Genomic DNA, 70,380 nt, shown 5'->3' with positions numbered 1-70,380 from the left:
GTAGCTTTTTAAAAAGGTTTGCTGGGTGGTCCCTGATAGCCTCTCGTAACGTAAGGCTTGCTTTTTTTTGTTTTTTATTTTTTTTGGTCATCTGTTAAGAGACTTAATGGGAAACGGCATCTCACTAGAAATGCATAGGAGTTAATAGTCTTTTGCATATTACGTGTTTGTGATATTAAACAAAAAATAACGTACAGTGTGTTCACATATATAAAAGTGGCGGAACACTGCCTGGCTTATAGCAACTGCTATGTAAGTGCCTGCTGGTATTATTGTTGTTGTCGTTGTTCTACTTTGATGACATCTTGTCACATCACAGTTCTAGTTCCAGCGGGTCAAGCGTCACTCCTCCAGCAGTGGCTGCGCTGCACCTGCCAACAGCACGGCCACCCCCAGCCTTTCCCTTCCCAGGGGTGGTATGTATTGGCTGTCACTACCCCCATCCCTGTGGGAAGTCACATCTGGTCTCTACTTCTACAAAGACCCCGAAAAGATGGAAAAGGAAGGGCAGGACACTGCTGAAAAGGCGGTGACCAAGCACGAGCTTCAGAGCGTGGCCTGCCCGGCTCTCGAGTTTCTGCCCATCCGCCAGGCCCGGCTGCCGGTGCAGTGGGGCCAGCTGCAGCTCCGCCACCTGGGCCGCGACGGGGTGCAAGTAGCCCCAGACGGCCACACGGGATTCTCCCACAGAAGCTGCCTCCTGGGCAGATGACGGAGATGAGACTGAGGGGAAATCACCATCAGTCTCTGAATAAAAACAGAGTGCGACTCTGTGTCGGGCAATCACAGTGTGCCCTCGATCCCACGCAACCGCCGGTTACAAACACTGTCACCAGTAACTTTAAACTAGACCCGACTGTTCAAGCTATAAATTAGTTGTTAAAGCTTAGTTATTTAATAATTAAGTCAGACATTTCTAATTTTGTACTTTTTTATTTCCTCAAAATGTTTTCAAGTTGTTGTAAGATTCTGATTAACTTCTTGGTCATTTTCACAGAGCATAAGGCTTATTTTTATTTTTGGTTCATGTCAAAAGGTAACTAATATTAATTTGTCATTGCACTTATCATTTTTAGATACATAACTCATTGCAGTGGAAAAGACCTGAGAGATTTCTTTCTTTCTTTCTTTTTTTTTTTTTGAAACAGAGTTTCGCTCTGTTGCATGGGCTAGAGTGCCGTGGCGTCAGCCTAGCTCACAGCAACCTCAGACTCCTGGGCTCGAGCGATCCTCCTGCCTCAGCCTCCTGAGTAGCTGGGACTACAGACATGCGCCACCATGCCCGGCTAATTTTTTTCTATATATATTGTTTAGTAGGCCAGATAATTTCTTTCTATTTTTTTTAGTAGAGACGGGGTCTCGCTCTTGCTCAGGCTGGTCTTGAACTCCTGACCTTGAGTGATCCACCTGCCTCAGCCTCCCAGAGTGGTAGGATTACAGGCGTGAGCCACCGCGCCCGGCCGAGATTTCTAAATAGAAGAAAACTCTGAGGTCATCCCTCCCATATTGTAGAAACATTGCTTCTTTTAGATATGAATCCATATTTTTATCAGTTTGAAAGCAAAATATGATGTAATTGCCCACCTTTGACATGACTTTAACCAGGAAGCTTGTCCCTTTTTTAAGTCTTGAAAAAGTTCATCCATAGCAAGAAATCCTTCAAGAATAAAAATAAAACATCACTTTATTTAGGTTCAATTCAACCAGTACTTGTTGATCATTTATTATGTATTAGGCACAATTCTGGGCTCTGTAAATTCAGAGATGACTGAAGTGGCCCTGTCCTTAAGAAGTTCACTATTTCTTCCTGAAATGGGAAGCTAGACAAGGCATTCTAGAACAACGTGGGGAGTTCTTTAGCTGAAGCCTGTTATACAGAGTTCTGACAGAGCCCCAAAGGAGCCTGATGATTCCTTCTGAAGGGAGCTTGGTCTTATTTGGTTACATGCCTGTCCCCTTTAAGAGACTAGACTCTGCTTGAGGACAAGGACCATGGATTCATTGCTCTTTATTCCTACTGAAAGTACAGGGCTCAACTTATCTTTTTCATAGAAAAGAAAGAAAGAGACGGAGAAAGAGAGAGAGAGAGAGAAGTAGAAAGGAAGGAAGGAAGGATGTTATTTGCTAAATTGTGTATTCCCAAAATTCATATGTTGAAGTCCTAACCCCAGGTATCTCCTAACCCCAGGTATCTCAGAATGTGACTCTATTTGGGAATAGAATCCTTAAAGAGGTAATTAATATGAAAGAGGTCACAAAGGTGGGCCCTAATCCAATATGACTGATGTCCTAATAGGAAAAGGCAATCAGAACACAGATGGACACAGACACACACAGAGGGATGACCATGTGAAGACACAGGGAAGATGGACATTTACAGGCCAAGGAGACAGACAGACCTCAGAAGAAACCAAGCCTGCTAACATCTTGATCTCAAACTTCTAGCCTCCAGTACTGTGATACAATAAATTCTTGTTGTTTAATCCATTTGGTCCATGATATTGGTTATGGCAGCTCTAGTAAACTAATACAGAAAGAAGGAAAATAAGAGGTGATTCTTGAGTCAAACACCAAAGAGCAAATATGATTTTTCCAAACTGGAAAAGGAAAAAGGAATGATTAATTCTGTCCAGAATAGGAAAAGAATCAAGATTTCACAGAAGAGATGACATTTGAGCCAAGCATTGAGGGGTTGCCAGAATCTGTCACTTGGAGAAGGAGAAAAGAGGTTAAAGCATAAGAGGAAGAGGGACCTTTTCACAAAGAACCACACACACTTGGAAAATGGGCCCAGCAGGCTGTCTGGGCTGTGAGTTTGAGGTGCAGGGGTAACGGGAGATGAGTTGGGCAAGTAGATTGAAATCGGACTGTGGAAGACCAATGGTCGACCACGAAGGGAGTTCGCATAGTAGAAAGAATTGATCAGGTCTTTAGATTAGAGACAGACACCAGGAAGGGAGGAAGGGAAGGGTGAAGAGAGAGCAGGAAGTTAAATAGCGTCTGTCATAATGGTGCAGACAGAAGGGTAGGAGGTTCTGAAGTGGACAGGGAGCCATAGAATTGAAAAGTTGAGAGTCAGTGTAACATTGTGGGTAGAACCTCTACAAGTGATTGACCACAGCAGAAGCTGTGTCCAAAAATAATACTAAGATTCTGAGTTGGTAAAGAGAAGAGGACTATACCAGGGTCAGAAATACAAAGTCGGGAGCAGGTCTTGGCTATGGTTGATGGGAGGTGATGATTTGATTTGAGATGAGATGTATGACAAAATCAATGTGTGTTGCAGTAATTAGGAGATATCTAGAAGGGAGAGCTTCACCCTGTGACAGGGGGATTTAATGGTATCTGGCCCCCCATCAAGCCACGGAGGCCACATCACATCAGAGCAGACCTCCCATGTCTGGCTGTGTCCCAGGCTGAGTTGTAAACCACTAATGGACACACTGTGCCTTCTGTGGCCCCAACCCTGCTGACTTCTGCCCTTGAGTTCCCACATATCACATTTGGCTGTCATCTCTTCTTACAACGATCCTTTCCCTGAGAAAGAATAGGCTCTGTAATGTGCAGTAACAAACACCCCCAAATCTCAATGGCTCAAAACAACGATGCTTCATTTCTTGTTCACATGACATGTCCATGTCATCATTGTCCTTCCTCTGGGTCCTGGCCATGGAGCCACTGTTCACAGTCATCATGGCACAGGGAAGAGAAAGCTTGGCAAAGCCTCCAGGGCACTTGAAACTTCCATCCCAGGGAGGCCCAAGGGGAAAGAGGCACCTGCCTGTGTGGACGCAGTCCAGACGGTGCATGTGAGGAGGCGGCCTTGACCTCCCAGCCCTCACAGTTGCTATGCCCTTCCCATGTTCCTTCCCAGGAGCATGGAAGCCCTCCGCAGCAGAGAACCCTGGCACATGCTACACTGACCCAGTGATCAAGGCGAAGGCGTCAGTGATCAGCTATGTTGGGAGTGTGACCCGTTAGGCCGTGACAAGAAGGCATCTGACCTCTGTGGTCTCCCCCACAGACCCGCAGCCTTCGTCTACTCACGGGGACATCAGACTGAGCACATTCTACAACGCGCTTGCCCGGGACGCCTCAAAGCTGCCTAGGTCACCAAAACAAGGAAAGCCTGAGAAACTGTCATGGAACAGAGGAGGCTAAGAAGAGATGACAGCCAAATGTGATATGCAAGGGGCTCTGTGGAATCCTGGAGAGAAAATGGACATAAGGTGAAAACTAGTGAAATCATTCAGATAACGTGTGGAATTTAGTTAATAGTGATGCTAAGTAAGGTCGGTCCCTTAAGTATGACAAAGGTAGCCTGGTAATGTAAGATGTTACCCCAGAGGGACTGGGAAAGGGGTGTGTGGGAACTCTATGTACTGTTCTTGAAACTTCTCCGTAAGTCAAAAGTATTCTTAAGAAAAAAAAAAGAGATGGCCGGGCACGGTGGCTCACGCCTGTAATCCTAGCACTCTGGGAGGCCGAGGTGGGAGGATCGCTCAAGGTCAGGAGTTCGAGAGCAGCCTGAGCAACAGAGAGACCCCGTCTCTACTAAAAATAGAAAGAAATGATCTGGACAGCTAAAAATATATATTGAAAAAAATTAGCCAGGAATGGTGGCACATGCCTGTAGTCCCAGCTACTCGGGAGACTGAGGCAGTAGGATCGCTTGAGCCCAGGAGTTTGAGGTTGCTGTGAGCGAGGCTGACGCCACGGCACTCTAGCCCGGCTGACAGAGCAAGACTCTGTCTCAAAAAAAAAAAAAAAGAAAAAAAAAAAGAAGAACAGGGTCTATATAAATTAAACACAGGTCAAAAGACAGTGTGATTATCAGCGCAGTCTGTATTTAGTTTAGAAAATAAAATGAATGAAACAAATCCCTTCTATAATAATAGAACATGCCTAGTTTGTAACGCTGTATGTATATAAATAATTCTTTAATATGGAAAATCTGCTTCAAAGAACCTTTTACCTTAAGGAATTTTTCCCACCAATGATCCGCTTCTGCCGATGGTGCAGTAACCTCAGCCCACAGACAGACGCCAGGGGCCCTGAAGGAGGAAGGTCAGGAGTTAGACCCTCGCTGCTGATGGAGGGGTAAAGGCACAATAAGTGTTGTACTCCCCTGATGCTTCCTCCTCTATGTCAAAATCCCTTTCTCTGCAAATTGTAGGATAACTTTTCCTATAATGAAGATAAAAAGTGTCCTCATTCGACCAAATGGTAGCAAGTTGCAAACACATGGGAAATTTTATGAGGTTTTAGCTCCAAGGGGTTTTAGGGCTTCTGAGTCGTGTGACCCCGTCTAGTGCCTTGTCCTGGTCGTGTCCTGCTGCCAACTATAGAAGCTGTCCCGGAGTTCAGGAATGTCAAACAAAATAAGAGAATGGCAAAGGCAGTAAGGGTCTAAATGACTCACTTTCCAAATACACCACTGTTCCAAGCCACAGATGAATATGTAACTCAAAGGAGCAAACATTCCCAGGCTAGAATTCCGATCTGAATTTACGTTTACTCGGGGTATTAACGTATGAAAAGGGTTTGCTAAGCCAATTTAAGTGGTCAACTGTATTGATGGGTAATACAGTCAAACTTCCCCAGGTAACAGACTTCTGTCAGGAACATACAAAAAAGAGTTCAATGAAAATGACATGCAAGGTGGTGTAAAAAAGAAGGGCAAATCTAACAGATATGACCAATTTTTAAAATAATTTTAGAAAGCAAGAGAATGTATATAGAGGTACTTTGCTTCTTTGGTTAAGTACGTGTGGATCAGGCACAGATACGCACTGTCTTTCCATTTGCGTAAGGACAGAAGGGTGGGCATCTTGCCAAGAACACGAGACCTCATGGGGACTAATGGTCCCCCATGATACTCAGGTAGAGGAGAGCCCAGTGGGGAATTAGCAGTCGTTATTTCTTGATGGAGAAAGAGGTCCGACAATGTGTGCCAAGATGACTAATTTGCCAAATGATCTCAGAGGCATGCTGTCAAATTGTAACTTCAGCTCTTAGAATATGAGTCCTCTAGATGACACTGCATATTATAGGATATTAGAAAAAAAACATAAGTTTCCAATAGTGCTCCAAGTTGGCTAAATGTATATGATGCCAAGAAAAGGAATGATGTAACAGTGAGCAAGCAAAACCTGAAGTTGACATCACTCTGAGACAAAGCACCAGATTGCAAGAGAATAAAATGTATTTAAACCCACAAACTGTTATAAAAAATAAATAAAAAGCAAAATGAAGTTCATTTATAAAAGGACCCCATCAGATGACCAATGACCAATGACTTGAGTTTGAATCACCTTATAGAAGTCACCAGTCAAGAGTGTGAATATCAAATCAATCGGTTCCTGAGCCAGTTTCTGTAATCTAGCTAGTGTAGCAAGAAATCTTTTTACTTGAGGTCTGGCAACATTGTTATAACCATGGAAAGGAGTCAAAATAAGTATTGCCACAACTCCAGAAAGGCATAAAAACAAACACATAAACAATGAAGAAACAAACCTACGGTAGCTCATCTTTTAGAATAGGTTTACATAGAAGTGTAGTAAAATATTTCACAGTTATTGAATTTTTATATTTTATAACTACTTCAGGGATTTGACATAATCCAAAGAATCAGTTATATTCAATTTGTAAGTGTAGTTTAAATTATTGAAGGGAACTTAATAATCAGAATGTAGAGAAAACTGTCTTACCAATTCCTATGTGTATGTATATGTATATGTAAAAAAATAAAGCACAAGGAGTTGTCAATGTTCTGTCTACACTCAAAAGCTCCTCAGATAGTGAAGAATCATATTAACAACATCCAGAATGCTCTAAAATGCTTAAAAGAAAAAAATGTTTTTAAACGTAAAAAAAAAACCAACATCCAATTCATTTATTGCATTCATTTATTGCACTGTCTTTGGCAGTTATTAAAAGGTTTTAGAAAAGAATAATACTCAAATACTTAGATGTACCTGATCTTAACAAAAGCCAATGGCACAAAAATATGAACTTTCAATGCAGACAAAGAGATGACTGTTCTTTTCAGCAAATGTAGCAAGACCTTATCCTTACAAAAAATTATTTTAAAAAAATTAGTAGGGCGTGGTGGTGCACACCTGTAATCCCAGTGACTTTGAGAGATTCACATGGAAGGATCGTGTAAGCCCAGAACTTGGAGGTTGCAGTGAGCTGTGATCACAGCACTGCACTCCGGCTTGGGTGACAGAGAGAGAGACCCTGTCTCAAAAAATAAAATAAAAAAAAAATATAACAGAATAAAATAAGAGTGAAGAAGTGCCTTTGTTGGATTCATCTCTCTATTTCCATTGCTTTCCTTTTTAAGACGGAAATATCAATTCTGGATCTTCAAGGACAGCTTTATTTCATCCAAAGAAGGGAATATAGGAACCGTTAAGAATGTACAAAGGGGGTGATCCCAGGGATCACAGTTTCTGGAAATCCGCTCCTAGCCCTGAGCATGCTCTCTCTGCAAGCCCCACCTGGGCAAGTTTGCCAAGAACCACTGCTCTAAATACTACCACCAGGAGCAGGCACTGACTGCATACGTTCTTGCTGCACGGGACTTACGTCACCAAAGCCCTCCTTGGAGTAACGAGGTGGGGGTCATCATCCCGTGGCTTGCTTAGGGCCCCAGAAGGCGGCTCACCTTTCTTACTGTTACCTGACGCTTTCTTGCCAGAATAATCGCAAATAATGCCCGCATCCTCGCTGTGGCGGCAGTTGTGTCTTCCGATGTCCTGCTTGATGCAGTCAGCCAAGGACCTCTCATGTCCTGTGCACTTCACGTTGTCCACGTGGATGGGTCCTGCTCCTTCCCCAAAGTAAGCCACGCCTCGTGCTCTGGCGGGGCCCCTGCAAACAGAGCCTTCTTAGGCACACGGAGAGTCAGTCCATCACGCGTCTGAGCAAATCACAGCCTGTGCCCCCGTTCCACGTTCTCTAATTTTTGCATATTAAAATTAGCCTCTGCATGTGCTAAAAACCATTTATTTCATGACTGTCAAAAAAAAAAAAAAACCCTAGCCTGTAATCCTAGCACTCTGGGAGGCCGAGGCAGAAGGATTGCTCAAGGTCAGGAGTTCAAGACCAACCTGAGCAAGAGTGAGACCAAGACCCCGTCTCTACTAAAAAAATAGAAAGAAATGATCTGGACAGCTAAAAATATGCAGAAAAAATTAGCTGGGCATGGTGGCATATGCCTGTCGTCCCAGCTACTCGGGAGGCTGAGGCAGGAGGATCACTTGAGCCCAGGAATCTGAGGTTGCTGTGAGCTAGGCTGATGCCACGGCACTGTACCCAGGGTGAGAAAGTGAGACTGTCTGAAAAAAAAAATTTTTAACTAAAAATAAGTAAATAATTTAACTTTAAAAAAAGAAAAAAATAGAAATGTTTAGTGATGGAAGATTCCTGTGCCCAAAAAGATGCTTCTAAAGTTTCTCTTAGAATTAAATCTTTTTTGTGTAAAACTCATTTAATGATATTAAATAATAATAAATGGTCATTGGATCAAATTTGCATTTGCATTGTATCAAATATTGTATCTTACGTGACATAAGGTTTCTCATGATAGAAAAATTTGCATAGACTCTACCTGTTACTTTGTTATAATTCTGAATCAAATCAACATGCTGCCAGTATTTTCAGCTGAATAATATAAACGAATTTTAGATAAGAAGTAACTCATTAGAACAAGCACAAAAAAGTCAGAAATGGGCACCAGTAACCACCACAAACAACGAAGCTTTCCTTACTTAAAGCCAAGCTGCCGACAGACCACAGCTGCGTCCTTGTCACTCCATCCATCGTCGCAGATGGTTCCCCACTGGCCATGGATAAAAACCTCCATGCATCCCTCCTTCTTGTTTTCTCCATACACCAGTCGGAGAGGAAAACCTAGGCCGCCATTCGAGAGCATTAGAACTGCTGAAACAAGCATGAAGCATGAGAGACTCAAACTCCTGGGCTCAAGCGATCCTCCTGCCTCAGCCTCCCGAGTAGCTGGGACTACCGGCATGCGCCACCATGCCCGGCTAATTTTTTTCCATATATATTTTTAGCTGTCCAGATCATTTCTTTCTATTTTTAGTAGAGATGGGGTCTCGCTCTTGCTCAGGCTGGTCTCGAACTCCTGAGCTCAAGCGATCCTCCCACCTCGGCCTCCCAGAGTGCTAGGATTACAGGTGTGAGCCACTGTGCCTGGCCTTTACAAAATCTTAATATAAAATATTTGGGAAAGCTAAACAATCTCTGGGTATACAGTATCTTTAATTATATATCTCAAATTGATTTCTAGAAGTTTTCTTTAATTTTTCCTGTAACATTGATATAATACACTATTTTTGGAAAATAATACTATCTCTTAGAAAAAAGACAAAATATAGCATAACTACAAATTAAAAGTCTAATTTTATACTGTAAAACTGAGTGAGAGGCAACCTCACTGGGAAAGAAATCTTTGCTAGGGCTTAACACTCTGAAGTTTAGAATCTGTGTCACGTTAAAGTGAGAAGTCCGGCCGGGCGCAGTGGCTCACACCTGTAATCCTAGCACTCTGGGAGGCCGAGGCGGGTGGATCGCTCAAGGTCAGGAGTTCAAGACCAGCCTGAGCAAGAGCGAGACCCCGTCTCTACTAAAACAATAGAAATAAATTATCTGGACAACTAAAAATATATATAGAAAAAATTAGCCAGGCATGGTGACACATGCCTGTAGTCCCAGCTACTCGGGAGGCTGAGGCAGGAGGATCGCTTGAGCCCAGGAGTTTGAGGCTGCTGTAAGCTAGGCTGACGCCACAGCACTCACTCTAGCCCAGGCAACAGAGTGAGACTCTGTCTTAAAAATAAATAAATAAATAAAAATAAAAAATAAATAAAGTGAGAAGTCCACGTATTTACCCCCCAGAAATTGCCTCTCACTCACACAGGCGCTAACTGTATTCTTACCAGAACTACTTTTACTGGCTTAGAATTTTACTTTTGAGTATTCCACCTACTGCAGACGGAAAAGAGTGTGCTAAATGGGCTAAAGCTAATTTTGAGAAGAGTTGCATTCACATTTAAAGTTCAAGTGCAGAAGTAAAAGTAAGTAGTAAAAACCTCTACTGTTTCTTTTTTCTTTTTTCTTTTTTTTTTTTTGAGACAGAGTCTCACTCTGTTGCCCGGGCTAGAGTGAGTGCCGTGGCGTCAGCCTCACTCACAGCAACCTCAGACTCCTGGGCTCAAGCGATTCTCCTGCCTCAGCCTCCTGAGTAGCTGGGACTACAGGCATGCACCACCATGCCCGGATAATTTTTCTATATATAGTTTTGACTGTCTGTATAATTTCTTTCTATGTTTTAGTAGAGACGGAGTCTCGCTCTTGCTCAGGCTGGTCTCGAACTCCTGAGCTCAAACGATCCACCCACCTGGGCTGCCCAGAGTGCTAGGATTACAGGCGTGAGCCACCGCGCCCAGCCTCTACTGTTTCTTAAATGCTGTTATTTGTATCAGTAAACCACGATCTCCTTCTCTAGGCTTATCTTTTCAATATAAAGTATTTTTTAGTAAGTGGGAAAGTAACGATCTATTTGACTGAATAAATGGTCATATGATCATTTCCTCAAAGGATATTTCCTCAAAGGATATGTCCAAAGACATAATGTTCTTTGGACAAATGACTTGAGTTAATAGACACATTACTGAGATTAGAATAGAACCAAAGAGATTCATAATAGTGATCACATATTTTATTAATCATTATCACCTTCCGCTTTTTAAATTTTTAAAAAATACTTTTAGAGTTCTAGAATTAAAAAGAGTTTCAGGTGAACTGGAAAGGTCAGTTGTCCTAACCCTCCGATGTAGTTAACAACACAGGCCTGCAGAGAACTCAGATTACACGGTATTCTGTCACCAGATGTGGTGACAGAGCACATCTGAGCTGTCACCCCAAGACCCTAATACTTCCTCTCTGGGGTCGAGAGGGTCCATTTCTAGCAAACAGCTTCCTTCTCCCCAGCCACACGCAATCATTTATCACATAATCCTGGGGGGATCAAAAGAAGAATAGAGCAAGGGACAAGGAGAACAAATACAAAGAAAGAAAATTGGAACTCTAACCCGCAAGGGATAGAATAAAAACGTGTATTTCTACTTGATATAATGCTAGATTAGTGCAGTGAGTCACCACAATCTCACCGTTCAGAGTACAACGAGGAATAACCATCCACTTTGACGAACTTAAAGTATGCAATATGCTTAATGCTGTGGGAATCAACAAGTTTTGTTACTTTATAATGTGAAGATTTCAGCTTCACGGTCCCAAAACAAATGGATACAAGAAGGGGCTGGTTCAATTCTGAGGCTAAAAGGCTACCTATGACATTTTAACATCCACTCACACACACTCACACACACACACTCACACTCACACACTCACACACACACACACACACACACACACATGGATGCATGTGTAGGTACATAACAGAGCTACAAGAGCATTTCTGGAAAGTCTTCCAAATGCCTCCTTCTGTATTTTTCAGGGGTATTTATTCTCCCCTACTTGTCAGACATTGAGAATCTGTCAAGAATGTTTAACTGTTCTTTGCCCATAAAAGGTTCTGTATCCAGAATTATTGCAAGACTGTTAGAGGAGTTAGTGGCCTTTGATCCAACTACAAAGCTAAAAAAAAATTATAATTTGGGAGTAGCAAAGGTCCCTGATGGGTTTCTGGAATACAAGAGCATCCTAGAAAGATGGGTGGGCTATTAACTGCAAGGAATCCACTTAGAAGCCCCCTGACAATCTCGAGAGAGCAATGGCTGGCCAGGGACAACAACTGAATCCTTAGATGCAGGGCAGAGCTGGGGTGGCGGTGAGGAGATGGAATTTCTTTTTTTTTAATCCTGTCTCACATAGTTCATTAGAATTCAAAGTAAATAAAAACCAGAGCAGGGGACCAAGGAGTAGGGGGATGGATATTGCAGCTTCTTTAGTCCATACCTCGGATACATGTGATCCTAAACATTTTAGAAACTTCAGCTTCTAAGTAAAGAAACCCAATTTAGGGGTAGACATTTCATAGTTGGTGGAGAGACTCAAAAGATTGTTTTTTCTCTGCATAAAATTGACTGACAATTAGACAGTTGTGGGAAATAGACCCCCCCAAAAGCACCATTGCACATTCTGGAGCAGCAGGTGGAGGTGCAGCAGCCACTGAATTAGGGATACCGAGAGCCAGGCCAGTCCTCACCCAGAGAAAGTCTGTGTCCCTCGCTGCCAGGGTAGCAGGCGACTCCAACGTCCTTGCGATGGCCACAGTCATGCCGCCCCCAGGGCTTCCTGGAACAGTCGAGGAAACTGGTTTCCTTTCCGGAGCAGGTGACATCGTCCAGCCATATGGGACCCATGCTTTCTGGGAAGTGGTTTGCGGAGGTTTGTTTGCCGTATCTGTGACAATAAAACAAACATGGCTGGTAGACTGCTGGCTTCAAGGAACCACCACACATAAAACAACCTCATGAAGTGTCATGACTTCAGAGGGTAAGTATTTGTTCCTTTCCTACCTTGGGGACAAAGTTCTAAGAGCTATGTTTGCTCCATCACACATGTTGGTCATCTTAAAAATTTTCTATTATTTCACTGGGTAACTAATGAATAACTAAACCTCTTTCCCCATTCATTCTTGTGTTTTGTCTGCAATGTAACCCGCCCATCAAAGAGAATGCAGACAAAGAGGAAAACCCTCAAATTCCTGACCATAGAAGTCACAGTGTGGACCAGACGGTGAGAACACGGAGCTCGTGTTGGCCACCTGAGCTCACTGATTCCATCTGCTTCTCCAGACTTCTCTGCTAACTGACCTCTTCTCCGCTAGGAAAAGTGCGGATTAGTTCAGGGATGACTCAGGCACTGTTCCTAATCCGTGATGAAATTTGGATTTCGGCCCATTAATATCAGAATGACAATGTTCTTGGCTTTTCATAAGATTATAGAAACCCAACTTTTTATAAATTATATTTGCATTCCAGCTGACTTTATTTGTAACATTGCACTACCAAAAAACTAAATATGTTATAACAAATATATACGTTGCAGAATAGGAAAGATCTACAAAATAAAAATGGTAATTTAGTCTACAATCCTTTCATTCTCCCCCAATTTTGTTTTCTTTTGTCCCATAAAATCCAAACCTCCAGAAATCACTGAGTTTAAGGATATTTTAGGTATCTTTCAGTTTGAACAGTCTATGAAATCCAACTCTTACTCATAAGTTTTATGTCCATCATCTCCCTCAATTCATGTTCTTATTATTTCTGTGCTAAGAATACAAAGAGATCTTTCTCCCTGGCATGAGTTTTCTTAATTTCTTTCTATACAAGCATTTATTAAAGAACATTTTACTAAATTAAAACAATGAAACATTTAATAGACCGTTCTAAGGCTTTTTTTCCTATTTGCTAATTAGGCCTTAACTAGAAAAGTAATTCACCTAAATGTCCCATTGCTATCATTTTTCACCATTCTTACATGAAATGCCCCAATCTGATTATCATCTGTCCTTATCAACCATATAACATACAACAGGAAGTCATTTTACTTTGGGATTGCATTTGTACAAAGAAACCTAAAAAGTTTATCCTTTTCTCATGCCCCCAAAAATTATTTTTCAAAAATTCCTCCCTAAACTACAAGTAAATGTAGCACATGCTTTTACTACCATCCAAAACAATCACTTAAAACTTCTAACACACATTATTGAGAACATTTTTAGAATCAGTAAGTTTGTATACTACTGTGTATGCAAGAAAAACCGAATGGATTTATGAAACTAAATAAAATATGGAGAAAAAAAATCAATGTCATTCGTTTTCATTAATAAGGAAAAAATGTGGATATAAATAGTAAACAATAGGATTTATGACTCTCTAAATCTATGAAATTGGAGTATAGTTAACAGTCTAATAGAGATTTACTTAAAATGACACATATTAAGTAATTCTCATTAATTAAATGTCAATACACTGTATTTATTTGGCTGTTACGTCATAGCCCTTTACCCAATAAGCGCTCTGCCCAAGAATATTCAAGACATGGCACAATTACATGCATTTATATCTTCCTGATAGCATTATTGTAACAGGCAAAATTAAACTAAACTAAATATTCAATAAGTTATGGTATGAACCTTCTATGGATATTGTTATTAAAAATTATGACTACATAGCAATATAATGGTAAAAAATATGGATATAAAAATTACATGTCCACTACTAGCACTGATATAAAGTCATACACACAAATTATAATAATGATGGTGTAAGAATAAAACATTATGGATTTTTTAAAATTTTCTTTCTTTTCCAAACTTTCTCTGTTTTATGTTACTTTTATAAATTTTAAAATATACATTTAAACACAGCTTTACCTAGCTTGAATGAAGGCATATTTTTAAGATGGAATGAATATTTGCAAATAGCTCTATCTGAAGCTGCAATGAAACAATGTTGCCAATTTTCTTCAAGCTTCAAACAATTCCTTCAAGCATGACACAGAGACACGAAAAACAAGAAAGAATGGGCGTTCATTCAATATTTAACGGAAAGGCATCATTTGCGGTTACGGGGACAAACTTGGGTCTGCTCTGGAATGCACTGTGTGTGGCAGGGGATGAACGTCCCCAGGGTGACACTTGGCTTTTACGTGAGTGAGGGCAAAGGCGAGTTCTAGAGGGCGTCTCATAACAAGAGGGCTGTTTTTCTCAAATAAAAGTGAGAATCACCATCACATTCTGAGAAAGGGAATAATGAAACACGAAAGCATTTGACACCGGACGTCTCTGCAACATTAGACACGACGATGTCGAAACTAATGACATGCAACAGTATTGGAGCGTGAGAATAAAATCGAGCAAAGTCTTGCTGGAAGAGACACAGAGAGACCTAGAAGTCACCCTGGCTTCAACCAATTGTTCAAGACGAGGGGTGGTGGCGGGAAAGGTGAATGAGACAAACAGCAAGACATGATCACCCATCACCTTACAAACTGTTATGGCTTTTATTGTTGTGCTTCCCTACATAGGCAGAGAGATGATAGCGAATATGCATTTGTAGTATTATAGAAATTCCAGGCCGGGTGCGGTGGCTCACGCCTGCAATCCTAGCACTCTGGGAGGCCCAGGCGGGAGGATCGCTCGAGGTCAGGACTTTGATACCAGCCTGAGCAAGAGTGAGACCCCGTCTCTACTAAAAATAGAAAGAAATTATCTGGACAGCTAAAAATATATATAGAAAAAATTAGCCGGGCATGGTGGCGCATGCCTGTAGTCCCAGCTACTCTGGAGGCTGAGGCAGGAGGATCGACTGAGCCCAGGAGTTTGAGGTTGCTGTGAGCGAGTCTGACGCCATGGCACTCACTCTAGCCAGGGTGACAGAGTGAGACTCTGTCTCAAAAAAATATAAATAAATAAATAAATAAAATAAAAAAAAGAAAGAAATTCCAATAGAGATTACACAATAATATTTTTAAAGACAGAATCTGGCATTCAGCTGCCTCATCCCAGTGAGCCTTACTTAAATCCCAGCTGCCGACAAACCACATATGTGTTCAGCACCGTCCAGCCGTCGTCAGAGACAGAGCCCCACTGTCCCTGGTGATACACCTCCAAGCGGCCCTCGTGGCTGCCTTTGCCCCCTGCGAGTCTGATGGCCCCATCTGTGATGAGAAGGAGACACAGAGACTAAGCAAATCAACGCTCAAAAACAGGCAAAACAATGCTGTCATTTCATGAGAACTATCAGCAGCTCCAGGCCTCTTGTTAAACTTGTATCACATCTGTGCTCGGTGACCTGGGGTTACTGTATCGATGCTGAAGTGTGACAGTGTCCCTTTCTATGTGTACTCCTGTCCTCTGAGTAGAAAAATATATCCTGATATAATTCCGAAGTATCTATTTAAATTTTTCTGGACTAAGTAATATTTGTGATGTTTCCTATAACATTAGTCTTTGAAATCTAAGCAGCATGGGCCATTTAAATGTAAAAAGTAAGAACACATATTAACTTGGAGATGGTTCAAAATTTCAACTGCAAATAAAAAATATTAAAATAAGACGACAGAAGAAACTATTCTGGATAAAGGACAGTCTGTCGGGTCAATGCATTTATTATTCCTTAGGCGTCCATGAGTCATAAACACTGGAACGCACATCTTGCCTTTGTTCTTTTATTGATGACACAGATCTGAATTGGAATCTTATTAACTGAATAATTAAAAGAGCTTCGAAGCAGATACACAGGACAATAAATTTAAATTTTAAAAATGTAGATTTAAAAGCCATTTTCCATCCCAAATAATCCAAATAGTCCTCCCATCAAACATATATATAATCTTGGGTAAAAGTCAGACTTCTCATGAATCTCTGGGATCATTTAAAGCAAATAAAGGTCTCTTAGCAACAGAACCATTTACGAACATAACACTGCACTGTCTGCAAGGCACGCGATGAGTATTACCTCATCGGACCATCACAGCAACGCTACAAGGCTATCTTCATTTGAAAGAGGGGGAAATTGTGACTCAAGAAGATCATGTGCTCTGGTTTAAAATCTGGCATAAATTATCTATTTTTATTGACTACCAATGTGTTAATCTGCTAATAAAAACAAAGGCATGTAGAGAATTGTCAATAAAAATATAAATTTAGTATTTTGTAGGCTCCAAGAAGTTATTTTTTTAATTTTTATTAAAGAAAGATTTAAACAAAAAAATTTTATTCAAGTTCTTTTTGCCATAAAAACAATGGATTTGTGATAACTCAACTTCTCTTGACTGTTCATTTCCTTCTTCTCACCCCCAACATGTAATCACACACACACACACACACACACACACACACACCAGTCTGCACTCAGACACGCCCTTCTCCTACCCCCTGACATGTTTCCACAGTTGTGCTACAATCTGGAATAGTCTAAAAACTGAGCAAAGCTAATTGGTTTCTTTAATAGTGTGCTTTCGTCAGCAATCGCATCACTACGGTTTTACCAGCTTTAAACACCTTCTGAGAGTCAAGCCAAGGTAACAGCCGAATGGACTAAAGACGTAATCTTTACATCTACTGCCTGAAATTTATCACTGCACACTGATTTCATTACTGAACCCTACATTGCAACAAAGTCTCGTGTCCTGATCAAGTTTTACAGGACTGTAGAGCCTTAAATTGCACAATTCAGAAATATCTGTGAATAAGGAGATAGTATTTTGATATACGATTTGTGTTCATTTTTTTTTTTTTTTAGTTTGATTTGGGGGATTGATGTGTGTGCCCACGTGGTGATACCATCTAAACTGAGGGTGAGGGGCGCCGGGGCAAGCCCCAGCGGTGCCGGGGCAGGGGTCCGCGCACGAATGGGGCCAAGTCCTTGCCTGTGACGGGGGTGCAGGATACTCCCGCGTCCTCTCCGTGGGCACAGTCGTGCTGTCCCCAGGAGCTCCTCGCACACTGCTCGACGGAGAGCTCGTTCCCCGTGCAGCGCACTTCGTCCAGCACCACGGGGCCGGAACCTTCGCCAAAATACACCCCACTCCACGCTTTGGCGATGCCACTGTGGGAACACAGGATTCCGGATTAGACATCGGAAGTTGGTCTGGCGCATTTCTGTGGCCCCTGGTAAAAGCACAGTTATTAATCCTACTTGCCAACTCACTTCAAAGCTCATGCACGACTTTCTGTGTCTCTTTTTTGTTTGTTTGGTGTTCTTCTTCTCATTTTCAGCCCTTACACACGTTTCAGAGATCATTAGGGATGCCCCAATGTGTACCCTCCTTTTCTCCATTAATAATGGAACCTTGGCCGGGCACGGTGGCTCATGCCTGTCATCCTAGCACTCTGGGAGGCCGAGGCGGGAGGATCGCTCGAGGTCGGGAGTTTGAGATCAGCCTGAGCAAGAGCGAGACCCCGTCTCTACTAAAAATAGAAAGAAATTATATGGACAGCTAAAAATATATATAGAAAAAATTAGCTGGGCATGGTGGCACATGCCTGTAGTCCCAGCTACTCAGGAGGCTGAGGCAGGAGGATTGCTTGAGCCCAGGAGTTTGAGGTTGCTGTGAGCTAGGCTGATGCCACGGCACTCACTCTAGCCCGGGCAACAAAGCGAGACTCTGTCTCAAAAAAAAAAAAAAGGAACCTCAGATTTTCAGGAGGACAATGGCTATCTGGAATAAAGACCATTTCTCCCAGCCTCCCTCCCCTCCTTCTTTTTTTTTCTTCAATGTATTTTTTGTTGTAAATTGTCAAGATAGTTGTAATGTTATGGGAAAAGGGCAACTAAAATAAGGGGAAGAGATATAGGATCAGTGAAAAAACAAACTAAAAATATAGATGCTGTAGTCTAAAAATGACAAGGGTGACAAGGGCTGAAAATGCAATTTCTGCAGTCATTCATCATTTTGACAGGCGGTTACCATCACTGGAATCTGAGGTTCTAGTGGTGTCACTTCCAACTGTGGAAGAAGTAAATTTACTACGGATAAACTTGAGTGAAGAGACGTTTTTGTTAGAAATAGAGGTGGCTGCAACAGAACTGAAAATCACAGCGACTTAAACAAGTTTAGACCAGAGGTAGCTGCCGGCTCGAGGGCAGTAATTAGGGCCCCAAGCTCGTTCTCGCTTGCTCTACTGTCATCCTTAGGGTGGCACCTTCTGGCCCAATGTAGCTCCTCAAGCTCCAGCCACCCCCTCTGCCCTGCAGTCAGCGAGGAGCCGGCAGTGGGACAAGGACAGGACACTTCCTACAGTGATACGTGACACTCCTACCTAAACATCACTGGCCCAAACTCAGTCATCTAACATGGGTGCAAAGTTTGATTTGGGGATGATGAAAAATTCTGGAGAGGGACAGTGGTAATAGTTGTACAGCAATGTGAATATACCTAATGTACTATAAACTTAAAAATTGTCACAACGGTAAATTTTGTGTTACATATATTTTACCTCAAACTCCTGGGCTCAAGCGATCCTCCTGCCTCGGCACCACCCCAGTAGCTGGGACTACAGGCCAGCACCACCACACCCAGCTAATTATTTTCTATTTTTAGCAGAGATAGTGTCTGTTGCTCAGGCTGGTCTCGAACTCCTGACCTCAAGCGATCCTCCTGCCTCAGCCTCCCGAGTAGCTGGGACTACAGGCATGTGACACCATGCCCGGCTGATTTTTTTCTATATATTTTTAGTTGTCCAGACCATTTCTTTCTATTTTTGGTAGAGACGGGGTCTTGCTCTTGCTCAGGCTGGTCTCGAACTCCTGACCTCAAGTGATCCTCCTGCCTCGGCCTCCCAGAGTGCTGGGATTACAGCGTGAGCCACGGCGCCTGGCCAGACTCTGAGGTTTAAATCTGGGCTACTCTGGGGAACTGACTGAAACCTCCCAGGCGTGGACGCCACAGCTGGACACAGGGATGATCAGGGCTGACCCGCAGGGCGGTAGGAACTAAGCTGACATGATGCACGAGCTCAGTGAACACCGGTTCCTGTTCCTCTCCCGGCACCGCCAAGCAGCTCCCCCTCTGCCCTGGCCCCCAACAGCTGATGAACAACACATCCTTCACAGGATGCAATTTACCTAAATACTGCCTGGTATTTAGTTTAAACAGACACCAGAGTTTTTACCTTCCCTGCTCCCCAAAAGGCAGAGCTGGGGAGTGGGGAGGGAGGAAGAATCAGTCAGCATCTTAACCTTTTCTGGTTTTAGTGCTGTAAATCTGTTTTATTTATTTATTCATTTTAACGTAATTTTAGGAAGAATATTTATGGAGGTAATTTGTAGCCTATAAAACACTGGACGAACATACACGTTATTTTTATTACAGATTATAAGGTGATGGCCCAAAAGTTAAGCTGAGACTTGCATTACTCAACTTCAGATTCTCAGTGAACACATACATAATCAGAGGCAAACCTTTGCAAGTATTTTAATGCCTGCAAAGTATTTTACCAAAAAAAAAAAAAAAAAAAACCACAAGGTTGTAGTGTCCAAAACAAAACTTTTTGTGCAAAGAAATTATTCATTTTCCTATTAACAGTGTCACTCTGCCTCCCACTAACTGTGACTTCGGGGCCACTGGGTGACCTCAGGGGGCCGAACTTCCTTACCTATCAAACAAGGTCTCTTTCCTGCTCAAGAATTCCATATACCAGGCTATCTTTATTGTAAAGTTTATAAAATACTTTTTTAATTTTCATGAACAGTAAAATACATGAGCAAAAAAAATTTTTTTAAAGAGCAATTTATACCAGAAAAAAATTTATTCTAACTACTCAATAATATGGTTGTACATGATCATTTTATGGCCAAAAAAAAAAAAACCTCAGGGGAAAGAAATGTCCAAAATTTTAAAATTCCTGTGTAAATTATGGCACGTCCACACAATAAAATATGATGTCACAGGACTCAGCCATGCTTTTAAGTGTTTTGAAAGACACGGGGAAATGCTTTTAATGTTAAGCAAACAGAAAGGAATTCTAATTAAAATGTGTGCACCTGAAACTTCACTGGGTATATATGTAGTCTCAAGTTATCTAATTTTCTAACATCTGGCTGCCTCCTTTCCTGCACCTTACCTTTCTCCAAGTTCTGAGTTAATCCAATTTAAGTATCTTAAGTATAATAATTCGTTTTGTATCTAGGAAGCTTGCCAGCTAGCAAAATACACAGACAACATTAAAAGATGAGGGTCAACACAGACAGCATCGCACAGGGAAATTGCAAGCACTATTCCAGGGAGGCATGACGTAGCTGCCCCCTGGGAATTCAACAGAGCAAATAAGACAGAGATGAAATTTGCTTAAGAACAAAGCATACATTGAGACAAGCCACAATTACACTCTGATGTCAACCATGTGTCATTAAAAAACTATCTCATCTGAAAGTACTTAGCCTTTAAATCAATGAGCAAGACAGATTAGAGAGGAGGAAGAGTTGCAGATTACTCTTTAATGCAAACTTACGAGAGAGCTATAAAATCCAGTGCAAGAAAGGCAAACCAACAGTGTCAGCTCAGGGCATCAGAGAACTTGTGCTAAAAACAAATCTCTACAAAGCTGGGTTGCTAGTTGTTATGAGGGCTTTGTGGAGGATCTTTGCTGCCTTGTATATGCAGAGATATTTTTCCTTTTAGCTACTTTTCCAAACATGAATCCCCTCATACAAAAAGAGCAGTGAGCTAGTGCTTGAAAAAGATGTTAGCACTTTGCTTAACTCATGCGTGTGCTCAACACGAACATATGGCCTCCTTGTGACTCCATCTCTATGTTCTGTGTAACTGACTGTTGTTGTCAACATGGCTTTGGTTCGAGAACTACTTAGATAAGTGAAAAAAAGTCTCTGTCACTAAAGAAAGAACTCTGCATTACAACATGCATTTTTAGGATGACTTCAATAACTATAAATGCAACTAATATTCAGTGTCATTTAAAGTTTCTATGCATCTTTCTAAGCAACAAAAGCTTGGCTTTTCTTTTTTTTTTTTTAGACAGAGTCTCACTCTGTTGCCCAGGCTAGAGTGAGTGCCGTGGCGTCAGCCTAGCTCACAGCAACCTCAAACTCCTGGGCTCAAGTGATCCTCCTGCCTCAGCCTCCCGAGTAGCTGAGACTACAGGCATGCACCACCATGCCCGGCTAATTTTTTCCATATATTTTAAGTTGTCCAGGTAATGTCTTTCTATTTTTAGTAGAGACAGAGTCTCGCTCTTGCTCAGGCTGGTCTCGAACTCCTGAGCTCAAACAATCCACCCACCTGGGCTGCCCAGAGTGCTAGGATTACAGGCATGAGCCACCGTGCCCGGCCAAAAGTTTGGCTTTTCGCCACAGAAACATATTAATAATAAAAATGCCTTACAGCTTAAACTTAGAATAATCCATATTGCCACTGGTCATATTAAATGTTATTACTATACTCTTAAAGGTCTTAATACTTTTAGCAAAGACATAGGTTTCCTAGTAACTCATATGAAAATCAATTAGCACACTCCATGCATAATTAATAACTCAGTAACTACACATATATACACTTGGAGTGTTTTTTAGAAGATAAAATTCATAGATACAGCTAACTAAGTAAAAGTTCTAGATAGATAGTGTTTGATGATCTCACCATCAAATGCTCAGTTTACTTTGAACATATAATAACATTTGTAAATATAACAGTACCTAATTGGACTGCCCTTGATAACCAATGTATATGGTAGACTGACTACGTGAGCTAACTGCCCTGTAGACACAAAACTCCATAAATTAGGAAGTATGTTATAGATGAGAAAACTGGGACTAAGAGGTTCTGTTGCTTAACTCCAAAAGTAGGACGCAATCTCAGGCTGTTCTCACAATCTTATGCTATGCTAACTCCAACACCAACACCTAGGAAGTTTAAGAAAATTGGTCTTGAAATTGATACCCAGTCAGAACACTTAAAAAAAATCTAGTCTCGGGAATTTAATGATTAATTAGTTTCCTGAAAAGGAACCAAGTGGCCCTACTCCCGACTAGTCCAAAGAAAATGATCACACCAGTAAACAATGCCAGTAATTATGGTCACACCTGTTGGCAGAGGATTTATCATGCTTCTTCCTGCCCCATGTATGAACTACAAATTAGTAGTTAGACCCTAGACTCAGTTACAGAGGGAAAAATGTAACTTTACAGTGAAGAATCAGAACCTGGTGCTCAATATTGGCCTCAGGTGTAGGGAAAACCAGCTATTCCATGACCACTGAGGAGATGCAAGATGAGAACATGTCACCTGTGATGATTTCTAGCCAAGTGTTTGCTTTGATCTTCAAGCCTTTGGACCTAAACTCTATTTCAAGAATTGCAAGAACCAGAGGAATAAACTGAATGCACTAGGAAGAAGAAATGATGAGAATTCCAAAGAGAGAACATTCTCTGAACAACCGGCCTGGTCTCTCCAACAAGTCAGGGCCATGGAGAAAAGAGAAAGAGGGCGCCCTGGAGCCAAAGAGACTCAGGACACAGCACCCAGACACACTGCATGTCCTGGACCAAACTCTGCTTCAGACAAACCATCTTCCAAGGACATTGCGGGGGCAGCTGTTAAAATTTGAATATGACAGAATATCAGACAATGTTAAGAATGATTACCAGTCATATTAATTATGATAATGATTTGGTTATGTAGGGCGGTGTTCTTATTTTTAAGAGATGCATACTGAAGTACTCAGAGATAAAATGTTAAAATGTCTATATTTTAAAGTATAAAGTTCAATATAAACAGAGTTTTGAAAAACAGGAGAGCCAATTATAAAAACAACTGGAAAAAATTTGAGTATCAATGGTTCAAGGTTAAAAAATCACGGCCCAGTGTCAAGGGTGATGGCTAACCGGACAAAATGATACACAAACAAGATTTAATCCCAGGCCGGGCGTGGTGGCTCACGCCTGTAATCCTAGCACTCTGGGAGGCTGAAGCAGGAGGATCGCTTGAGGTCAGGAGTTTGAGACCAGCAAGAGTGAGACCCCGTCTCTACTAAAAATAGAAAGAAATTATCTGGCCAACTAAAATATATATAGAAAAAAAATTATCCGGGCATGGTGGCACATGCCTGTAGTCCCAGCTACTCGGGAGGCTGAGGCAGGAGGATTGCTTGAGCCCAGGAGTCTGAGGTTGCTGTGAGCGAAGCTGACGCCACGGCACTCACTCTAGCCCAGGCAACAAAGTGAGACTCTGTCTCAAAAAAAAAAAAAAAAAAATCTCCGGCTTCACCTGGGCACCTGTGCTGGTTTTTCTTATTACCAGAAGGTGTATGTTTCACAAGCCTTTTAACCATCCCTTCAGGGTCTGGGCCGATCTGCGCTGCCGTGTACCTGAGCCCTCTCCGCTCGTCTCCTCGGGCAGCTCCTGCAGGCTCAGCTTCCACTCCAAGGGCACGTCGCAGGGTGTCACCGTGACCGACAGCGGGGTGTTGTCTTCTTCAACCACAAAGAAATACCTGTGGGAAAGCGAACTCCATTCAGACCACGGCAATTCTTTCTAACATTTACAATCCAGAGTTAGTGGAAAAATCATTTGGTTTTCATTTTCATAAAATTTCATTTTATTTCCATTTCATAGACACTGAAACTTCCTGCTTGGCACAAAACGTGATACGTACGGCACTAACTGTGCAAGTCTGGCAGCTCAGGGCTCCGCAGCCAGACTTCTCACCAGCAAACACAGTGTGAAATAAGCAAAAAACACTGAACCAAAAGCATTTTGACTTAAAAATCAACCCTCACCAGTGTCTGGCTGTTACTTAACATAGGCCCTGCCATTGCAAAGTAAGCCACTATCAAGGAAATTTCCAGGTTTATTGCTGTGTTTTCCATAATTTTGGTGATAAATTTGCACGTTACACTGAGGCTGCTCTGACATAGTCCCAACTATTTCGAAACACCATCTTCACAGCAACCTAGTTCTGAAATGTACGTTGATCTCTGGCAAAACAACATTGTATTCACATTTTTACATTAGTGACTTTTATTCACAGCTTTGCTATTCCGTATCTTTTTCAATAGCAATATCTAATCACCATCTGAGAAATATTTTTAAAAAGTAAAGACCACTGTGTCAGTCAGTGGAAAGATACATTTGTCTGTCACTTCTCTATCACCAGGATTTTCTGTTGAATTAATAAGTTGATGATTTTTTAAAATTTAAAAAATTCAAAATATTCTGCTCTATGCTTTCTCCTCGGACTTTGTGATCTCTCAAAAGACTTTTTAAAATGCATGAAATATTGCTTATCTATAAAAATATTAAGACTGTATATTCTTACTCCAAGTGACTTAGATAATTTCACTTAATTGTATTTCAAAGCCTATAATCTTGCAAATGAGGAAATGGTGATTTTAGTTCTAGCAAGCCCGGAGTTGCTCACTGATTCCATGGTAAAGAAAAGGAGGTTTTGCCTCCTATAGATTGAACCTCCTGGGCACCTCTTCTCTCTCTGCTCTCTCCGTATCTGAGACCACCACGCTCTCCAAACTGACCACTACAGCCATCCACGCCTGCAGTCTCCCCTGCTGGCAGTCTCTCACCTTCCCAAACTCCAACTCCTGGCATGCACCATGGGCCTGTGCTCGGAGCATCCCTCATTCACCTGTGCTCTCTTCCTGGGTGAACTCACCAGGCTCGTGGCCTTAACCTCTGGTACGTTAATCACCCCCAAATTTAAAACCTCAGCCTGAACTCTTGCCTAAAAATTCCAGTTACAACTATCTTCTTGCCATCTTCACTTAGATGTTAAGGCAATTTCACACTGAAGATATCTAACCCAAATTTCAGATTATTTCCCCCAAATTGGCTTCTCTTGCAGTCTGTCCCTTCTCAGCAAATGACCATGCCACCCTTGCAGTCATGTAGGACAAACAGGGTCACTGTCAACTTTCTCTTCTGCTAACACACTATGAACGAGCAGACACCTTTGGCTGCACTTTGAAAATATACCCAGAATCTGGCTCTTTGTCCTGCTCCACCTGGTACCACCTGATATGAGCCACCACCTCTTGCCTGGGCACTGCAGCAGCCTCCTGACTGAGCTTCCTGCTTCCACCCCCCTCCAGTTTATTCCCCCCTCCAGGCAGGCGGAGGGGTCCCAGTGAACCTAAGGCAAACGCACCACACCCCCTTGCTCAAAACTCTCCAAGAGCTTCCTGTTTCCTGCAGGATAAGAACTTGCAATGTCTTACAAGCAAATATCTAAACCCTTCTCCTCCCCCCTCCACTCAGCGCCTTGCTCGCTTTGGAACACGCAGACTCCTGCCCCCACCTCTCACCTGAGATCCTCCTCCTCCAGGTAGGGACCCTGCCCGCTCATCCCCTCCCCAGCTCTCTCCTCCAGCTCCACCCTGTACAGAACCACCCTGACCCCTGGTGTAAAGTATGGTACACTTCCAGCCCACAAAGCTCCCTTTCACTCCATTTTTCATCAAACCACTTACCACTACCTGACATGCTATATATTACTTTTTTTTTTTCCATCTTCCCCAACTAGAATGACAGCTATAAGAGAGCAGGGCAATCCCAATACACATCTGTTGAATGAATTAATGAACAGCTGTTTCCTACACATCTACTTTCACTATCTCTAAATGATTCTTCACACTGCAGCTAGAGTAATCTCCTAAAAAAAAAAGTGTAATTTTTAAGACAACTTTTAGAACCGAAACTTACTTAACTTTTCAGGGAGTGGAAAACTAAAGGAGATAAACGATTTGATTGAGTGATATGATTATATAATATGGAATGCTGTGTTTAAAGAACACTGCAAAACAAGCAGTACACATGTACATTTGGGAAATGAAAGTAACTTCCAAAGAAAAATTTTGATTTGATCTGACATACTCAAAAATTTCAAGGGACAAAATAATATGAAAAGCAAAATGTACTCAGTGAGAACTCAGTTAACAGTAAAGGTTAACTTGAAGTGCTAGGACTGCTTTGTGTTCCCTTTCCTGTTTGCGCAGACTTGAGTCTTAGCAAGGACTAGGACAGCAAGTTCCTTCTACGTGATCATCCTTTCATTTTGTGCCTCCCTCTCATGAATGTCCTTTAAAGACTCATGACAAGTCAGCTCCTGATCCATTGCATTCATTCACATAAATGATTTCACCCGGGCAGTGCTGAAGTGATACCTAAACAGTAGTTCACTTCAGTCAAAATAGGAAAACTCACCTCCGAGCATCGTCCAGACTGACCAGACGGTGATATCCTTGGGCCAGAAGTGGAAGGGATTCCAAGCGTCACCTTCCCTTACTCTTGATCAAAATAGAAAGATGACCCGATGGTGGGGGATACCTCAATCTTTGGAGAATGGCTTATTGACTGTGTGAGACAGTTTAGTCCTTTGGAATGCCAATGTGCCCCAGGTTAAAAGGAGAAATTGGGTTTGAAATATAATTATCCAAAGAGCAACCATGTGTTCTGCAAGTGTAGAGAGGGGTTTGAGCACTGCAAAATAACTTTATTTAATTAGTTTGTAAGACATATTTTATTTATATGAGGTAAATAATTTATATGAGGTATATAATTTTTAGAGTTCAAAATATTCAGAAACATATGCGAGCCCAATTTGTTGATGTTGGCATAAAGGTAAATGAACAATGCCAGCTTTTTATCACTGGTTTGATTCCCTCGGGATCTGATCAGATTTGTCAAAGAAATATCATCCATATAAAACTTAATGCAAACCCTTGAAGAATCATCTATTCAATTAATTTCATCTTAGTCCTACAGGGGCCTTCTTAGAAATTTCCTACTATCCTGAAAATAAGAAAATAATCATTCTAAAATGCAAGAAATGCAAGGATTGCCCCCTCTTCCCAAAAGGAGATCACAATCAGCAAGAACCAAACAGCTCCATTTAATGAATAGAAGTTGCATTGCCATTTTTTTTTTTTACTTAGAGAAAATAAGTAATGCCATTCATAGGTTGATTTGCAAATTCCCTAAACTAAGTCTAAAAGGTTACTTTCTTTTTTGGAGGCATCCTTTATGAGATTTTTGATAAAGAAAGCACTGCAGGGAGAATACCTTTTAAGCGTATCTCTAAAGAGATAACTGCTGATTTCAGCCCCGTCTGGAATGACTGACGAATCATGGAAAAACGCCTTGTCCCGGATCTGCATCTGGAACAGCTCCTCGTCTCGCGTGGGCAACTTCTGGGTCCCGCAGCCGACGGGCAGGAGGAGCCACAGCAGACAGCAGCGGAGCAGCGCCATCCTGGGCAGCAGAAGCGATCGCTTGGGTTAGTTCTGCAAGCAAAACTCACTAAAGCGTTCACATTATGTGAGCTTTGATGGAAACTTAGGGACGTATCACATATTTTGAATACATGCACATGATCTTGAAGGCAACTCTCCTATTCTTTTTCTTCAAACTGTTTTACGAAGTTGAGAATGAATTCGCCAGAATTTCAGACATTACAGAGATGCTGAAATGAAAGGATTCTTGGTGCCTTAACTTCCCTGGGTATTCAGAGAAAACCCTCACTTCACTGAGGCGGAAGCCTATACGGACAGTAATGGATAATGTTACATCGATGTGTCAAAGCTTACGCTGAAATGGTCACTTAGGGCGAGTTCTCTCGGCTGTTATAAAAGCCCTGGCGGTGGCTGGCAGGCACCACTGCTCAGCAGTCACCTGACACCTGAGCCACTGCCTTCAGCGTGAGTCACAGAGACCCCCTGAGAGCCACAAAATTATCCCTGTACAGTCGTTTTTATTCTCCCTTAAAACTGGACTAAGGATTATACATGTATAGATTATGCTTATTCCAAGATCAAATTTCATGTATCAGAGATTTTTAGAGATTATAAAGTTCAGCTCCCTCACAGGTTAAGCAATTCATCCAAAATCACAAGGTGAGTTGCTTGCTGATGTCCGGATGTCACAGAGTCCCAGACTCTTCAACACAACACTGACATACACACACCTACAACACGAGAACGCGAGCTTGGCTCCCACTTGCAGATCAAGTCAGATCTTTGGAAAGTCATATATTTAGACCCTTTGTCTTAACCTCTAGCAGAGCATTTTCACTGAGCTGCATTTTGGCATTTGCCACTGACTTTCATCACAACCTTGTAAGTGATTACGGATGACCCTACTGCACATGGCCGTAGGGACGTCGTCAGAAGCTGGCTTCCACGTGTCTCAGTGCTAACAACACTGAGGTGCACAGGCGCTTGGCACGGCAGGTGCCAGGGAAAGGCTGTGCCTTCCGGATCATTCGGTACAAGTTCTCCTCACAGGAAGAGCCATGTAAGGAATTGTGTTCCCTTACCTTTTTCACTCTACCTACATCAGGGATTTCAAGCATTACAGAAATATAGTGTTTTCACATTTAAGTACCTTAAATAGTGGGAAAGCCAAATGCAAACATCTGTGATTATTCAAGATGAGGTGAATGCTTGCTTTATTTTTAAACAGACAGCATTACAGATACGAATAATTAAAAATCTCTACTTAAAACATCATTGGACTTTAATTTCATCTTTCTTTGAGTGTTATCAAAAATAGATCGGGACAACTAAAAATATGTTTGAAAGAAAAAAACTGTTTCTTTTTTATAATGAGGATGTGAGAAGTAGTTCTTGCACCATGAGCTTGCTCAGAAAGTACTTAACTTCTTTTTTCCGAGTGTTTTGTCTGCCCCGTGTCCTGCAGCTTTCTACACAAAATACCTGCAGTGATTTAGCTGCCGGGCGCGAAGCACAATGCTCCTCTCCCTGCCTTCCTCCCGTCAGTCCTCACAGCGACCCTGTGAAGTGGGCACCGCCACTGTGTAAGAACAAACCTTCGCCATGCAGGCAGAGAGAGGACACAAATCCAGGTGGATCTGACCGAAGAGCCAAAACGTGCCTCCTTTTTAACATCTCTCAAGACAGCCCAACGATTTTTTACAGAGGTTTTTATTTGCCACTGTTATTTCTTAATTCTATTACAACGGAAAGAAAATTCAACTGAGAGCTAAGAAACTTGACGCGTAGTTTCAGTTCCTCACTAGATGTAGGATCTGTTCACTTACCCACCCCAGGCCCCAGTCTGTACGGGTGTGGATAGGTGACCTCTAACGAGAAACGATTCTGTGACTGAGTATCAGACTCTTCCCCACCAGCCGCAGTTCAGGAACCAGACCAGGCTGCTGAGGTTTCCTGAGATAATCTGTCCCTCAAACCCCAGATGACTGTCAAGGAGAAACCCACGGGGCGCTGGGGCTGTGAGTGGGAGCTCAGGCGAGTCACTAAGAGACCAAGGTCATGTCTACGAAAGACGACTGGAGGGACCAAAATCAAGGCCAAACAGGGACATGGTCTGCTGAACCCACAGGACCTCCAATCACTACCCCCGGCCCCGACTCCTGCTCCCCCTTTGCCTGGAGCTAAGAGAAATGGAAAATCTGAGTAGCATTCGATAGGCTGCCTGTGTTCAGAAATACTTACGATTCTAGCAAAATAAAACACATTCAGGTCACTTCTCTTTGTAGTACCATTCCTGATACTGGCCTCCTGAGAGCAGAAGAGGCCAGACAATGAAAAAAAGTCTCTTTAGACACAGGTAGGATGTGGCTTTGCATCCTTGTTGGGAACGCAGAGCAAACGTGCCGGGGGAGTATGCGAGTGTGTGGTGCCAGGCACCTCCGCCCGGAGCCACCACTCGAGGGCAGGTCACCTCCCCAGGCCCGTGCTTGCCCACAGAGCTGCCAGCTGTGCCTGTGCCTGTGCCGCTCAGCAGGACGGGCGGCCAGTGTCTCGGGCTGCCTGGGACACGCAGGCCAGCCCAGAGTCAGAGACATCGCTAGGCACGGTCCATCGGAATTTTTCCAGCATTCTCAGCTAATTATAAAAGATGAATTTTGATATAACAACAATATTAATAAAACTTTGCTGTGTACATGCTGCAAGCCAGGCACTCTTCTAAGTGTGTTACATATAGGTATGTATAATCTGACCTAACGCTGGCAACAACCCTGTGATGTGGGGGCTACATTTTTCTCATATTAAATATAATCAAACCAAGGCTTAAATACCGTATGATGTAAAAAATATAAACTATGTACTATGGGTGACTTAAAATATGGTAAATCTGATTATTCTATATTTCTCTACATCAGCTACTTAGCAATTTAATATTAGTAAACATCTCAAATTATAGGACTCTGCAGAGTAAGTGTTAGGAGATAATTCTCCAGGGGTCTCTGTGTTTGATTTTGCCTGTCTTGGGAGCAGAAGTGCTGGCTGCCTCTGTTCCACGTTATCTTTCCCAGGATGTTTGTAGAGTGAACAGCCTCGGAAGGCAGAGCCTCCAGGGCAGAGGGCAGGCCTGACTGCTACCCATGAAAACCAGATCTGGGTTCCCTGAATTCAGAACTTCTCTCCTGCAGCAAACCCCCCTGCGTGGGCTGGTGCCCTCTGGCCTGTCTGCATCATCCTACGGGCGCTGGACAGGGGGTGGGGGCTCAGGGAGCCAGTGCAGCGAATGATGGCGCTGCGCCTACCGCTACAGCTCCCAGTAGTAAGGCTCAGAGTCGCGTTCGTTCTTCCAGCATCCATGAAACTATGGCAGGCATTTACTAGCTTGCAAGTGGAATAAAATCTCAAACTCTTCACAGTTCTTGACACTAAGCTTTTCCTTTCATATTTTACTGGTTGGCCTACTTTATTGGCTCAGGTAGACATTTTCATTTAAACTACCACCAATAGAGAACAGACTCAATTTGATCTTTTGTTTCATCAAAAGATCGTATTTCCCCAACTAAAATTCTGTCAGGTCCCACTTTTTGTTTCTGAAACAGTTTTAACCATCTTAATTGCCACACCAATTATGGACAAAACAGGTATTTTTCAGAAAAGTGTTTAAAATTAGCATGGCCCCCAAATGCAAGAATTTATATTGTCACTTTATGGTTTTCAAGATGTTCTCTATTAATAATAACATTCAACTACTATTGGGGAAAAACTTGGATATTAGGAAGCATTAATCATCTGTTCAATTTGATGAGGTTACAGGCAGAATTTTTTTAACACGATGTATTTAAAATACGCAATGAATATAGTTGATCAAAAATACTGTGCAGATACATTGTGCATATTTTTACAACTTATATTCACTGATCAAAAATTGAACCTTTACATAAACATTGTTTATACCGTAGTTTTAAGATTTTATAGATTTTTTTCCCTTACCATGAAATATTCTCTCTCAGACATTTAGTTTAAGAATTACTCACTTTAAATAAACATCTGAAAATTCATTGTTAAACATAAGTCTTAGTTAAGTCAGTTTATAAGAACAGACTTCTCTCTAAGATTACAAAAGTGCCCTCTAATGGCATAACTTTTCCTCTCATTTCTTTTTGCTATTTCCAGGTATCCAGAGCATATTTAGATTTAATGTTCAGATTAAATAACACTAATCCAAATTTCACCTTCAGCACTACTTCTTTTTTCCTGGCCATCTGGTGGGTAGTGCAGGAAATGTGTCTGTACAGCAAGAAATCTTACATCTTTGCAGTATTGAGGCTCTAGTTCAAACACTAGTAGCAAGTTGCTAGGGTAATTCCAAATATATTTACTATGCAGATCAATCAATTTGGTTGCACAATTATTCACAACCCAGAAAAACTAGGTGGTGTTATCCTATTACTGAGGAGATTAACTTTGTTTCGATTGAAATGTTCTGATGAATCAAGCACATGGACACTAAACTGAAACTCGGACATTGTTCATGTTGCCAAAAGCCTTCTTCATATTTATGCCCTCAGATCCTGCCAAAACTGAAATGAGAAAAGAAAAATGACCTAATGATTTGATACACCTCAATCTTTGCAAAATAGATTATGGTGACATGAGATAGTTTTATTCTTTGGAATGTCCATGTGTCCTAGATTAAATGGAAAAATTATTTCTGAAATATAATTAGAGATTATTAGTGTGTTCTCTACTTACAAAGGTAGAGATGGGTTTGGGTACTGCAAAGTAAATAAATATAATTAGTTTAGACAGTATATGTATATAGACATACATATTTTTTCGGTCAAAATATTTAGAAACACTATGAATCCAATTAGTTAATGCTGGAGTAAAGGTAAATGAGTAGTAGTCCCCAAAGAAGAGTCATTTCAGTATAAAAACAGAATGTGTGCTGCCCCTTCTCTGGTAAGCAGATAAACACTACAGCTTAAGACACATATGTGGAGAACGGTTTTCTTTTCAATATTTGAGGACTTTGATGATGGGAGCTGCTTCTCCCCCTCAAATCCTTCGGTTTTAAAAGAAACGCCAGTGAATAGATATAAAGCATCTGCGTTGTTCTGCAAGGAGTAGGGAGTCGAGCAAATGATGGATAACTAAAAATGTACAAATAATTCTAAGACATAATGTTCAGCATCAGTTTCAACTTCTTATTCTATGGAGAAGCCTTTAGTGTAGCTAAATGGTCAAACTGACCTGGTGTGGCCTTTTCCCACAAACCTGTGGGAATGCTTGTGAATCATAAAATCGCCAATGGTAAGCAAAACAAAAAATTAAAAGGAGCTTGAATAATTTGCCATTGTATCAATTAAATACCCAGGATGGCCACAAGGAGCACAGTGTATGTAAAAGACAATTAAACTTGCCCCAGGATACCTGCAGTGGTTGCCCCACTGTCATTTTGCAAAATTTATCTGCAATTACATACGATCAACTAGTCAATTTACCAATCTTGGTTAAACCACAGATTCACTTAGAGAACATAAACATTTATTATTTGAAATCGTATAAATAATGATAATAAGTAAATAAGCCTGGTTAATTTTTTACTACTTAAAAATATATTAAATGGATTTAACCATGAATAACAACTGTCTTAAGAGTAAGGAAACATTTCAAACCACTAGAAAGCTTGTCTTTAATATTTATAGACTGCTGTTTAGTTATGCTAGCTCACCAGCGCAAGGGATTTGCAAATCTAGTAAATAAAAGGTTCCTTTGGGTTTTCATATAGCTGTGCAAGGCTCTCTGAATAGAAGGTATGACATACATGAAGCCATTATGACCCTTTCTTGGCACTGGAGGCTCCTCAGGACAGCAGCCAACAGTCCTGCCTACCTGTGACAACACGTCAAAGCACATTCCCTCATCCCTCCACCACCAGCCACCAAGGTCCCGTAAGTCACTTGCAGAAACATGAGCATATTTGTCAAAGCTCTTACAGACAGTACATATTACAAAACTTAAAATCAGATTCATCTGTATAAATACAACACAAAGTATACAATTTAAAAAAAGAACCCATAGTATCATTCAGATTCACTTAAAAACTATCCAATGTGCCTGATCATGTGTAGGCCACAAAACTGAAATAAATTCACGATGACCAAAAAGAAGGATGGGAATTCTGATTTACTTGAAGCAAATGCATCTGGAATAAATGAAATCCACTGTTTTATTACAGAGAGTGGAAAGTGCATGAGTATAATTTAGTGAGAATAATTTCAAGGAATGGTCTGCCACAGAGATTTCTGTTACTTTCTTTTCCTTTTTAAGTGCAAATATTTAGTCTTTAGAACTTCTATTTTAAACTCGAGGGCGTTTTGTTTTTGTTTGGATCTTCCATGCCACATCTGATAATAACTCTGAAGCATTTGATCTAACTGCAAAGAAAAAGAATGTAGTTTTGGTAGCAGGCGGGGTCCCCGTGTTTGCCGAAATTGAGAGTCCCTGAGCAGTGAGCAAGCAAGGGCTCTGTGCACTTTCGCCTTGGAATGCCCACCATTTGCCAGCTTGGACAAACAGAATCCCTCTAGGCAAAAATGCAGCAATAAAAAATGCTGGATTCTCAAAAGTGGTTTTATTCTGTCGTCTTTTGCAAACAATGAAAATGTTGACTGAAGTTAGTTGGATGTTTTTAAAAATCCAAAAATTCTCTGATACAGTTAAAAAATTTGAGAGAAATATAGCATATCTGTAGTCTGATCTTTCCATATTTGAAAAGGGAGAAATAAAGTAGGGAGAAGTAAAGACTCCTGGCCTGCCCTAAGGAGCGGTTTCCGGCTCGCGCTAGGTGAGCCCTCATTCTGCAGGTAACTGTGGAGAGCAGTGGAAAGATACCGACTTCCGCCCAGCCCAGCGAAGGAGAGCTCACTTGACGCACAGAACCCATGTGCTAACGCTCCCTAAACGCAGGCTGTCGGCACGTGATGGCATGACTGGGAAGGGTTTTCAAGTTCATTATGTCAATAACCTGCGGATTGGGGATTTCCACATGCATTTCAACTGCAATGACTCCAGCCTTCTCCAGCACTTCCCTAAATGGCTGCCAACTTTCATTCTGGAAGGAAATTAAATTAATATAAAAAATGTGAAATTAAAACATGCCAAGGAGTTAAACTTTCCATTCTGTCATCCACTCCCCCTGACCCTCCCGGTGCATAGTTCACGACAGGGCTGAGGTCAGGGGTCATCCTGTTTCAAAGGCTGGCCAAGCCTACAGAAGGAGATGGCTTGAAAGAGGATCAGACTTTCAAGTAAGTACCTTGGACTCCCACCACCACTCCTGCCAAAAGAACAATGAATAATAGCAATGGCCAAACAAATGCACCACAGATAGGAACAGTCTTTAATCCAGAAAGCTAGACCCACTATATTAAAGCAAGGAGTACATCTCCCAAAATGGACCTGATAGGTGATTAGAAGATATCAAAAACAATGTAGAAAATAACGCAAAGAAAAATGGGCACAAAATACTGCATACCTTCTTCCTACCAAAATGTCATGTGACAAGTGACGTAGCTGGGATAACTTCCACTGTCTTGGGAGAAACTGATGACTGCTGGAATAATGAAAGCTCCTCAGGGAACAGTAATATGCCTGGTTGCTTTCTTAGTTTGGCAACTAAGCCTTATTTCCTGTTGACCTGCCACAAAATGAAAATGACTTCCTGTGTAATGTTCCCCAAAGCGGTTTACAAACTGCACACCTCATTCTCTACCGAAATCTAGCTACGATGGAGCATAGCAGATGCCACAGCATTTAGCAACAGCACACGCCACCCAGGAAGGCGAGACATGAATTGCCATGGCCAACAAACAAATACTGAGTCCTCGCTGTATGTAACACCTATAAATTAGATTTTTATAGTCATGGTAGCCAAGAATTGAATGACTTCACAGATTCCTTAGGATACCAAGAGCTAAATATGGCCCAAAGAGCTAAAATCAAGAGAATAACAGTTTGCCGAGAAATGACTCCATACTTTAAACTGAAGTGGGTGATATGAGGGCTCAGAATAAATATCTTAGCAATTTATAATCTGCTTATAAAGACAAAACATATATCCAGGTAGCAGAATCCAATAATGTCAGTATATTCACTCATTCATTATTTTTTCCTTCAACGTCTGTGTAATGAGTCCCTGCTACACGCCAGGCACTCTTCTGGGGAGAGCGATGACCTCATGAGGGGGACATTCTAGTGGGAGTGAGAGACAACACATAAACAGATACGCAAATACGAAAACACTGGTAGACTGGTAGCTATGCAAAAATTAAAATAGGCTTGTGTGAAAGACCGTGTGTGATTTCTTGGAGGAAATGACATTTATGCTGAGATCTGAGTGACAACAGGAAGCCAGTGAAGCAAACGTACGGCAAAGAGCATTCTGGGGAGAGAAATGGCGGGTGCAAAGGCCCTGGGGTGGCACTAAGCTTGGGGTATTAACAAAAGGAAAGGGCATCAGAGAACAGAGTGGGAGAGAGGGAAAGGTAAAGTGCAGACCACACAGAGCCTTGCAACCATATTAAGGCGGCTGGATTATATTCTGAGTGTGATGGAAAGCCCTCGAATCCCAGCAGGGCCATGATACGATTCATGTTGTCCATGGTGTAGAAAATGGATTTCAGGGAAACTGCAGAAATAAAAAACAACCTCATCTCTGTAAAAGCAAAAAGATCAGATGATGGCTACTGCAGTTGTGCAAGGTAGAGATGGTGGTGGCTTGGAGTTTGCAGAGAAGATGGAAGACAACGGAGAGCCCTGGGATGTGTTTTACAGATGGCGGCCCAGAGTATGCAGGTGAGCTGTCGGCAGAAAGCGAGGAAAAGAGAGGAATCAAAAATAACACACTGACTACAGGAACACACATACAATAAAGTGATAAAACATAATGGAAGAAATCAGAGAGAAATAAAATTTGTCAAGCAGAATTTCCAGGTGGCATCAAATAAATTACGAATAGTGGGACATTTTAGATGCCTTTTTAAATACTAGTTATTATACTTAACAAGGTGTTGGAGCAGAGGAGCAAAGAGGAAGGTGGTCTCTCCAGGTGATGAGAAACACAGAGGAGGAAGGCCAAGGTGGAAAGTAGTAAGATGTGTCGGTTAGAAAAATAAAAGTACTGATTCCCATTGTCACGGTGGGACATGGGGTTTGCCAGACTCAGGGAGGGCTGGTGGGACACACTGGAAAAAGGCAGTAAGTGCATCCCTGCCCCCCAAACCTGCTTCCTCAAACTTACATTTCAAATGCAAGAATGCACAGTATTAGAGGCCAACTAATTTGTCAAGAGTACCTGGAGGAGGAATAAGTTCAAAGCCCTATTTTAGTTCTGGAAAGTGGTAGTTTATAGCAAGTAAGAAGGAAACAGCATAAGAGAGACATACAGAAGTTATGAAGAAAATTTGACAAGAAAGTATTACTATTTGGCATACGTGACTGGACATATTCATAAGCTGTGTCCAAATAAGATGATTAAAACCCATGAGCCTTCCGACAAACACACACCTGCCAAAGTCATATAACTTAGGCTTCCAGGCACGTTTTTGGGAAGCAACAGCATCAGCGGAGCAATCCTAAAGTCAACGGAATAATCGGGACTGCAGGGGGCTGCCCAGGCCTGGGCCACGAAGATGCAGACGGTGAGTTCACAGAGTGGACCAGACCGGCGAGAAATGCGGGCTGGAGGAGAAAAGAAGTGACGGGCAGCATCCTTAGGATGGAAGCCACGCTGGGAAGTATCACACCCTAGAGGAGAAAAATCAACAATCTCTTCATACATTTTATAGTACACACGTTAAGCGCTCGTTAAATACGGATGAACTAATGGACCAAACTGAATAATCACTCTATCTTCTGACCTGAGATCATTACTAATTTTGTGTGTTAGTGACAGCAAGGATGAAACTGAAAACCAAAAACAGAATACTATAGCAGGAAAAAAATTTTCTAAAACACTACCCAACTTTTCACTCGTCCATCAGCAACAACCTTGAATTTTTACACACTTTCCATCTATCTATCTATCTCGAATCATACGTACTGCCTTCTCAAAGGATCTTAAAAATTCAAAAGGTCTTTCTAGGTCTAGTTACCACATTAACAAAACAAGGTACTTAAATGATTCAAGCTCAAAGATATTCCTGTTCTCAAGACAAATCTGGTTTTAAAAACGGCTTTGGTGGTTCTGCCAGCTCTGTCTGCTAAACATCTGGGCTGCACCCTCCCTAAAGTCTGGATCAAAGAAATGTTTTATAACCTAGTTTCTAGTGACGTAATAAGCAGCGATACCACCAAGGAGGCAGTGACAACAGAAACTTTTCAAAGAGTCAGCATGGCGGGATGGGAGAGCTCCCAGCTGACGCGGCAACTGCTGCCAGCACTGCCCGAGCCGCTGCGGACAGGCCAGCAAACAACACGTGTGCCGATCGTGAGCTTGCAGAGCCTGTGCTGGTGGGTTAGAGACATGATGCACAAGCAAACAAGGAAATGCAATTAATATGCTGATTCCAGAGAGCAGTGAGCACTAAGGAAAACAACACTGGCTGAGAGGCCGGAAGGGAATTACGGAGACAGGGTGGGTGGGGGGAGAAGGAGCCCTTCTGGGCCGAGTGGTCAAAGACGGCCTCTCCGAGGAAGCAACATTTCAGCAGAGACTCAGATGAAAAGTGAGCCACCCAGAGCCAGTGGGGATGTTTCACAGTTGAGGACACTGAGGAAAGAGAGAGGGGAAGGGCAAGGTCCTCCCAGGCTTCACACCCGGGAAGCTGCCTCACCTGTGGGTTAACTGCCACCATCAGCCGTCAAGAGGGACACACTGCCAAGCCGCAGGGATGAGGACACAGGCACTGGCTCACTGTGGCCTGCCAGTGGCATTCCGTGAGGGACAACCGGCCAGTGCTAAGCTCAGGGAGGACGGCAGGGGCTTGGAGGCCCATTGTCAGATGAGAGACGTATCAGAGATCTGGCCCAGCATGGCTTTCGAGGGAAGGAGACTGAGCTCAGCAAGGCACAGACCCCGAAGGAAGGAGTTTGAAAAGCAGGAGGTGTCCCGGCAGAGGAAGGATGCTTCCTGACTGTCCAGAGTGACAAACAAAAAAAAAGAGTGCTATAAAATCTCCGGGGAGAGTCTTAACAGGATTGTGGCAGGGGGGTGTTTACTTAGACGATATGTTATCTGAGCTCTCCCTGTACACTGTCAGGAAGTCAACTGGTGTTTATCAAGTGCCTATTGCCAGTCCCCTGGAAGCCCCGGAGGCCGATAACGTGGAATCAGAGTCCTATGGTGAAACTTGAGACTTTGTTTCTTATGGTACTTTATCTTATTTGAATTATATTTTTTTAAAATATATTTTTTCTCGTCCCTACAGAAAAGATCTCCATGAGGCTTACATGACATAAGTTTAGGAGCAGAAATTACCCTTCACCTATCTTTAGATCACCTGCGCAGCTGTTTTTAGTCTCCTAGCATAAAGTAGGCGCCAGATAAATAGTTGCTGAATTATACTGCTTTCAAGAAGCTACTAGCAGAGAGCAAAGCAGTGTGACATACGGTATAAGGAAGCCTCTTTTCCGTCCTTAAGAATACAAAAATGTCCTGGTAAGGATAAATACAGTGCATTACTCAGGAGGGCCTCTTTCCTCTGAAAACGTGTAAATTTTGACCTGGCTGGGATACATTCTGATCTGAGAGCAGGCATGGTATAGAATAGCGCTTCTCAACCCTTAATGTGCACACGAATTACCCAGTTTTCCCATCAAAATGCAGGTTCTTGTTCAATGGGTCTGGGGGGCGGGGTCTTGAAAACGGTCCCTTTCTGACAAGCGCCTGGGAGATGCGGACCCGACAGTTCATGGACTGCACTTTGAGTAGCCGGGTTATACGGCTTTGTCGCTTCCAACCCTAGTATTCTCATGTATTTTTATTTTCAAACTCCCCAAATACTAAGACCTATCACCTGATAGTGGCAGCACTATGATATTCACCTCCAGCACTTTGGTTGTTCAAACATTCTGATCTCTAATTTTCATTCATTACCAAGGTTTAATATTTAATATTTTAGACGTCTATTTAGGGAGAGGAGTGGATGAAACAGAGACTGTCCATATCCTTTCTTCCTTTTTTTAAGAGAACTATTATTATGGCCACCTTATTTCACAGTGATCTCTTTTCTCTACCTTATTTACATAAAAGAGAAGTCCATTCTCTCTGAGTAGTTCGTGTTTCTCTTAAAGCCCAGTAACGGACCAGTGGACCACTCGTGTACTTAGCGGAGTTTGGGAAAACACTAATAAATAAAATGTTATCAAGAAGAAACCATTCATTACTACCATAGAATAACAAATACCACAGATTAAAAAAGTGATGCTTCATTCCATGGGCCTAATCCCATATTTTCCCAAAAGCTGATGGTTCTCAAGCTTCACCTTCTCCAAGCAGTTTTTTTGATGTGTCAGCACTAAAGCCTGTCTATCACCACAGAGAATTTGTGGTGGCCTCCAGTGCCAAAGCACATGACGTAACCAAAGTAGTAATTTAAAAATAACTATAATGAAGGTAATATGATCCACAGATAGATGAGTGAGTAGATATACCAGGGATCTTAAATAGTTAAAATAGTTAAACCCTTTCCATGCCCTAGAAATATTCTTATTTCTAGAAAAAAAAAGAAGAAAAAAGAAGGTACACAAGTATGTAGTTGTTATGCTTTAGCAAAAAGAAATAATTTAAAATTCAAATATGTATTTATTCTACCAGCCCTCTTATCTAAGCACCACCACCCCCCCAAAAAAAAAACAAGCCAAGACACATCTTTGGAAAGATTAGATAATATTCTCCAAGGACACTGGTTCCTAACAATCTAGTAATTTGGAGAACCCAGCAGAAAGCATAGTTAACACATCACTTCCCTTTTTATTCCCTCTCATTCTCTCCTAGCTCATGTGTCTCAGGGTCTCAGGTGAGCTCTTCCCACATCTTAGTTTCCTGTCAATTCACGATCGAACGTTCTTGCCAACACCTGAATTTAATTTTTGGTCTGCTCTTCACTCTTCCATCCTCCACTATCATGCAATTTTTATTTTTTCATTCATTCATTCATTCAATCATTCATTCAAATTTTGGTACAGTTAAAAGGCTGCCAAAGCAAAACAAAAAAAGATCACTTAGAGTAAAAAGATCTGAGTTGAAGAAGTCCTAACCAAACCATTATCACATTATCTGCTTTTGTACTTTGAGTGAGTCTTTTAATCTCTTTCAATCTCAATTACCTCATCTACAAAATGGAGACAATTATTCCCAGGATTGTTATAAGATTAAATGAAATAATGATGTGAGTACTCTTTTAAAACTAAAAAGGTTCTATTTATCTTTAAATGGTGTAGGCCAGTTTCTCAAACTGGTTGCAAAATTTTATTCAACAGCAAAAGACATGTTTCGACTTGCTCTTCAAATGGAGATAGAAGGAGTTCCAGCATCAGATTATTCTATCTTTATTCACCTAACCTCTAAGGTAAGAGGTTAGGACCCTATTCAAGTAGAGACTGACTAGAAAGAAGAACAAAGGAAAGGCCACAGTGTTGGATTTTTAAAAACAATCACATCAACAACAGTAAACTCTTAATATTTTTTAGCTTTGCTACACTGTATCTGAGGACATCAATGTTGTTTAATAAACAAAACTAGATTAGAACTGGTTCAAAGGTGAGCCTGCTCAGGCTCCTCAGGCGCTAGATCTAGCCAAGGATTTCAGAGGCACGTGTTGAGATTAACGCACGGAGGATCAACATCAGTTCCTGGGTTGTTCTGCATTATTATCTCTGGATTAAGAGATGATTAAAGAAAAGGACACTTTCAAAAGGCAGACGCTGAAGACAGACCCCACAGTCATTTCTAATAATGCGTTTATAGCAAATTATGATGAAATGATACAAGCATATAAACCTACAGCAATTACAGAGATGACAAACCACAAATACTGACCTGGTGTGGGAATTCAGACCCACAATTATGTCATCCTTCTCCCCGCAAGGAAGTAAGATATACAGTTAGGTGTGGTTTGTTTTGTTTTTTTTTTAAAGGAAGCGCTAAGGAAAAAGCTGCAGCTTGGGGTCCACAATGTTCCGTGGTCATTACACAAAATAGAGGCTGCTGCCAAGAGAAAAAGAGGTTTCAAAACTGCCTGGTTGTTGTCACTGCTTTGTAAATGTGTGAATGAACTTTAAATGTACAGATTTTCTTTTTAAATTACAGATTGAATTTGGTGGCTGGAGTATTAATATGGGTGTATAAATACTTTTACGGTCTGAACTTATTTTTTCTTATATTTCAAAGGGCTTTAAGCTTTTAGAATAGAATATATCCTCATATATATGTCTATGATAGTTATCATTATTTCACTGAAACATACAGTTTCATTCAATATTTTGAAATAATCCATTTTAAAAATCTTAGGCTGATCTAATTTCACCTCTTACCTCTCAAGAATGCCACATAATTAATGGAATAATGTAATAACTGTATAGGTGAATTACCACTAATTATTACTAATTTTCAAAAGGGATTCTGTAACTTATTGATTTTTCAGTGATACAGCTGCCATACGTAATTGGAGTATGTTTAAATATCATGGGTTATGGGTCTCTAATAAACTTATAACTTACTTTTTTAATCACCAATTTTCTTATTAGGCTCTACTTACTGAAGAAAATGTTTTTATTTTTTCTTTTTTCTTTTTTTTTTTTTTTTTTTAGTGGTAACTATCAGCTGTATTTATTTTTATTTTTATTTTTTTTTAATATATATATTTTTTTATTTCAGCTCATCATGGGGGTACATAAGTTTAGGTTATATACATTTTCCATGTCCCACCCATCCCCCCGAGTCAGAGTCCCAAGCGCGTCCGTTCTCATTCTCCAGACAGTGCACCTGGCACTCATCATGTAGTCATACCTCCATCCCCTCCCCCCCCCACCTCCCCGGGTCTGCACCTTCAAGCATGACCATTCCCCAGAGGGTGTGCAACGCACTCATCATGTAGGCATACACCCATCCCCTCCCCCCACCCCCCATCCCAGTCTGATATCCAATTGGTATCCTTCCCTGATGTACATTTAGGTGATGATCAGGGAAACCAGTTTTCTGGTGAGTACATGTGATGCTTGTTTTTCCATTCTTTGGATACTTCACTTAGTATAATGGGTTCCAGCTCTCTCCAGGAGAACCAAAGAGATGTCGTATCATTGTTATTTCTTATAGCTGAGTAGTACTCCATGGTATACATATACCACAGTTTACTAATCCATTCGTGGATTGATGGGCACTTGGGTTGTTTCCACATCCTTGCGATTGTAAATTGTGCTGCTATAAACATTCGGGTACAGGTGTCTTTGTTAAAGAATGACTTTTGTTCTTCTGGGTATATGCCCAATAATGGGATTGCTGGATCAAATGGTAGGTCTACTTGAATCTGTTTAAGGTATCTCCATATTGCTTTCCATAGGGGTTGCACTAGTTTGCATTCCCACCAGCAGTGTATGAGTGTTCCTGTCTCTCTGCATCCACGCCAACATGTGTTGTTTTGGGATTTTTTGATAAAGGCCATTCTCACCGGAGTTAAGTGGTATCTCATTGTGGTTTTGATTTGCATTTCCCTGATGATTAGGGATGTTGAGCATTTTTTTATATGTTTTTTGGCCATTCTTATGTCTTCTTTTGAAAAATTTCTATTCATGTCCTTTGCCCATTTTTTGATAGGATTGTTTGATTTTTTCCTGCTGATTTTCCTGAGTTCTAAATAGATTCTTGTTATCAGTCTTTTATCTGATGTGTAGTATGCGAAAATTTTTTCCCATTCTGTAGGCTGTCTGTTTATTTTCATGACTATTTCTTTGGCTGTGCAGAAGCTTTTTAATTTAATCAGGTCCCAGTCGTTTATTTTTGTTGTTGCTGCGATTGCCTTAGGGGTTTTCTTCATAAATTCTTTGCCTAGACCAATGTCTGTAAGAGTCTTTCCTACATTTTCTTCTAGAATTCTAATTGTTTCCCATTTAAGGTTTAAATCTGTTATCCACCGTGATTTGATTTTTGTGAGAGGTGAAATCTGTGGGTCCTGTTTCAGTCTTCTACATGTGGCTATCCAGTTTTCCCAGCACCATTTATTGAATAGGGACTCTTGTCCCCAGAGTATGTTTTTGTCTATTTTGTCAAAGATTAGATAGTTATATGAGGATGATTTTATATTTGGGTTTTCTGTTCTGTTCCACTGGTCTGTGTCCCTGCCCTTGTGCCAATACCAAGCAGTTTTAAGAACCACAGCTTTGTAGTATAGTTTGAAGTCTGGCAAATCAATACCTCCCATTTTGTTTTTATTGCTTAAGATTGCTTTTGCTATACGGGGTCTTCTCTGATTCCATACAAAGTGTATAATTATTTTTTCTAAATCTGTGAAAAATGATGTTGGTATTTTAATAGGAATTGCATTGAATCTATAGATTACTTTGGGTAGGATAGACATTTTAACGATGTTAATTCTTCCAATCCATGAGCATGGTATGGATTTCCACTTATTTACGTGTTCTGCAATTTCCTTCCTTAGCGTTTCATAGTTCTCTTTATAGAGGTCCTTTACCTCTTTAGTTAAATATATTCCTAGATATTTTATTTTCTTTGTTGCTATTTTGAAAGGTATTGAGTCCTTAATTTGGTTCTCCGATTGAATGGTATTGGCATATATGAATGCCTCTGATTTGTGTGTATTGACTTTGTAACCTGAGACATTACTGAATTCGTTAATTAATTCCAGGAGTCTCTTGGTTGAGTCCTTGGGGTTTTCCAGATACAACATCATGTCATCAGCAAAGAGTGAGAGTTTGATCTCTTCTGTCCCTATTTGGACACCTTTGATTCTGCTCTCTTGTCTGATAGCTCTCGCAAGGACTTCCAATACTATGTTGAAAAGTAATGGGGACAGTGGGCAGCCTTGTCTGGTTCCAGTTCTGAGTGGGAATGCTTTCAGTTTTTCCCCATTCAGTATGATGTTGGCTGTGGGTTTGTCATATATGGCTTGTATTATTTTTAGGTAGGTCCCATTTATGCCTATGTTGTTAAGTGTTTTTATCATAAAAGGGTGTTGAATTTTGTCAAATGCTTTTTCTGCATCTATTGAGAGGATCATATGGTCTTTATTTTTGCTTCTATTTACGTGGTTAATTACATTTATAGATTTTCGTATGTTAAACCACCCCTGCATCTCTGGGATGAAGCCTACTTGGTCATGATGAATTATTTTTTTAATCAGCACTTGGATACGATTTGCTAGGATTTTATTGAGAATTTTTGCGTCTACGTTCATGAGAGAAATTGGTCTGTAGTTTTCTTTTTTTGTTGCATCCTTTCCTGGTTTTGGTATTAATGTTATATTGGCTTGGTAGAATGTGTTGGGGAGAATTCCATCCTTCTCAATATTGAAGAATAGTTTATGTAGGATGGGCACCAGTTCATCTTTGTATGTATGGTAAAATTCAGGTGTGAACCCATCTGGACCAGGGCTTTTCTTTTTGGGAAGGTTTTTTATTGCTGTTTCAATTTCAGTTGTTGATATTGGTCTATTCAGGAATTCTATTTCTTCCTGATTGAGCTTGGGAAGGCTGTGTGATTCTAAAAATTTGTCCATTTCCTCCTCATTCTCCAATTTGTGTGCATAAAGATTTTTGTAATATTCATAGATAATGTCACGTATCTCTGTGGCTTCGGTTGTGATTTCTCCTTTCATGTTCCTGATGGAAGTTATTAAAGATTTTTCTTTTCTGCTCTTGGTTAGTCTAGCCAGTGGTGTGTCTATTTTATTTATCTTTTCAAAGAACCAACTTTTTGTTTTATTAATTTCCCTTATAGTATTTTTGTTGTCTTTTTCATTTAATTCTGATTTGATCTTAATAATTTCTCGCCTTCTGCTGGGTTTGGGGTCAGTCTGTTCTTCTTTCTCCAGCTCTTTGAGTCTATTCATTAAGTTGTCTAGTTGTAAATTGTCTGTCTTTTTGAAATAGGCATTTATGGAAATGAATTTTCCTCTCAGGACTGCTTTAGCTGCATCCCATAGATTTTGATAAGTTGTGTCACCTTTGTCATTTAATTCAAAGAATGTTTTGATTTCTGACTTAATTTCTTCCTTTACAAAATTGTTATTCAGGAGAAGGTTGTTTAGCTTCCATGACTTTGAGTAGGAATGAGAGTTCCTGTTAAGGTTCATTATTATTTTTATTCCATTGTGATCTGAGAAGATGCAGGGTATGATTTCTATTTTTTTAATTTTTTTAAGACTTGCTTTATGTCCTAGGATATGGTCAATCTTAGAGAATGTCCCGTGAGCTGATGAGAAGAATGTATATTCAGTGGTTTTCGGGTAGAATGTCCTGTAGATGTCAGTCAGGCCCATTTGTTCTAGCATTCTGTTTAAGTCTACTATGTCTTTGCTTATTTTCTGCTTGGAGGATCTGTCCTGTGCTGTCAGTGGGGTATTAAAATCTCCAACTATTAAAGTGTTGTTGCCTATGATTTGGTTTAGATCGAGTAGGATTTGCTTTATGAATCTGGGTGCACCTAGATTGGGTGCATATATATTAAGTATGGTTATGTCTTCTTGTTGAATTGTGCCTTTCACCAGTATGTAGTAACCGTCTTTGTCTTTTATTACTTTTGTTGGTTTGAAGACTAAGTTATTGGAAATTAAAACTGCCACACCAGCTTTCTTTTGGCTACCATTTGCTTGAAATATCAGGTTCCATCCTTTTATTTTCAGTCTAAATGCATCTTTGCCGGTTAAGTGAGTTTCCTGAAGGCAGCAGACACTTGGTTTGTGTTTTTTTATCCATTGGCCCAGTCTATGTCTCTTGAGTGGGGAATTCAGGCCATTGACATTTAGTGAGAGAACTGATAATTGGGATAGATTTCTGTTTATCTTATTGGGTAGAACTTCATTGCTATGTTTTCTCTCTTGAGCCATTGTGGTGGCTAGAATTTGATCTTTAGCTCTTGGGTGGTTTTACATTCGTGGGTCTTTGTTGTGATGATCCATGTGTAACTCTCTTTTGAGTACTTCTTGGAGGGGTGGCCTTGTCTTGGTGAATTCCCTCAGTCCTTGTTTATCCGAGAATGTCTTAATTTCTCCTTCATATAGAAAGCTTAGCTTAGCTGGGTACAAGATTCTAGGCTGGGCATTATTCTGTTTCAGAAGAGTGAGAATGGGGCCCCAACTTCTTCTTGCTTGTAAAGTTTCAGTTGAGAAATCTGGCGTAATTCTAATGGGCCTCCCTTTGTATGTTACTTGTTTCTTTCTCCTTACAGCTCGAAGAAGGGTCTCTTTAGTGGATATTTTGGTCAGTCTGACGACTACGTGGCGTGGTGTTTTCCTATTTGCTATGAATCTACCAGGGGTTCTTTGAGCTTCTTGAACCTGTATATCTAAAGTTTTAGCAAGGCCTGGGAAATTTTCTTCTATTATGTCTTCAAATAGTTTATCCAGCCCTTGCTTATTATCTTCTTCACCTTCAGGGATGCCTATAACTCTCACGTTAGGTTTCTTCACATAATCCCACATTTCTTGAAGACTCTGGTCTTTTTTCTTATTTCTTTGCTCTATCTCTGTGACTGTCTTATTTAATTGGAAAGAGTTATCTTCGATTTCTGAGATTCTGTCTTCTATTTGATCTACCCTGTTCTTGAGACTTTCCACTGTGTTTTGTAGCTCCCTGAATAAATCCCTCATTTCTAGGAGTTCAGTTTGGTTTTTTTTCAATACGTCTATTTCTTTAGTGAATTTTTCTTCCAAATCCTGGAATTTTTTTGCGGTTTCTTTGCGGTGGATATCAATTTTTTCTTGTATATCATTCAGCTTATTTATAACCCAAGACTGAAATTCTTCTGGTAACATGTTGGTATTCTGAAACTGGCTTGTGCCAATTGGAGGAGAGTTGGTATTTCTCTTTGGGGGCGAGGTTTCCGTTTGGTTTTTTGTGCTCCCCATATTTTTCCGCTGAGCCCTTCCCATCTGGCTCTATCGTTAGATCTTTTCTCACAGCTTTAGTCTAGTTAACAGCACGTCTTGTACTCTGTTCTTAGGCTATGGAACAGTCTAGGAATGTTGCTTCCTTTATCTATAGGGGGAGACTGTTGTGTGCTGTTTAGAGTTTCTTTTTTCTATCTCAGTTGGGGGGCTGCTTCTGATGGGTCCACCCCCAGAGGGTTGGCTTGACCTAAGACCAGTTTGGCAAGTTAAATCATTGTGTTGCGGACTTTCAGTTAGTAGGCAGGATTCACACGATTTGCAAGCAGAAAGCCTCTTCTCCCTCTCTTTTTTTTTTTTCCCCCCCCTGGCTTTTTGGTTCTTCCTCTGGATGTGTGGTTTCTGTCTCCTTCAGCAGGAAAGACACTGGCTAGGCCGAGGAGGCAGTGCCCTCACTCCCTCAGTGCCCCAGCTGCTGCAGCTCCCACGGGCAAAGGTCTACACTGTCCCAGTGTTCCCAAGGTCCGGGCTCCACACTCTTGGGTTTAGGGAAGCACTCAGTGTTCACACCTGGGAAGGGGACCTGGAGAGGGTCTATGGATCAGGGGATGGAGCCTCCTGGGGAGCCGCCTGGCACCCTATGGCTCTGCAGCAATTAGACCTTGGCCCGCACAATTGTTCCTGCCCACCCGCAGATCACTGGCACTGGGGGGTAATTTTCAGGGTCCGATAGGAATCACAGCTGGGGGTCTGGAGCACTCAGGAGTTTACAGTAGCTCCTGGGCTGGAGGGACACCGGAAAGGAGAAAAGAAAAAGAAAGGAAAAAAGAAAAGAAAAAAAAAAAAAAAAAAAAGGAGAGAAACAATATGAATAACAAGAAGAAGAAAGAGAAAACAAGAAAGAAAAGAGAAAGAAAGAAAGAAAGAAAGAGAGAGATAAAAAGAAAAAAAAAGAAAAAAAAAAATCCCACTTTAATATTTCAGGCTCGGGGCCCCTCGCCTCGGTGCAGGTCCGCTTCTGTCCCTTTAAGAGATAGGGCACTGGCACCGCGGAGACCTGCCAGAGTTCAAGGTCCTTTCCGCTTAGCTGTGGGAACCGAGATGGCGACCACGCGAGAGCGTTCAGAGCTCGGCAGGCGCCAGGGCCCGCAGCGGCTCCCCAGCCGGAGAGCTGCCGTACGGGAAGAGAAAAGCAAAAAAGTCCCGCTTTAATATTTCACGCTCGCGGCCCCTCGCCTCGGTGCAGGTCCGCGTCTGTCCCTTTAAGAGATAGGGCACCACGGAGACCCGCCCGAGTCCAAGCTCTCTCCCGCCTATGTCACCTGTCCTCGGAGCTCCACGTCTCCCGCGGTGATTCTGCACCAATTTCAGCCAGATCCCTGACCGAGTGGATGTGGGGGTCAGTGGGGAGATCAAGCCGCTCTGCTGTGGGGCTGTACCCGCCCCACTGGCCGGTGAGGCAGGCACGGCCGTCCCGCACTCCGCTGTCTGTTTTCCGTCCCGCACTCTCCAAATTATCTCGGTCTGATTTCTCACTCGCCTCTGTTTTTTCCTGTTCCCCGTATCCCACGGTGATTCTCCGTGGGTTCACACCGCCGTTCCTGTGGAGAAGCAATCCTCTAGCGTTGTGGCAGGTGGAGATCCACGCCTTCCTCTCTGGGAGCACAAATCCAGGAGGTCACCTCCACTCCGCCATCTCTTATTTTTTCTTTTATCAGATAACTTGTCTCCAAGGTATGGCAAAGGCTCTATTACATGTGTATGCAGAAAGAGAGAGAGCTCAAACTCAACACATAGCATATCCTAGAACATTTTAACACCCAGATTTGAATGGCTGGTCAGTCGGACTAATCAAGAAGGCTAAAGAAAGGAAAAGGGATTTGATTTCAAGAGATAGTCTCACAGCTATAAGTAGGCTTAAGAAAGCAAACTGATAATCGAGCTTGCCTTTTACGATTGGAGCAGAATTTGTGCGAATGGTGGCTGGGGGTGTGGGAAGGCCAGGGGAGGTTTACGTCAGAACCTACACACATTCTGAGATGGAAACTCTATTATACTTTCCATGATTTCCCTATTAAAAAAGACTAACCTTCTGGAAGGATAGATGTTAGGCGTTATTTATCTGTTTATCACTGGTAGCCCTTAGCGCCATTTAGAACTAGAGTGTTTTTACTCTCAAAGAGAAGTTGTTTCTGCTGCACCTTAAATAATGATTTGAAAGTGGAAAAGTTTAATGGTTTCCCCTAAAAAATTCTCTATTAGCTAACTATTACCAAAAACAAACAGTGCACAGGAAGCCTAGAATTATGGTCTTGTGGATGCAGGCTTAATAAATGATACTCCGAATCATTAAATTGCAAAAACATTCTAAGCAAATTGGGTCCATGCGAATGAATTTGGCAATTAATCTCAACTTAAAATTTTTAGAAATTTTCATCAGTTTTGCTTCTGAAACCAAAAACTTATGACTTTATTTAAAAAGTTTCTGCAAGTTTAGATAAGTCTCTTCACTAAAATGGAGTGTCAGGTTTCTCAGGCGTAAGAGGATACAGTATCTTCCTCACTGGGTTGCTCTGAGGATTAAGGAAAATGATGGATGTGGAAGGCCTATAACAACCAAGGGTTATATAAAGTTATACTATTATTAATAAATAGTCATTTCCATTTCTGTTGTAAAATTCAAAGCACAGAAACAACTGTAACATCGGTTAATAACTAACTTAACTGAAAAGCAATAAAATTTTAAAGAAAAACTTTAAAATGTAACACAACTGATATGGTTTGGATGTTTGGCTCCTCCAAATCTCACGATGAAATGTGATCCCTGCGTTGGATGTGGGGCCCGATGGGGGGTGCCTGGGTCCTGTGCCGATCCCCTCAGGAGTGGCCCGGTGCCCTCCTGCAATAATGAGTAAGGTCTCCCTTTATTAATTCCCGAGAGAGCAGGTTGTGTGGAGCCTGGCACCTCCTCCTCCCTCTCTTGCTCATCTCTTGCCATGTGACACACCTGCTCCCCCTCACCTTCCACCTTGACGGGAAGCTCCCTGAAGCCCCCACCAGAAGCAGCTGCTGATGCAATGCTTCTTGTACAGCCCACAGAAGCATGAGCCCAATAAATCTCTTCTCTTTATAAATTACCCAGCCTCAGGTATTCCTTTATGTCAACGCAAAATGGACTAATACGATGATATTCATGAAAAGTGTTGGGAAGTATTTTTTAAACTATCAGAATACTGAAATTTTCAGAACATAACGGCATATAATATCTATTGATAACAGAGGAATTATGAAATGCTTATACAAATAACTAAGAATACTCCCGACAACAGTGACTAGTTTATGTGGGAAATTTTTCAGCTTCCTGCTCAACTCCTTTCAAGACCTCTCATTCTATAATGTATTGTCTACACCGTGGTCTTCAAACCTCTTAGAACTGTGATTTAAAAATATATATATATATTAATGTGTAATGTATAAAATACTTAAAGGCAATCTATACTGGGATGAGTATCATAACTATAGTGGATGACATTGTACATTTCAAATTTTTTTCAAGTTAATATCAGTGGTGTTTTGTGAACAGGGCTAATAAGAATGTCACTATTATTATTATTATTACTACTTTATTTTTTCGAGATGGGACCTTGCCATGTTCCCCAGGCTGCAGTACAGTGGCTATTCACAGTTGCGATCATAAAGCAACACAGCCTCGAACTGCTGGGCTCAAGCAATTCTCCTGCTCCAGCCTCCCAAGTGATGGGGTCTATAGGCACGTGCCATCACACCCAGCAGAATGTCATCATTTTTACTTCAGAGAAGCTGTCACCATTTCCATTTTTTGTTGTTCCACGACCATCTGATATGCTGAGTAAGACTGTGCCTTTGTTAATTTGTTTATTATTAATAGTCATAAAACTTAATTTCATTATTTATACATAAAAGTGAATATAAATATTAATAGATCTGCTATTTCCTTCTTACACTATAATGGGGCATCTTGTCCACCGCAATGAAACAAAGAGGACACTCCCTTTCAGAGGCCTTTGCTTTACCAGGCCGGTGCTCTCAGAAGCTGGATACCTACTCCGTGTGACTTCAGAGGCAACGGGAAACTTCCACCACAAAATTAAAAGAGTATCTCGTATCTTTCATTGTATCGTCCTTAAAAGACAAGTTTTTAAATGCAAATATTCACTGGGCCTAACCTTGCAAAGTTAATCTCAAATGCACTTTCTATTTCCCGGACATCAGAATTTTAAATCTTTGATTCACACCACGGCATAATGAGCATGGGTTACATAATTTGTGGGGCCCAGGGCAAGACCTCTTGTTCAAAAATTAGGAATTTCAAGATGGTGACACTGGAGCATTCAGCCAAGCCCCAGGTCCCTCTAAGAGTGGCCCATGAAGCTGACCCAGGACGTAACTTAATACTTTTATAACAAACTGAGAATTATCAGGGGAAGAGAATAAAGAGCAGGTATATACTAAAGGTAGACTGTCCAAAACAGTAGAGCCTAGAGGATATAAATATATGTATACACAGACATACATACACACATATATAGATATATCACCCCTCTCTAAAATTTTGTCTAAGCTGGCCTCATTCCTATCTGGCTTTATCTAGCTATTAACATATCTTGGTAATACATTAGCTGATATCAGTTTATCCATTTCCCATGGCAGGGCTATTTTCATATTTATAGGGGACAATAAAAAAATTACTTTAAAAGTAAAGGAAAAATTATTTTTCAGGTAGTCTTTTAGTACCCTGAGAGGCCCAGGTAACATCTGGGGGCAGGGTGGCTTCCCTGGTATCTCCTAGGCCATCTCTCCTGTGACCCACCTGTTACTTCATCTGCTAGTATGGTGAATCTTGCTACTGTGATCATTAATTAGAGGGGCACAGTTTTGTCTCCATTTGGAGGTAGTTTTATTTTTCCATAAAAAAGTAATGTATTTTCATAGCACATTTTCACAAACTTCGACAGATCACCCAATAGAACTAACAATATCAGAGACTCAGGGAAGCAAAGAGATAAACAATTGCTGTCCTTTTCCAGTTTGCCAGGTGTTCTAGCTAGCAAACTCTGTTACCCTGTTGGCAACAAATGCCTCTTCAATTACAGGATCTAATTACTTGTGAATCAGTCCAAATTTGAAGCTTTTGACCGTATCAATGAATTTTAGTGAATGCTGTAATTTAATATGAAATTATAACCTTGAGGACTATCAACATACACATGATATTTAGATCTACATCATGATATATATATGCTAGTGTTATGCATAAAAAGGTACTTATATGTTTTCTAATGTATTTTTAACAAAATTACTCAAATGGATCAAGTATGTTTATGTTTGTGTGGGTTTTTTTTATATGACAGATAATTTAACAAGAAATGTATTTCATCACTGGATAAAATGCATAATGTTCCACTTGGCAATGCCTACAAGCTTAGCATATATATGAATTAAACTCAGTCATCAAAGCCGTCTCCAAGTTGTATATGGATTACTATGGTTTACTTTTCACTACAATGTGCTGTAAATTGTAACCATCTACATTCCAGTAGGCACCTAACACCATAGCATCTAAATTGAAGAAAGCAATCCAAAACAACTCAGGCCCTTTTACACTAGCTTTTCTCTCTTAAACACAATATCAATATTTTCAAGAAAGTACCACAATGCCACCCCCTCATTTTGTTTACCAACTGTCTGGATACAGTATTGTCTGTGTTGCATATACTAACTTGTTCATAGTTCCTATATTATAATTTGTAAAAATAGTCATGGTGATTTCAAAAACAAGATATCACACCTTACAGGTATTTCTAATTATGAGTTCAGATTTTACTGCTTATTTTCAAAAACATTAAATTTCAATCTCATATTTTATGTACATCTGTATATATAAGGACATTGCTTCAGAAAAGAAGATATAGTTATGGTGATTTTTAGTTGTTGATAAAACACACATTTGAGTATAGTCCAATTTGGAATATATGTTCTCTGAGCACACAGCTGGAAGAAGAGGGTGTTTACCTTGATATTCTCTTAGAGGGAAGAAACATCGACAGAAACTTGTACAGTCTCCATTTATTTCAGCTGGTCACCACTATTTGTGGTATCGGCTGAAATCATTCCCATTAGAAATGCATGGATGTTGTTAACTCCATTTTTGTAATTTGGTTGTTACATTTAAACGTCTCCATCCTGCCAAGAGAGTGTCTAAGAGTTCCGCTCAAATGAGCTGACTTCTAATCATCCATAATCATGTTTTTATCAAGTTCCTTCCAAACTTTATATAACCCCATTATTTCTAAAAATGTTATTTTCTCACAACTATGAAAAGGGAACAAGTTATTTCAAAAGAAGAATTAAAAGAGACATTTGGTAAATTAACTATATATTTATACTACTACCTCCATCCATATTTTTTTAGATTCATTTCAGTTTTCATAAGTGAAACTAAAAATACTTCAGAGAACTATAGGAAACATTAAGTATGTGCCATGTTCAAATTTGCTGCAGGAAAAAATTAACAAATGAAAACCAAGACTCATTCACTAATTTACTAAAATAAATCAGCTTCCAAAGCATCCGGAAATTATTGAAGGAATAATGACATGTAATCTTGGAAGTTTCTATACTTTTCTTATAAACATGAGGTCTCTGGACTTCAAAGTGAAATTTAAATCAAATTTAACTCAATAAGTTCCTTGAAAAAAATTGACATTGTAATAGGACCCAATACCCAGCTGTTCTGTGGTCAAATCTGTCTCTTCATTCCAAGAGGAAAAATCTACAGAAACATATTGCTAGCTGGCTTTTTACTCCACATTGATCAAATTCTCTATCCTTAATTTTTAAAATGTAAAACAAGCAACTCATTTTTTATTTGGGAGAGGATTAATAAGATATACTTCATGTTTTCCAAATATTTTAAAGGACTAAAATTCATGTATTTGTTGGTGTGCAGTTTTTAGTAAAATACCAAAAGGAAAAAAAGGTGTGGATATTAAATCTTTGGGTTATGTGTTTAGGAAGTAGGCAGCCAAGAATCCTGCTTTTAGCACTGGCTGGGGCACTCATAGGCTATGGAACAGCAAATGCCGGGTGTCATCTCAGAAGTTTCAAGAAATACAGGAAATACATGCATCCAAGCAAACGCAGACTCAAACTGAAATGCTGTGGTTTTTCCCAAATATATAACTGAATTTATAGTCAACATACCACTATATGATACAATAAAATATTAGCATTTTTATTTTTCCATGTCATACTCTGTTATTGTTTTTAATGACAATGAAGTATGTACTGTTCTTCCTAGGTGGAAATAAACATGGAAGCGTGACGGCATGCATCCTAGATGTCGTTTAATTTTGCTCTTGTAATATAACGGAAAAATAAAGCAGAATTTATCCTAACTTCAAGGCACGAAATGCAAAGTATTTTTAAAAGGAGTATTTAGTAGATACCGAAGGACTTTGATTTTAAAACCAGTTTTCAAGGCAAAACTATTAGAAAGGAACATAGATCAGTAGTTACCAGGAATTAGGTTAAGGGAAGAGGATGACATCAAAGAGGCATAGTGTGAGAGAATTTTTGGAGTGACAGAATTATTCCATAGCATAACTATGATGGTGGACACGTCATTCTTCCCATTTGTCAAAATTCACAGAACCTACACCATGAAGAATGAATTTTACTGTACACAAATTAAAAATAAAACACAAACTAATTTTAAAAAAATAAAAATTTAAAATAAAATCAGCTTTCAAAGCAAACATTTGGTGTGGTTTACTATTTATTATTCAGTTATGCTGTGGCTTCTACTAAATGGCTGTGAACCAACAGGGGAAGAATAAATTATGTTCTTCAGAATAATCCTTCCAAATAAACATTTATAAGGTCTAGCTATTATTTCAAGGTCAAATGAATTAGCTGGATTATTTTTGTTGGTTATGCTTGCCTTTGACCCACAGATGACTACGGGATATACTTTCTTCCTAATCAGTAGCTCGTGGCGACTGACTCTGGCAGGGTTCAATCTGTGAGCTGGTGCTGTGGGCCCCTGGCTCCCCCAGGCTAAGGCTGACAAGAAGACCGAGCAGAAAAAGTGGGAGCGAGCACTGGTTGGTCACAGGTATCAACCTCCTCATCACAAAGAAACTCAGGAAGGGAAATTAAAATCGTTTTAATCAGCACGTATTATGTGCAATTCACACACTGCTCCCAGGCTTTCTGATAATTCAGGTGCAATCATTCCATTTCCAGTATCTGCTCATCCATCATATCAAAGTAATATGTTCTAACAACAGCAAGAAAAACACTCAGTTTTAAAATAAAAATTCTGACCTCTGGACAGTCTGAATAGAACTGCTATAGAAATAAATACACAAAGATAACAACAGATACACTTTATTTCTACACCCCCGTTCATTTCAAATAGTTTATTAGAGTTTTAGAACATATTTTTCCCCCTACCAGAGAGTCTCTTTGGTGAGTCCAAGTGAGAAAACTGAAATCTGAATCGCCAAGGTTCATAAAGCCAATTGAAAAAGCCTCTTGCCGGGATCGTATAGTGGTTAGCACTCTGAGCTGTTAAAAAGTCTTTGCATTAAGTTATCTGAGGACCAACCCATTGTGGCTGCTTCCAACGCACCATAGCCTCTGCACGACAGTGCAAAGGCTGTGACATCAGTTTTGAGTCTTTAACATTCATACTTTATCACATGAACGTCAAACAGACCCAGGACAAATAAACTGAGGGTAGGGGCTTCCCTTACTCTTAGAAGAGTACTTTCCAATTATATATTTTGTTAACATCTTAAGAGATAAAAACTGTATCTGCAAGTGATTAAAAGATGTTTTATATTCGTGGCTTGATTTCTGCTAAAATGAATGCGTAATTTAAACCACACATAATTCATAGCAATTTAGTCCTATTACAGAGTTCTAGCTTCTTTTTTATGATACTTACTAATTAAAACAGAGTGTTACTGCCATGCTGAGCCTGAGTCTTTGACATACAGGTTTAATGAATAAAATGTCCTGACACACAAATGAAAACAATGATGCAGGCAAGGCTGCAAGCTGTTATGTTTCAAGCGTGTGGTAAAGATTAAGGACATTCACCGAAGTTAAGAACTGTGCAGAGAAGGGACTCGAAATTTCTTTCCTTAAAGGAAGAAGTAAAGGATTTTTAAGAGAAATCTGAAATAGTCCTAATTTCTCTAACTTCTTGGCCCCTTGTTCCCAGTTGTCCCCTTACCCCCTCCAGGAATTTAAACTCGTAAGAGTCACTTTTGAAGAATAAGGGGTATTTTAATATAATCCTGAATACAGGTTTAGATTGAAAATGGGAATCGGGACCATAATTAATTATGTTGCCAAGATTTTTAAACTTTAAGCAGACAGACTGAGGCAAATGACATTTCATAAAGAGTACAACCTTCTAAAAGTTCACGGATTAAAAGTCTGATAAAATGACAGTATCTTTCTGACATTTGATTAATCCCATATGCAGAAGGACTGTGAGGAATTAATGCCGTTTTGGTGTTTTCACTTTCTGAAACCACTGTAATAAGAGACTGACATGCAATGAAGTATAAACACGAGTCCTCAGCGAGGGTTAGGGCCTTATTATCACTCTCAATAAACAGTAATGAATGATAATAAATGCCGATCGCCCTCGCTACCCTCTGCTCCATACACATAGCATCCATCCATCACTTCTTCCGGGATAACAGAGCAGTTGGATCCCACCAAACCCTCAGCAACCGCCCCCTTGGGAAGGAGGTTTTCTCTCCCCTTCTGGGACCCCAGGGAGGGCTCTGCTTGTCTGCAGGGGTGGAGAGCGGAGCAGGCCCCATTTATTTGCACTGACGACTCCCCCGTCCCGGGCGCTCAGGGGACGGGACGGGACGGGGCGGGGGGGGGGGGGGAGGGAAAGGGGGAGGAGGGGGGAGAGGGAGGAGGTGGAGGAGGGGGGAGAGGGAGGAGGGGGAGGGGAGGGGGGAGGGGAGAGGGAGGAGGGGGAGGAGAGGAGGAGGAGGGTGCGGGGGAGAGGGAGGAGAGAGCCGCGTGTCTGCCGAGATCAACTAAATGCAAACGCAGATTGTCCCTGCCATCCAGCGGGACCGTCAGACAAGCAGCGAACAAATCCATCAACCCCACGAAGTTGCTAAAAACTCTGCAAAAGACACACACAGACAGACGTTTGCTCGGGTTCATTTCCCGCTCCAGGTCTCGGCTTCCGGGAGCCACTCGTGCCCGCAGCCAGGGTGGGCAGCACCCCGCAGGGGCAGCTCGGCGCCAGCGGGCGGGGCCGGTGCAGGACGCTGCGGGACGCTCGCCCCTGCTGGGGCCGGGTGCGGGCAGGAAGGGCGCACGAGCAGACGACATCGCCCCCCACCTCGGGCAGCTCGCGACGGGCCCCAAGGAAACAGCTGGGACCCGGAGTCGCGGGCGCGGCCCCGCGTGTCGCAGCCGGGAGGGAAGGTGGCGCGGCCGGCGCGCCCCGACCCGCGCACGGACGGCCGAGGCCGCGACGCCGAGGCGCCCGGCTGCGGCGGGAGGGTCCCACCGGGGGCGGCTTTGCCCTCGGAGCGAAGTACGAGCCGGCCCCAGGCCCCCCGCTCCGCCCGGGGAAGTTTCTCTGACGACGCCGCCCCGACCTCGCACCCTTCGCCCCCCGCAGCCACCCCGCACACCCCGGCCCCGCAGACCTTCCCGCGGGCCGGAGGGCGCGGGCCTGGAGAGGGGCACGGCGCTCCCGGCGGGCGGGCCTGCGCGGGGTGAAGGCTCCGCGGCTTCCCGGACCCCGCCGCACCCCGGGTCCCGGTCCCCGCGCCTTCCCCGCCAGCGCGACGTCCGTCCGCCGCCTAGCGTTTCTCGGGGCCGCCCCGCCACGGGGGCAGCCTGGAACCCGAGGGAAACCCGCCCCGCACCCCGCTGCCCGCAGCTCCCGGGAGCCGGCGCCCTTGGGAGCCCCGCCGGCGCTTCCGAATCGGGCCCGCGGGAGCCCGCGAGCGAGCGCCCCTGCGCTGGCGCTGCCGCTCGGGCGTCGGGCTCTGCCTGCTCTCGCCGCTCACCTCAGAGATCCGTCCGGCCTCCCGGGGGAGGCGGAGAGTGGCCGCCCCGAGGTGCGGCGCGAGCAGCCCGGCGCCGGCGTCCGGGAACCGGGCGACCGGAGGGCGGGGGCGGAGCGGGGAGAAGCGAAAAATTCCGTGGGCTGAAGCGTCCCAACTTTGCGGCCGGCACAGCAAACTTCAAAGGCGGGCGAGGGCGCGCGGCGGGCGGCCGCCGAAGTGGCCGCGAAGCGAAGCCGGGAGCCGCGCGGGCCGGGGAGTCCCGGGCGGAGCTGGGAGCGGCGGGAGGGCCTTTGAAAAGGCGGGGGGCGTGCGGGCGCCGGGCGGCGGGACGATGCCGGCGCGCGGCTCGGTTCGCTCCGCTGTCTGGCGGCTCCGAGCGGGGAGTGTGTGTTCGCTCCGAGTGTCACCGCTGAGCCCGGAGCTGTCCCCTCCCAGCCACAGCCGCTCCCGCCCCGCCGCCACCGCCCGCCCCTCCCTCCGCTGCCCGCCGCCTGCCCCCATCCCTCCTTCCCTCTCCCGCTGCGCGCCAGCGGGCTTGCACACTCCTCTCTGTCTCACACACACACACACACGCACATATGCACACACTCCTCTCTCTCACTCCTCTCTCACACACACACGCGCACATACTCCTCTCACACACACACTCCTCTCACACACACCTCTCTCTCACACATGCAACTCCTCTGTGACACACATCTCTCAGGCACACAACTCACACACACCTCACACACACCGCACACACACTTCTCACACACAACCTCACACACAGTCTCTCTCACACATTCTCACACACACACACCTCTCACACATTTCTCTCACACATACCTCTGTCACATACACACCTCTCACACATACACTTCTGTGACACACACCTCACACACACACCTCTCTCTCTCTCACACACAGTCGCACACCCCGCCCAGCGACCAGCGCTCCCCACACGCGACCCCCGCGGGCAGCTTGGCGGGGACACACGCCGTCCCTGCTCCCTGCCGCCACGCGGGGAGGATGAGGGAGGCGCCGCGGCAGCGAAGCTGCAAAGCCCGGGAGACAGCGCAGGGCCATGGCAGTGTCAGGGCGACCGGGGTGGTCTGGGGGCGGAGTGGCGAGCCGCGTCCCGTCCAGGCGGCCGGAGGTCGGGGTGGGAGCGCTTTCCGCGCCGCCCGCCGGCCCAGCCTCCCCGCCGCAAACTCGGCAGCCCTTTGAGCAATTGAGACCCAGCAGAGTGCGCCCGGCCATTGGGGCTGAGTAGGCAATTACGATAAGAAGATAAGAAGTTACCTGATTAGCAACTTGGCCTGGGCAGGAGGACGGGCGCGGGGTGCCCAGCGAGTCAGTGATCTCATTCTCCAACCGCGAGCCTAGTTTCCCGCAAACCTGGTTTCCAGACTCTAGTGTGTAGAGCTGGAAGTTCTAAGCATACGTGACATTTGAAATACGGCGTCGGCATTGAAAGCGCTGGCCCCTTCTCACGCCACGGTGCAATGAGGACAAAGAAGATGAAAACCGGCCTTGCCGAGAGGACGCTAGGAACGACCCGGTAACGGGCCGCCCAGTGCGGCTCCCGGGTGAGATTTATAAACCGCTTACATGGCAGGAAATCGTTTTGTGGACGGCACAGGATGCTTAACCTTTACAAGGAACATTCCAGGTCACTGGGCAAGCTTGACTTCTGCAGATGAGACGACAGTGAGGTGGGAAAAGGGACCCCTGCATCTCAGCTCGGGAGACAAGTCTCCTCTCTGGAGAAGGCGCTGCTTGCCCTGGCGATGTACGCCCGGGCTTCGGGCCTTCGGGAACACACACTAAGTTCCCAGTGGGCCGGGGGTGTCCGAGCTGCGGAGGTTTAGGGGTAAGACACGGTGCCACCTTTGAGGAACTCACAGCCTGGTGAGGGGACAGAGGCACAGATGAAAATGTGATCAGCACTATATAAATGGTCGTGCCTGGTCCTTCCCAACTGTTCTCGGCAGGGATCCTCGGGCAGCTTCTGACGATGGGGCAGCAAACGGGGATGGCGGAGGGGACGGGCATTCCAGAACCAGAGAGAAGCAAGAGAAGGGATTAGGAAAGTGTCAGAGTGCTCAGTGTGTCCCAGGAAGGAAGAAGTCAGGTGTGGCTGGGTGGCGGGTGACGTGAGCAGGGCCAGGGTCCGCCGGGTTCTGCTGGCCTGAAGAGCCAGAACTTTCCTGAAGGTGGTGAGTGGCTGGACAACTACTGAAGGTCTTAAGCAAGGACAGATCTTAAGGTTCTTACGTGTCATCACATAATGTGTTTTAGAACGTTTCCTCCGGCATCATGGTGCCAGACGAACAGGAGAGAGAGCACAGGGAGAAGGTTATTTCCAGAGGAAAATATTAGGTCTGAACCAGGACAGCAGAAACGCCATGTGGGAGGTCGGGACGGCTCGAGAGAGATCTAGCAAACAGAATAGACAGGCCTCAGTGATGGACTGGATAGAGAGGCTAACGGCGAGGCGGCGCAGTCGAGACTCACTCCCAGTGTTCTGGCTGGGGCGACAGGGCAGCTGGTGGTGCCCGTTAGCCAAGACAGACAGCACACGGAGGGAGCGGTTTCAGGAGGAACGAACGAGTTCTACTTCAGACTTGTGGAAGGGGTGCCTATGTGACATCGGAGTGCAGCTCCGTGCGGACAGCCAGAAGCGGAGTTCCCAGGAGAGGAGGTCCAAGCCGCAGGGATACACAGCAGTCATCAGCAGGCAGGGGTTTTGCAGAGCCAGGGAGAGGAGGAGGGCAGGCGGGAAGAGAAGACTTAGGATGGAATGTGGCAGAACACTGATGTTTTAGGCATGGGTAGAGGAAGAGGACCCTGCAAAAGAAAAAGGTGAAGACCACAGAGGAAGGAGCAGGGTTGATGGAGCCAAGGGAAGACAACACTGATGACCGGGGCAAACTGTGGAAGACACATGAAGACAACCAGACTGAAAAGCGATTGCGCCTCTTCACAAAACGTCTCTGTGATCTTGACCCAAGCAATTGTAGTCTATGTTGTAGGTGTAAAATTGCCATTAGGAAGAAACTGAGTCCTAATGACATTAAAGTGACTTGTCATTAATACATCCAGCCAAATAATGACAGACATGAATCTGTCAAAAAGTTCTGCAGACCCTGTGAAGGATATTCTTATGAAAGTTCCAGAAAATACCTGTGTTTTGAACATCACAATTTGCAAATATCAATATACCCTGTCTTCTCAAAAAAGATATGCCCATAGTAAAACCAATGGCATTGTGCATATTTATATTTTTAGTTATGTAAGTATTTTCAGTGAGTCCTGAGAGATTTGGGCAACATGCCATATTAGACAGAGCATGCATTATTTAGCCAGACAGACTTGTATTTAATTCTAGACTCTGACAATTATTTGCTGTGGGACAAAACCTCTCTGAACATCAGGGTTTTTTTTTTTCAAATATAAAAATGGAACAAATTATAGCTGACTTACAGATGTTTTGTGAGTATTGGGTAGCATAACACATTAAAGTGTTTGGAAGATATTTATTTACTTATATCTGAATTTACTTTTAAATTATGAAATTCATAAATATTCAGTAAACTGGGAAAAAAAGTCCAAAACAATTATAAAATTGAGAGTATAATTTAAGTCTACTTAGGAGAACTCCTGATGCAAGCCTATGTCTTAAGGCAGTAGTCCTCTAAGTGGGATCTGTAGACCCCTAAAGGCTCCTGAGATCCTTTCAAGGGAGATCTGCAAGGCCAAAGCCATTTTCATATTGATCTAAGACATTAATTTGCCTTCCTTTACTGTGTTGAATTTGCACTAATGATACAAAAGCAATGATAGGTGAAACTGCTAGCACCTTAGCACGATCAAGGCAGTGGCATCAAACAGTCCTAGAAATAACTGTATATTTTATTGTCACAAATGTCGGTTCCACTTAAGAATGTCTTTAATGAAGCAGTAAAAAATTATTCATTTTATGAAATTTCAACCCTTGACTATGTGTGGTGCTGCACATTGTGGCTTATAATCCCAGGATTTTGGGAGGAGGAGATGGGAGGATTATTGGAGGCCAGGAGTTCAAGAGCAACCTGGGCAACATAGCAAGACTCCATCTCTAAAAAAAATTAATTAGCCAGACATGGTGGCATGCACCTGTAGTCCTAGCCACTCCGGGAGGTTGAAACAGGAGGATCCCGTCAGTCCAGGAGCTCAAGGTTACAGTGAGTCATGATTGTCCCACTGCACTCCAGCCTGGGTGACAGAGCGAGACCCTGTCTCTAAAAAAATAAAAATAAAAATAATTTAAAAAGTCCCTGTGGCAAAATGGGAAGCACAAATGAAGCTCTTCTGCTATATACCAAAGTATAGTGTTTGTTCTGAACCAAAATACTTGTGTGTTTTATGAGCTATGAGCTAAACTAGTTTTTTTATGAAATATATTTTTACTTGCAAGAACAACTGACAGACAAACTATGGTTATTCAGACTTGGATATTTGGCAGACAGATTTTTACAAATGAATAAAATGAGCCTTTCACTTCAAGGTAAACAACCCACAATATTTATTTTCAATTAGAAGTTTGAGTTTTCAAGTAAAAAATTAGAATTTAGAAAACTTATGTCTGCCACCATGAGCTGGACAGTTTCCCTGATACTTAGTCTTTCTAATAAGACTATGATCATTTAAATTAATATGGTTTTAGATACTGTACAGCGAATTATATTATTTGGAAGATCTGCATAAATCAGTGAACCAGTATTTTCCAAATGACTAATAACACATGCTATTATAAATTCATCCACAAGTTAAAGATCCATTTAAAGTGCAAAATAGACAAATGGATTTTGATATAACACAGTATGAAAAGGTAACTGACATGGTTTCATATTCCACATTGCAATTATAAGGTTTAAGAAACTACCACTTGTTGAGTTTTGGTGTAGCATTAAAGAAGAATGAATATCCAGAATTATTTGAAAAGATGATTAAAATGCTTCTTCATTTTTCAACTGTATATCTTAGTGAATCTGAATTTTCCTCATTTACTTCAAACAACAACAAAAAAACCCAAATTGAGACAGATTGAATACAGACATCATATTAGAATCCATCTGTCTTCTATTAAGCCAGACATTAAAGAGATTTACAAAACTGTAAAACAATACCACTTTTCTCACTAACCTATTTTGGAAAACATAGTTATTTTTCAGAAATGATGTTATTTGTGTTAGCATGTAGTAGGTTTACTACAGTTATTTTTAAGTGAGTTAATAAATATTTTAAAGATTTCTGTTGTAATTCATAGTATGTTGAATACAAATAGAAATAACCCATAAAAACAAAAGCTCCTTGGAATCCTTAATAATTGCAGACTGCAAAGCTGTCCTGAGGACTACTATCATGAAAATAGGTTGACAGATCATCAAAAGCTTGTCACAATATTCTGCCTATAGCTTGGCTATCACCTCAATTGTATTTGTACAATTCTCATTTCACACAAATGTGAATAGGTCCTTCTATACATAAACTTAATTCTATAGAGTGTTATAATCGACACCTCTACTCCGGGGACTGGGACAAAAGAACTAATGGAAAGCATCCTCCAAATCCTGAAGCTTGTATGAAACAGTATCACGCCCCTGGCTGCACCAGCGCTGGTCATTCCTGTCTGTGGTTCGGGTTCAATCCCTCCCTGACTGCACTATCGCCATGGGTTGAGGGTGTTACACAGTTCAGGAACTGGTTCTCCAAAGCCCCTTAAAAATTAATGATTACCTCTAATGTGATGACTCTTACACACGTAATCAATGTGAAGTTGAAACATCAAGTCTTAGTCACCTATTATTCCTCCTGAGGGCATTTATTCACTTAATTAAACATTTGTTGAGCGCCTCTTATGTGCCAGGCACTATGCTAGCTGCTGGGAACAAAAGAATAAACAAGGCCCTAGCTCTGAGCACCATGCAGTTTAGTGAAGAATTAGGTAGTTACTGGGTGATATAACGAGGGCATAACACGGTACTATACCAGTCAGTCGGTAGGGTGAGAGTGGGGCATCAGGGAAGGATTCTTGGAGAAAGTGACATCTAAGTAGAGACCTGAAGGATGGGTCAGTCACCTTGGGTTAAAGGACGGGGGTGTGAAGGAAGAAGGACTAGCATGGACTATTCTGTAATAAGGAAATGTTACAGAATTGGCCATTACTATAAAAAAAATCTTAATTTTAAAATACATAAGATCAACCTATTTTCCTTGAGTTTTAGTTTGTTTAATAAGTAGAACGGACTATTTTAAAATTATTATTATTATTATTTTTTGAGACAGAGTCTCACTCTGTTCTCCAGGCTAGAGTGCTGTGGCATCAGCCTAGCTCACAGCAACCTCAAACTCCTGGGCTCAGGTGATCCTTCTGCCTCAGTCTCCCAAGTAGCTGGGACTACAGGCATGCACCACCATGACCGGCTAATTTTTTTGTGTATATTTTAGTTGTTTGGCTAATTTCTTTCTATTTTTAGTAGAGATGGGGTCTCGCTCTTGCTCAGGCTGGGTGTTATAAAATTATTATAGTACATTTAAATACATGTAATTTAAATCAGAATTGCTACTATCTTACAAAAGAAATCATTAGATTAAAATAAAAGATTAAAAACTCCAAATGCAATTTGCACAGATTTCCAAAAACTAACTTAAAACATGGAAAAAAATTTAATTCTTAACTTTGTTCAAGGTCTTGAACTCAGTGCTGAGATACAAAGAACATAATATTTGCCCAGGAAAAGTCTGTAAGATGAGTTTAGACATATTTTCTTTCATTCCTTTAGACATTCAGTAAATATTTATTGAATGCCTATTTCCTTCCATACCCTGAGCACTCATTATTACAAAGACAGATGTCACCCCTACCCTCAGAGAGCGCACAGAGGAAGTGACAAGTTAGTTGGCTTTCAGGTATCATACACAGCATCAGACACCAGAAGACAACTGCCAAGGGAGTGGTAAGATTACAGCATATCACTTACTCACCACTGAGAAAGGTTTGAAACGACGGAGATGTAAGAGCATCAAAAACACAGAAGTGGCACCAGGAAAGGTTTGCAGGGAGGAAATACCAAGGAGCACTTAAAAGACAGTGAGTAGAATAATTTGGCTGGGGTGGATATTGCTAATGGAATTAATAGAACTAAAAATTGAATATGTAGGTTGGGCATATTGGAGAGAAGGTGTTAGAAGAGGAAGTCTGGGCTTTATCCTCTTGGCAATGGGTAACACCTAAATTCACAAAAGAACAAAGCAAACCCCCTTTGTCACATGTAAGAAGGACACTGGTAGTTTGTAAAAGAGGCATTCTTTTGATGGCAATTAATGGGTTCCTCTGACATATAGAGATGTATTCTTAGATATAACAGGAGTCTAAGATTATGTGATTAATACGTTCCTATAATTTGGGTTCATTTAATAATTGCTTTATTTTCTCCATCCCATGGCTTGTTTAGGCACAGCTACAGAAGCAAACTCTTTCATGTGACCAATTTGGCCCCAGTTCCTGACAGTTACGTGCCAGTGATATCATACTGCCCTAAGGCCACACAGACATGAAGCCTGGTTATTTTTCAAACGTTGCGAAGCTGAATGGCACCAGATGTAGTGGAAAGAACAGAGGCTTCCCAGTCAGAGCTCTTGGGTACAGTTTCCTACACACTGACACTGGATGACTTTGTGACTATGCGAGCTTGGAAAGTTATTTAATCTTGACGCTCTGTTTTCTCATCTGTAAAATGGGGATAATAAAATTTCTCTGATAGGGTTATTGTCAGATTAAACTATTTTGCTTATGTAAAGTGCCTGATATGTAATAGGCACTAAATAATTGTCTGGATAATAGTGGCCAGTTCTTATTTCCTGGATTCAATTTCCCTTAAAATGCACAAGACATTTGTCTCTACCTAATCAGAGGACCATTTGTCAGTGAAAAAAAAAAATTAATGGAATCATTCAGACCCTGCTCATAAGGATGAACAAACAAAATGATTAATTTCAGGTTTGACAAAATGTACCCAATCCAATACTCTTCCCTTTACAAATTTTATCTGATTTATTCCTAAAACATCTAGTGAAGAAGACGTAATTGTTTTCTTTTCACAGATAAGGAAACTGAGGTTTAGGGCCATCAGTGGCTGGCCAGGGTCTGAGCCTCCTGCTGTCAGACTCCAAGGCCTGTGCTCTTAACCACCGCAGGCCTTCCTGAGATGTTACCGGAAGCCTCTAAAATTTTTTTCTTTTCAGTGCTGTCATGTTAATGGGCATTTTTTTAAAAAGGGATTTCACCACATAATTTGATTTGTTGGTTCCCTGAAAGAGCGAATCTGACCACATGTACTGTTTTCACAAAAGTGTACCTATCCATCAATTCTAGCCACAAACCTCTCAGGTCAGAAGCCTTGAAGATTAAACCAGAGGGAGGTGGAATAGTCCAAAGTGATTTAACTGCTTGAATCTTCTTTTATTTGAAAACCTTTTAAACTCTGTCATTGACACAGTATGAGTCCTTTCCTAAAAACATTTAACAAACTAGCCAGTCTATGAAAAGCAGTGCGGATGGGAGGACTAACACAATTTTTAAAAATCTCAGTGTGTGTATCTCATAAAAAGTAGCATGTGATTATATATACCTTTGGTTCAACCAGCTTCCGTTATAAGTAACTTGCTAACCCTAGAACTTAGTTACTTCAAAAAAGGGGGGAGCATCTCCATATTAACATCTTGGCTGTTTAATCACTGTTACTTATTGAGTGGCTTCTACGGGACTTCTACTGTCACTGCTTACTGGAACCACAAGAGCCACCTTCAGTAGGTGTTATCATGATTCCCACTGTGGAGATGAGGCTACCAAGGCCACCCAAACTTGTCATATTTCTTGACAAGAAGAAATATGAACCCAGGAAGTGCTTCTAGATATTACACTTACTCTTCTCCTTTTGGAATGGATTCAAGGTAGTCACAAATGTGGAGAATAAATCAAAGAAATTAATAATAAGCCAAGTCCAGTCCTCTCATCACCATGCATTTTAAACTATTTCCTAGTAGTTCGGCATATAAAAAAAATTCCCTTTGAGAAAATAAAACTTTAATAGGATAGCATTATTTTAGAATTATGTTAAGATTTTCAGTATGTGTTATCAGACTCAAATATATTAAATTCCTTATTGGATTAGACCAGTTAATGCTGGATTATGTCACATTTCTACTTTTAAACACCACATCTAGGAAAGAAATGTGTTAATATTTACTTCATTGTGCCAAAGCAGATTCTGTTATAAAACTAGATCAAATATAAGTCGCCATAACTCAAAATCTATATGTGGAACGTAATGAGAAACAGGGGCTGTTCTTATTTTCTGAGTTAACTACTCATCTCTCATTATGCTCTGTTGAAGAAAAAAATTGCATTATTTTGGGTCATTTAAAAGAAGTAGAGCCATTTTTTCTGGATAATAAATTATAATTGAACCACTGAAATTATTTTGGGAAAACAGTTTCCATACCAATAGAGTCTAATGTAACTTGGAAAACTCTTGGAGTTATAAAAGAAAAATTTGATTTTTCCTAATGTAAGCTTAGATTTATCCAGCCCAAATTTTCTTCATCCCTTCAATTTAATCCTTATGTGTCATTTTCTCTTCCAAAAAAATAGAACCGAATATAGAGCCTTGAATTTTTCTCTTTTGTCTTCCTCGCCTTTTATCAGTGGCTCTCTATGTTCCTGAAGTCAGAACTTTTTATTAATGTGGTAATCAGACAGTGTTCTATCATTTCTAATCCTCCAACCTAAACTATTCGGTGAAAAGCTGAGGGAATTCCTATTTTGAAGAAACTGTAAATATAGGGGTTGGACATTTTCCTGTAATTAGTAGAGACTAACATAATGAAAATTCAAATAAGTTTGAAACTCGGAGGTCACTTGAAACACTAAACTCAAAAGGGCTCATTTGTACATCTGTCAAAACATGGTAAAATCATTCTGATTTTGTAAGGACTTTTCAAAGACCTTATCTGTGTGGGAAATTGCAAGCTGACCCGTGAGCAATATGTAATTTGTATTAAACACAGAGTCTCATTCAAGGACTAAAGATAATCTTATATCCAATCAATTCCAGTCCAGAATTTTTGTAACTTATTTTGAGCAAGAATGTTCTTAAGGGAATAAGTCATACAAATCCAGCAGGGCCTCAATGCAGAAAGAACTTCAAAAGCTCCGGGAGGTCTGACTGTCTTCATCTTTCCATCAGTGAACACATTTACAAACCTCAGTGCAGCAGGGCACAAGGCAGGGGAAGACACACGCTAAAATGAAGAATAAAGGTAGAGAACGAGGAGAGAAATGGGTGAAGAGAAGAGGAGACAGTGGTTAAGAATTTAAACTAGTGATGAGAAAATAAAGACAGGTAAAATGGTTAGGGAAAGTGAGCAGAACACAGGGAGGCAGTGGATATAAGAAACGGGAGGACAATAATGAGGGGAAGTGCAAGTTCATTAGAAGAGTCCAGAAGTCCAAGAGAAAAGGGGTGATACATAACTCGGCACCAACACTGGAAGTGGTGCCAGAAAAGGGGCTATATAACGTAGGAAGCATGGAGAAAAATCTCGTTTTTTTCTCTTTTTCTCCAAGGCAGAAGTGACAGAGAAGAGCACAGAACAGTGCAATGAAAACGCTTCGCGATGTTCTACTAGAACACATATGGAACATCATAAAGCCAATGTTTACGTAATGAGAAAACAAAACGGAGTAGTGCAGTGACGCTAACTGCAGGGAACGTTGGCCTATTTCCAGAATTGCCATCTTGCCACCAGTTAGGAGTTAGGAAAACCAAGAGTTGCAGATTTTCAAAGGCAAGCTGTCTGAAAGGGAAGACAACAGAAAGCTGAAGCAGGGAGGATCTTGAAGTTAGAGGGATCCTTTTGGTAAAAGGAGAGAATGTAAATTGGATTTTGTATTTGCACCAAGTGGGATTTGAACGAATTTTCCTTAAAGCAGAGTTTCCCCAAAGTTTTCCATATTTAAATACCGCGTCTATTATTACTTACTTGATTGATTTGTTTAAGCTGCGTAACAACTTTTTAGTAAACAGCTTATTTAAAAACGAAGTTAACAACCTAAACAGTAATGCCTGTTTTATGTGCTGGTTATTGTTTTTTCTTCTCATACACATTAAAATAAACGAAATATTTGCTATGGAACCACCTAAAATAATATTGCATGCCATTGCTGCTTTGCGTGAGACAGTCTCAGGCCACTAGGAAGGCAGGAGGGACACTGTCTGATTTCCCACAGCGGCAGGAAGCCCCTGAAAGATGCTACTGAGACAAACTGCAGTAGAGCAATGGCAGCGAATCCCAAGGTCGGGAATGAGGCAGGGCTGCAGAAAGGGGGAGAGATGAGGAAATGTCACTGTCACTTCTGTCTTCTTT

At 41.8% G+C, this 70,380-nt stretch overlaps 1 protein-coding gene and 1 long non-coding RNA gene across 2 annotated transcripts in view; both read right to left on the bottom strand.

The window, feature by feature from the left end:
• LOC123629902 overlaps positions 1 to 2,119 on the bottom strand; it is a 6,617-nt gene extending 4,498 nt beyond the window's left edge. Inside the window, exon 1 of the long non-coding RNA XR_006732369.1 lies at positions 1,585 to 2,119. This is a non-coding gene — a long non-coding RNA (uncharacterized LOC123629902). The remainder of the gene's footprint in view (positions 1 to 1,584) is intronic.
• A 10,247-nt stretch (positions 2,120 to 12,366) lies between these two features.
• Positions 12,367 to 59,346, bottom strand: LOC123629901 (protein NDNF-like). The gene is made up of 6 exons (XM_045539271.1): positions 58,927 to 59,346; positions 27,595 to 27,783; positions 23,889 to 24,013; positions 17,434 to 17,612; positions 15,579 to 15,720; positions 12,367 to 12,456 (listed from the first exon to the last, which is right to left on the bottom strand). The coding sequence occupies exons 2-5, from the start codon at positions 27,780 to 27,782 to the stop codon at positions 15,613 to 15,615; spliced, it is 600 nt and encodes a 199-aa protein (XP_045395227.1). The 5' UTR covers position 27,783; positions 58,927 to 59,346; the 3' UTR covers positions 12,367 to 12,456; positions 15,579 to 15,612.
• Between the last annotated feature and the right edge of the window lie 11,034 nt (positions 59,347 to 70,380).

Source organism: Lemur catta, unplaced genomic scaffold, assembly GCF_020740605.2.
Source record: "Lemur catta isolate mLemCat1 unplaced genomic scaffold, mLemCat1.pri scaffold_62_ctg1, whole genome shotgun sequence".
In the NCBI taxonomy this organism is placed as follows: Eukaryota; Metazoa; Chordata; class Mammalia; order Primates; family Lemuridae; genus Lemur; species Lemur catta.
This window is presented reverse-complemented; position numbering and strand designations above follow the sequence as displayed.

Coding starts and splice junctions, on each gene's coding strand:
- LOC123629901 (XM_045539271.1), bottom strand. CDS start 27,782: ATGGCGCTGCTCCGCTGCTGTCTGCTGTGGCTCCTCCTGCCCGTCGGC. Junction 24,014..27,594: donor TTTAGAGATACGCTTAAAAG/GTATTCTCCCTG, acceptor GCTTTCCCACAG/GTATTTCTTTGTGGTTGAAG. Junction 17,613..23,888: donor GACGAGCGGAGAGGGCTCAG/GTACACGGCAGC, acceptor GTGTTCCCACAG/TGGCATCGCCAAAGCGTGGA.